At 38.2% G+C, this 72,089-nt stretch overlaps 2 protein-coding genes across 24 annotated transcripts; both read right to left on the bottom strand.

Moving 5' to 3' along the window:
• Positions 1-17,714: 17,714 nt before the first annotated feature.
• LOC145823909 (uncharacterized) lies at positions 17,715-31,638 on the bottom strand. The gene is made up of 3 exons (XM_082923465.1): positions 31,431-31,638; positions 18,348-18,712; positions 17,715-18,101 (listed from the first exon to the last, which is right to left on the bottom strand). Exons 1-3 carry the CDS (start codon positions 31,636-31,638, stop codon positions 17,715-17,717), a joined length of 960 nt encoding a protein of 319 aa, XP_082779591.1.
• A 14,394-nt stretch (positions 31,639-46,032) lies between these two features.
• On the bottom strand, positions 46,033-70,346 carry TRFL6 (TRF-like 6). 23 transcript variants are annotated; one of them, XM_082925350.1, is made up of 10 exons: positions 69,935-70,343; positions 69,236-69,397; positions 66,802-67,135; positions 65,300-65,474; positions 57,976-58,097; positions 56,378-57,229; positions 53,160-53,297; positions 47,145-47,432; positions 46,977-47,033; positions 46,033-46,351 (listed from the first exon to the last, which is right to left on the bottom strand). In XM_082925350.1, exons 4-10 carry the CDS (start codon positions 65,427-65,429, stop codon positions 46,184-46,186), a joined length of 1,755 nt encoding a protein of 584 aa, XP_082781476.1. In that variant the 5' UTR covers positions 65,430-65,474; positions 66,802-67,135; positions 69,236-69,397; positions 69,935-70,343; the 3' UTR covers positions 46,033-46,183. The 23 variants fall into 23 exon arrangements, with proteins under 23 accessions (XP_082781476.1, XP_082781485.1, XP_082781481.1 ...); XM_082925359.1 differs by having other exon boundaries at positions 56,411-57,229; XM_082925355.1 differs by having other exon boundaries at positions 58,006-58,097.
• Between the last annotated feature and the right edge of the window lie 1,743 nt (positions 70,347-72,089).

The following is a 72,089-nucleotide window of genomic DNA, read 5'->3' as shown; positions in this document are numbered from 1 at the left end:
GGAAGTTTTGGTCAAATAACACATATTTATGATGTTTAAAGTAAAAAGCCCTAATTTTTAATTTGATTTTGATCCCTGCATCGGGTGCTAAGAACATTGTGAAGACTGTGGTGGAGGTTTTGGATGGCATGGATGTGGATGAAGGTGCAACAGTTGGTTAAGTAGCTGGTGATGTACATAAGGGTGTTACAGATTTGCAAGTCCATGACATTGTGGACGTAATGTAGAACGTGATGGACTAAGTAGTTGCTATGGATGACATTGATAGTGTGGGTACGAGTAAGGCAGTCTCGACAAGTCCTGGGCCTAAGATCACATACCTAATCAGACGGGCAAAAAGTAAACCAAGACATGAATTCAAACTGTCTGATTATAAGTACCCTGGGTTGGTGGACATGTCAAGCAAAGTTGTAAACTAGCAGAAGTACTGTGTCACATCTGGAAGTGGTGTACACTATTAAAGATGTTGATGTAGAACATAGAACGTGGAATGGATTTGGCATGAACAAAAGGCATGTTGTAGCATGTTGTATGGAATATGATGAATGAAGACGAGATGAAGCTGTTGGATGATGTTTACAGCTTTGAGGGCGACGGGGTAAATTATTTTTTGTCCGTCGTAATAAATTTGTGAACGTTATCTGGTAGTAAGCTTCACATGCTAGATTTAGTCGTTCCTGAAATTGTGTAATGTGTTGCAGGGCCGTAATATAGAATTGGAATGAGAATGGGATTCAAGTGTACTTTACGGATATATAGAATTTGGTGCGACAAAGCTCAATTCATGGGAATGTATGTGCCTCTTAGTCCATATATGTGCGAGTTTATAATGTTAATGTGAACTTGAATTGTTTTTGTTTTTTACTTACGAAACTATGATATTTGTGTAGGTGATCGACTCATATGTTGCAATGCCAATGGATTTGCAGAAGCGGTCCGCTAAAAGGGTCGAATATGCTAACAAATCATATGTGTATAGCAGCGTGTGTTTGGTATGTACTATTGAATGTGGACTCTTATGGGTGTAAACAAAAACATAACAATGTGCAGTGTCTATGCAAATTTTATTGGGGGTACACTAACGTTAAGAGATGGTTGTGCAGGACATGATGCAGAGCACTAACGCTTTGTCACGTATGAAATATTTGAATGTACACATGAAGGCTGCTCAAGGGCACAGATACATACATTACCCCATCTACCATGCCAACCATTGGACAGTAATGGTGCATGATTCAGAAGAGGGACAAAGAAGCTCTACAACTCAATGAGGCAATGTCACAGGGTACGTGATGAGCACTACAATGAGGCTTTGAAAGTGGTAAGCGCATTAACGGTGCATGGTAACTTGCATAATGCTAGAACCTTAACACACATATATATTCATCTATGTCAAACTTTGAAGTTACATGATTAAATTGGCGTTTGTACCGAATATTGATTACAAACCAATTGTTAGAAATGGTGTTAGGGAAATGGTTTGACCTTGCCAAAATAAATTGGCTGTGCAAATTGTTCATGACCTAGATAGAAATTGCTTATGTATATTGATAATAACAAACGGACATTGAATTTGCTACGGGCATAGGTTACATGTCATTGTTTCGAGTTTGAATGTTACGTAGTGAGTGAGGAGGGACAATTTGTTTGCATGGCATTATTTATGTTTTTTTTAAAGAAACTATTTCTATTAGTGTTTGTTATGTTGGTTGGCTGACTTATTGGGACATGAAGTTGGTATAGTACGCTCGTAGAGTTTTCAACATAAATAGCACTTGCGGTGTCAAGTGTGTATTGTTTAGTGTTCTTTCATTGTATGAGTAGTTACCATGTAATTGTAGATGCCTCATTTTTTACCGACCTTAAGACTCAGACGTCATTGATTAAGCGCTCGATGATTGTGCTTGTTTGAGCTTGTTTCGAGTTTCTAGAGTTTTCGGCTGAGTGCCTTGCCTCCGGGCCTCTGAACTCTTTGTGTTTTGGCTCAGTTTGTGGACCAAGCCTTGTTGACCTTGCTTGGAGGGGGAGAGAGGTCCGTAGACCACTTTTTGTGGCCGTAGACCACTTTTCCCTCTTGGAGACTAGTTTCCGGTTTTCGGAGCCTTCGGTCGCGCACCTTGTCTCAGGACCGCTTAACATTCTCCTCTTGGCTTTGTTTTTTGAACCATGCCTTGTTGCCTTGGTCTAGAGAGACACAGAGGTCTTATAGACCACTTTTGTGGTCGTAGACCGCTTTTCCCTCCCGTAGACCACTTTTGGCGCCCGTAGACTAGTTTTTGAGGCTTCCGGCTGCGCACTTTGACCCGTGGACTCTTGTCTTGCATCTTTTTTGGTTTGTTTCTGGCACAAACCTTGTTTTCCTTGCTTGGAGGGTGGAATAGGGGTTGTAGACCAATTTCTCTCCTTGAAAACCACTTTTCTTCCCCGCCAGCCAGTTTTCTGGTCGGCCAACTGATCTTGGTGGTCTTTGGACCACCAAAAGTGGTCGGCAGCCATGCCACCACCTTACTTTCTTGGTGCAGACCACCTCTCCCCCCCTGTCGACCACTTTTTATTCTTGCAAACCACTTGTGCTGGTTGGCCGACCAGTGCAAGTAGCTGGCCGACCACTTCAACTGGTCGGCAGGTTTTCTGCAGTTTCCTGTAGATATTTTCTTGCCAGCTGTGACAGTTGGTGAGCACAGAAACGATCCTCCATACACGTGTATAGAGGGATTGCATCTAGCTTCAAGCTTGTTCAACAAGCTTGAGGCTTGGTTTTCTATATAAGGGAGGCCCTCTCTCTCTTCTCCAGGTTCAGAAAAAGTTGGCTGAGAAATATACATACATCTGTCTCTATATTTCTTCCTTGCTCTATATTTGTGCTTAAAAGTGCATTTTCTTCACACTTTTGCACACAAACACATAGTGAAACACCATACTCTTGGAGCTAAGGCACCTAGAAGCTGGTTTTGGTGTTTTTGGATTGGTTTGAGCTCAGGAAAGCTGCTGGAGTTGCAGCTTTGAAGTTGTTCTACAAGGGTGAGTTTCTAACCCCTTAAAGCTTTGTTTTGGTTTAAGTCTTTGGCCCTATTTGCATGTTGATTTAGGCCTAACTTTAAACTACAAAAAGTTCTGATTTTAAGTGCTTAACATGTTTGTTTGAGGCTCCTTTGGTGTTGGGGGTGGTCTACCACCTTTTGTGCCTTGTTTAGCCTTGTTTTGAGCTATCTTTTTAAGCTATTGGGACCACCTCTTTTGGGCATTCTCACCACTAAAACTCAAAGGAATTTCAGTGGTGGAAAGTGTGTTTTGAGGTCCCAAATAGGAGGGGGTCATCCCCTCTCCTTGTATCTTGGTTGCTTGCCTTGTTGGCCTCACGTTTGAGCATGTTTATCTAGCATATGTTGGCTCCATCTCAGCATATTTTTGGCCTTATTTCAGTATGGCATACCTCTTTTTTGACTTAGTTTAGGCCACCCTTGCATGCTTTATACACTTGTAGTGTAATCCTTGCAAACTAGCCTTGTATGCCTTATGTTTTAGCATGTCTTGCTAGCCCATTTTGGCTCCATCTCAGCATGTTTTTGGTGTTGTTTTAGCATGCCTTAGCTCTGTTTTAGGTTGGTTTGATAGCATCTTGCATGCTCCTTACACTTGTAGTGCATTTCCATTCACTAGCCTAACATGCATCATGCTTTGGACCATCATTCCAGCATGCTTTTGGCTCTACTCAAAGAAGCTTTTGTTCATGTTTTACCATGCTTGAGCTCTTTTTTATGTTGTTTTGGTCATGCATGCCTTGCTTTGTATAGCCGTACTGCATTCTAGCTCACTAGCCTTGAGTTTCCAAGTCAATAGCATGCATTGCTTGGGCTATTTGCATGATTTGAAATCATTTAGTATGTGATCTCAGAGCATGTTTCATTGCCATGTCTTCACATCTTTCACTCTTTCAATGCTTTGGAGGGTTGGTGCTTTATGCCTTAAAAATTAGCCATTGTGTATGCCATCTTGCCTAGGCTTTTAGGTTGCCATTTTAGTGTGTTTTTTGTCTTGTTTTGCCATAATACAACTCTGATTTTTGTTGGTGAAGTCATCTCATGCTTGGTTTTGGTAGGTGTAGTGTACTCCTCCTTATTAGCCTTGCATACTTCATGCTTCATGCCCTTCATGCTAGCATGTGTTAGCTCTAGTCCATACATGTTTTAGCATCATTTTGACATGCTTTAGGACTGTTTTGGGTTGCCTTGGCCATATGGTTCATGTATTGCATAGTTGTAGTGCAATTGGCCTTGCTAGCTTTGAGTTTTGAGCACCATAGCATGCTTCATTTGTGACATGTGCATGATTTGGCATTATCTGCCATGTTATTTCAGAGCATATAGCATTGCCATGTTCCCATTTTTTTTTCACTCTTTGAATGCTTTCAAGGGTTGTGCATTCTTGCCTTGTTCGGGGACCAATGCGTATGCATGCTTGTCTAGACTTGTGAACTCCCATCTCAGCATGTTTTGATCCTTGTTTTGATCTATTTGAGCTCTGTCCATTATTGGTTCAATCATTTGTGCCATGTGTTGCATGCCCCTTGTGTAGTCTCCTTTGGTGGCCTTGTGCCTTAGGCCTCCTAACATGCTATGCTTATGTTGTTTGGATGATTCGGCATCATTTCATACATGATTTCAGTGCTTATAGAGTGGCCACACTCTTATATTTGTCACTCCTTGAGCATTTTTGAGAGTTGTGCTCTTATGCTTAATTGGTGAGTTAATGCATGAGCATGCATTTTCTAGCCTTTCATGCCATCTTTTAAGAGTGTTTGGCCTTTGTCTTGGCATGCATGAAGTCTATTTGGGGTTGGTTTAGTTCATTGTGCATTGCATTGTATAGCCTTAGTGTTGTGTGCCTCAATGCTTAAGGACTTTGTTTTGACATGCTCATGTTGCATCGCATTATGTTTGCATGCTTGAGTTGCATTGCATGTGTTTGGATTGGGTGTTAATCCAAACATGAGAAATGAGGAACGTTTCATACTTGAAGTAATGAAACGTGCCTCATTTCTCGGTCGCTGACCCTCTTGATCATGCATGGTAGAGGTTAAGGCTCTTATGTGTTATTTGTGCATTTATCGACATTGAATTGTGCAATCTTGGCTTCTCAGCCATCGTGCATTGCGATGCTTGGTTGGTGGCCTGAGAGTCGAGAATCGCACTCCCTTGAGCTTAAGAAATGATAGGGAGAGTGATTGTGCACACATATCTTGCAAATACACTGCTGTGCCCCTTCTTGTTCTCTCTTGCAGCAAACCAGAGCTGTGCAGAATTTTCTGGTCGGTAGACCAGAAAAAGTAGCTGGCCGACCACTTTTTCTGGTCTGCAGCAAATGTAAGTGGTCGGCAGGTGGTCTACACCACCAATAAGTGGTTGGCAATGCTCCTGGAGGTTCCCATGGTGGAGTAGAAGCTATCTGGAGCTTTGTGCAGTGTCCTAAGAACAATTGCAAACAGAGGCAAGTTGGGGCATAGTGATGGATTTCCGAGCGAGGCGATCGAACATGCATGCACTTCTCGCCCTGAGGACCTCTTCTTTTACTGCTTTACTTAGCTTCTTTACTTAGCTAGCTAATGCTTTGGTTTTGTACTTAATTAGCTAATGCGCTTAACTATTCAATTTGTGTTGTAATAGCTAATTAGTTAACTAGGATTAGTTAATTAGTCTCATTTTGTAATAATTAGTTTAATTAGCTTAGATTAGCTAGTTAGCTTATTATTCGGACCCTCCGTCGAGAGGGCGAATTTTGTAATAAGTGTGCGTGTGTGTGATGCATGTCTTCCAACCCCCATTTCTTTCTCCCTTTTACTTATCAGCTTTCGATGGTTAGTTTTAGGACATGTTTCAATTAGCATCCTTATGCTTGCATGCGTGCATCCGTTCATCTGTCTTGCATGCACCGGGCTCGGCGCATCATACAAACTGCATTGTATTTCAATTCCTATTTGAATACATGTTATCAAGTTGCATTCACATGACATCTTAGAATAGTTGAGCCTATCTTAGTTGCATTTTGCATGTGTTGCATTAGGCATTCTTGACATAGCTAGGATCATGCATTGATTACTAACTAGCTTCTTTTTTGGCTCGGAGTACACTGTGAGTGTTTATGCTTTAGCATCCTTGCATGCGTGTAAGTGTTGCCATGTTTAGCATGCTTGCCATGAGGCTATTTTCTTAACTGATATAACTGCATGAATGCCTGTGGATGAAGGTTGGATTGCTTGAATTGGAACAATTCATCAAAATGTGAGTTTTAAGCCCACTTGAAGTGGCAAATCACCATGTTTTCTAAGCCCACTTGAGGGTGGCAAAATCCGCGTCTTAGCTTACTTGCGAGTAGCAACTTCAAACCATTTTCAAACAAACAAACATGAGATGTTTTGTTCTAATTTAGGCGATCTAGTCTATACTTGTATGCTGTGTGCATCACGTAATAATGATAGATTAACAACCGGAATAAGAACGCATGTGTTTTCAAAAACAACATATCATGTCAGTAAAGGCCGATCCTTTGATCGGGCGAGCAGGGGTGCTCATTGCATGACCTTCCCCTCTCATACCCAAGTTCCCGAGCCAAGGCAACTTTGGTGATGATGGACACATGGCCTTAGGCACGAGTCTGGGTTTCCTAAATTTCTCCAAAATAAAATGTTTAGGTGGCGACTCTGAAATCTGGCAAAGCAGTCCATGTTTGGCGTTTTTTGATTAAAATCGATTTTCCAAAACGATTTGCTGGATTTGGACTCTTTGGTGATTTATCAGTCTTACATTGCACTTTGTGAGATTAGATTCAGAACCGTGACAGGAGTCCGAACTGTAGTAGCTATGAACACAATTCGCGCCCTCGCACGCGGAACGGAGTTCCGGGCGGTCTACAGTAATGTATGTACATTGTTTTTGCAGAAAGAGTGGGTAGTCGATCAGCACAACATGTTTGTGAAGTCGAGGGTTGCTTTGAACATTGTGGGCAGGCCAGATTTTGATGGCACACTTGTGGCAGTTATGGAAAGCCCATAATAGGCTCTCGAATCGTAAATGGTGTTGATATTAAATCTATTGGAACTGATTTTGTCAAAGTGTAATAAGAGGTAATTGTTTAGTCTCGTTTTATTTTTGCAACTCGAAGTACACTGTGTATGTATGCTTCGTTGTCCGACAATATGTCCATGGAATTGATATTGACGCCACAATGGATGGCCTTACACCATCTGTATTCCACGCGTCGATGGTGAAAATGTTCTTGAATGACCCAGGAAGAAGGCTGTGGGCAAGGACACCGTGACCATTATGAATTACTTGGACGTAACCATACGCAGTTTGATGTTTCCCAGCAATTGGTATTTTTGTTTTTGGCATTGTTTGGAAACTGATTTGGATTATGTGTCAAATGGGACGTTAGTTTTGGTAATTTGGTTTAGTTAGTGGTGTGTTAATTCTGTGAGGTGGAGTATGGATACTTGAATATTTGCGCAGATTTAAAATTTATAATAAAATATTAGTTCGGGGTTATGGACGTATGCAAATTTGTATACTGTGTTTTGCCACCATCTACTAATTATGGTTTGATTTTGTGTTGAATGTCCAAGGTTAGTATTATGTGTGTAGTTGATTGGTTTGAATGCACATGATGTGTGCACCGTACTGTTTGTGTTAAACTTCATTTGGAAGGAACAGTAGGCATGGTTAACCTTCGCGATCGCATTAGATGTCGCTGTTTTAGTATTATTAACGTAATTGTAAAGTAACCTGTTTTTCCTGAATGTAAATAGAATTTTGGGAAAGTACCCAGGTACCTTTTGTGCCTTGACTGTTTCCAATGCGGATTGACAACAGGAAAACATATATAGCTCTGGGTGCACAACCCAATTTATATGTCGTTGACAAAGAAATATAAATATTATGATTGCCATTGCTGCTGCGGTTGATTTTTTTGCAAATTACATGGCCTAACTGTCTATTTCTAAAAATACTAATTGCAATTCACTTAGGCCTCTATAAAGTTAATGTTGCACAGTTTTCTTAAAACACACGTTTGTTCATACACAGGATTTTGTGGATCATGGTATGCAGGTGGTATGTTGACATAAATTAGATGTGCAACAGGCTAAGACAATCAGTGAGCTTAACCCAGCAATGTGGTTATGTTACATTGCTATAACAAGCTATGATACAAAATGTAAAGCTTGTGCGAAAATCATGTACTACCAAATCGGAATCGAAAAACGCATACGCAACATGCAAACATAGAAACACTACTCTACCACAATGGTTCTCAATAAGGAACGTTACAAATGAGCAATGCAACTGTGGGTTTTAAATTTGAATATAATATAAATGTTTAATGCGCAAAATTAACGTGCAGTAATGCAACGTTAATAAGTTCATAACATAATGTAAGACCTAATACAAGACCTGCATAATTAACAAGTGTTCGACAAAAAATGAAATGTGACATGGCGAAATCGGTTTTTTGCATGTCTTCCTGTTATGGTTACCCATCTTGCCACAACAACTACACTGAATGCATTGCACCACCTCCCCCCTTGATGGAATCCTCTTCTGCTTCGGCCGTCCGAGCGGGTGCTTAACAGTAGGAGGTGCAATTACATAATCGATAGGCATGAATGTTGGTTTCTCAACTGTTGGGATAGGGATAATGAAGTCCAAGTACGATTCCATAAACTCCTTTACATGGTAATACGGCTCAATTGAATCATATATGTTCCTCCCACTATTACGAAATGCAACCACTACGTGTGAACACGAAAACCCATTCACCTGCCATTGACAACATGAACATGTACGCCTACTAACATTAACCTACTGATGGGTGCAAATGCACCTCGTACACATGCTCACCAGATTAACTTACTATCCACACTCTGCTAGTTTTGTAAGCAGCCTCCAATTCCTTTTCTATCTTCGGACTGATCTCGCTAGTCTACCCACTAGATTTCATCCTATGCGTTGACCTCTGCTCCATGAGTTTACCCCTAATTGCATCAACCAACTACCTAATAGGAAGATGACGCACTTCTTGAATCCAATTGTTGAACGACTTAGCAACATTCGAACACATCTCACCATACCGATAACCCCTGCGACACACACATTGCAACCCATGTTGGCATCATGCTGGAAAACAACAAACAAAGACTATGTGAAACAAATACCGAAGCTAAATTTGTAAGTCATATAATTTTAAAAAAATAGACCCAGAACCTATAAATACCGAAAATACCCATTAGCTTAATGTTTTGGGTGCAAATCTTTCAAAAACTCCCCAACAACATACGAGCTACACATTTTCAGCACTTCAATTTTCTAATTATATGTTGTGACCGTAGGTGTGTATACACATTCACGTAATTTGTTCATGAATCCAATTTTTTGCTCGGTGTTGACATATTTCACCTGGTGTCTTAGATTCATTTGGAGATGTAATAAACAAAAGGCATGGTGTGCTGTCGGGAAAACGTGTGGCATGGCTTGTAACAATCCAACATGTCGATCTAATACAAACGTCAACGTTTGAGCATGATCAACAACCTCAGACAACTGGCGCCAAAACCACTCCCAGTTCGTCGTGTTCTCAGTGTCAACAATTGCAAACGCAATGGGAAACAACCCTGATGGAATTCACATAAAACATAAAAGAAAGAATATCAAACACACACAAACCCACTTGTCTCCCAGACCAAAACACAAACCATTACACACATTATGCATCTTTGAGGGGAAAAAAATTTGTAGAGATAAAATGTTCCCATATGAACACAACACCCATTACCTTGGTTCCCATCCTTAGCAGTAGCTGCAAGAAAATTACCCTTGAACCATCCCTTTAGAAATGTACCATCCAAAAACAACAATGGCTGACAATGCTTAAACCCATTTATGCATGCACGGAATGATATGAAATATGTAACAAACTTTCCGGTTTCCTATTGGAATTCAAGATTTGTATAGCTATTTGGGTTGATTTCTATCACCGCATCACTATGCCACCTAAGTTGGTCGAACAACACGGTATGATCTCCATATACTTCACCCCTCGCTTTCTCAAGACCAAGCCAAGCGACCTAGTAGCTGACATCCAAACCGTAGTCGTTTTTCAAATAAAAAACAACATCAATTGGGCGTGTCAAAGGTTGAGCGTGAACCCGATCTGCAACAACGTCAGCCACTAAATCGAACCCAGTACGTGGATTCCTGGACATCTGTACAACAACACCACACGTATGCAAACTATTAAACCTCTTCAAATAAAAAATGCCATTTGATGCTGACACCCTCGCATGTACTAACCTATTGGGATCCACATTCAACGGCGTATTTTGAAAGTGTCGTCGGAAATTCGTTCGCGCCGCCCATGAAAAACTCTCCCACATTCGTAACACCACATGCCTAACATGATGACAAATATGACTTCGACCTATGTGGGCAGTATAACGGTAATAGATCCGTCCGGTCGTCCATATTGAACATCTTGTCACCAACGGAGCACGGTCACCCTTGCCATCACTCGAACAACCACTTCCACTACTACCACTACTAGTCATACCATCACGCTTCTGAATAAGAACATCAATATGATAGAGTCTGAAAGATTTGGCAAGCGACAACATGTTTTAAACATCCTCATCGCATCCAACCTTGAACTTATTATAACCGGCTATAGCAAACAATAAAAACACCTACTCGGGAACCAACCCATCAAACTTCTTGCATATTTCATCAACCAATTGCGCGAATGTCAACGCTTGATGTAGTCGAACAACAACATTCGTTTGCCTGTACGTACATAACAACAAAATAGTAGCCTCTATACCTGCAAAAACAACAAAAAAACCTTAATATCCCCCCTACCCACATTACCAAAGTGAAATCGTCCCCTCCCAAAAAAAAAAACTTAATAACCCCTTCACCTCCATTACCGAAATGAAAACATTCCCTACACCAAAAAAAAAAAAAAAAAAAAAAAAACACACACACACACACACAGCATATACAACGAAAACAATACATAGCATCACTCCCCCCCCTCTCGGCACACAAAAAAAAAAAAAAAAAAAAAACTCCAAAAGAAAATTCAGAAAATACCTTGACAGGAAACCGCTCAACGTAACACCAACACCGAAATATCAACGCTACCCAACAACCTCCCAGTAACGCAAAAATGATTCCACAAGTTACACAAAACCACCAACAACAAATGGAAATGTTAAAGAATTCTACATAATTCTGCACAATTCACAATACCAAATGGAAATGTTAAAAAGTTACCTTTCACATTGATACCCAAGCATCAGGTAAAAGAATCCCCCCAAATTTGCCCACAAGGGTAAAAATGTAAACCTTATCCATACCAAATCAGAGGAAAATATTCCTTACTAACAAAAAAGGACCAAATGGTGCATAAAAAAGCACACAGGACTAAATGGAACAACATTCCATCATTTAGGATTTATCAGTAATTTTTCCTATATTTTTTTTAGTGTTTATTTTTGTTAAACTAGTTTCTAAGAATATTTTTTTTAGTAAAGAATATTCTAAAATTATTAAGTTTCGTAAATTGCATTGATTTAGTTTTCTTTTTTATTTTATTTTATAAATAATGATGTACACTTATAGCTCAATAATTTTTGGTGATCAATAGAACATCTTTATTTTTTTACCCTAAACATAGTTTTCTTTTAGAATGAGGTATTGTTGAGCATTTATTCTCGAAATTCTATAAATCAATGGGTCTACAAAGAGATTTTGCTTCCTACATTTATCCTTGAATCAATGAATTTTAATATTGTTACCCTACTTCACCTATTGCACATTTCTGTTACATCAAAATCAAGATTGTCAATCATGTATTGTATGTATGGGCTAAGATATCAATTTCATTCCGGTGAAATTAGTGGACTATTATTAGTCTAGTACAAAAACCAAAACCTATTACATTCTTATTTTGGATGCCTTCAAATGTTCTGTTCACAAATAGAGAAGAGATCATCTACTACAGTTCACATTGAAAAACTTGGTTGATTTCTGTAAACTGGATTTGTTAGATTTTGATAGACAAAGAAAGCAGATTGAAGCTAGTTATTGTAAGTGACATTGGAAGTTGTAGCTGGTCATACGCTATTTATACATAATGAGAGAGAGAAATAGAAATAGAACCAGATTTATCTAAGCTTTGTTGCCGGAATTGATGGTGGAAGCTAAAGCCGTTGCATAAATTTACGCTTCATTTTTTTAAATGAAAAGTATTTTCAAAAAAATATTTTTTGTATTTTTTTATTATATTTGGTATAATAGAAAACAAAAATCAACGAAAAATATTTTTCTTGGTCAATAGAAAATAAGCCTATTTTTTCATAAAATGTTTTCTATTTTTAAAAAGCAGAAAATGTTCTGGACTAAAATTTTACCAACACAACCACATTACCACCACCAACACATCACCATCACCATAGCCACCGCCACCATCACCCTCATCGTCACCCCACCACCATGCCACCACCTCCACCTCCACCTCCACCTTCCTTCCATCACCACCACCAAACATTTCTGGAAAAAAAAAAAAAATCATAGAAAGTGTTTTCCATTAAAAAATATTTTTCGTTCAAACAAACGAAGCGTTAGATAAAAACGTGGACAACCAAAAAAGGCTCGAGATAATTTATTACAACTTTGTGGAATATAAAAGGTTTTGTTTTTGTTTGTTTTTTTTGTTATTTTTGTGAACAAACTGTACTTTTTGTGAGCAATGCTACATCGTCCAAATTTTAGATTGCCCGAATTTTGGCTTATCGGTCGTCCAGCTGGTCATTCAGCAACAAGGTGACAACTGGGGTTGACAATGATGACAACCTTGATAGACGACTGTTGCACCTGTCATTCGGGTGGTCGTCTGACTAGCAGTCTGGGCAGTGGACCGACATGCACAAATTCTAATGATTCGGGCAAACTCAAATTCATGTTACCAATCATTTTTGAATAGATAATCGAAGGAAAGATTATATTTTACCTAAGGGGAAAATTCATGTAGTTCTCCAAATTAAGTTTAATTGGTTAAAATAGTGGATCCCACCACTTTTATGACTCCTTTAAGAAGACAAATGGATAAGTGTGCAACTATATGGTGTGGAGAAATACTCCAAGACCACCAAATATCTTCTCTTATCAAAGGGTAAGGGAATTACGAGTAGTCACTGCATTAGTAACTTGTCTTTTGGTTGGTATTGTTTAGGGAATGGCTTATCTCCAGTTGAAATTTCAACTGGACCAGACGGTTAAGATCTCTTATAGGTAAGAGTTATTAAACAAAGGTTTCTCACCGGCAATAGGTTATGAAAAGATTCAATTGGACCTTAGAATAATGGGCCATGGAATTTCATAAGCTCTTATAGGTAAGAGATCTCTGTTTAATGACTCTTACTAGTAAAGATCTCAACGGTCTGGTTCAGTTGAACTTTCAATAGAGACAAGCCAAATCCATGTTTTAAGAACACAAAATCTCAATTGTTGCGGCTGACATCCACCAATTTTTTAGGAACAATGCTATACATAATTTCAATTTTTATTTTATTTTTCTTTCATAAGCATAAAGCAATAGGGCTCACATCAATAAATACACATAAAACCCATTTACTTGTGTCAAGGGGTGTGGAAAAAAATATTAAAAAACATATTTATATGTTTAGAATTTCTTTTTTGATAAGTGTTTGGTATTGAATAATATTTATATAGACTTTGTCATAAACGTCAATATTTTTAAGAGTAAAATTCATTTTAACCTCTTACCATTTAAGCTTGGAACATTTTAACCCTTATCATTTAAATATATGCAGATGACCCCATATAGTTTGGAACTGAAATGCAATCGTTACATTTTCTATTATATTTGACAGATGATGTGCCACGCACACATGTTAAGAGAGTTGGCAAGGAAAAAAATACAATCTGAAGTCAAATTTGAATGGAAAAGGACAATAATGTCCATTTACTTCATTTTTCCCCATATATGTGATAGCCCTAACCCTAGGAGTGAGCAGTGGATATTCTGATCCACTCGAACCAACCGAACCAAACCGAACAATCCGCCGCATTTTGGATGGATGCGTGATGACAAGCGGATGGTTGCGAATTGATTTTTTTCAATTCACATAGTTTTGGACGAATGGCGGATTTGAGATTTTTTTGGCTGCAACCGAACCACCAAACCGTGAGCACCTCTAGTAATTTTCAAGACTTTGTATTTTCAAATTTGTTTAGATATTTTGTTTGTGTTTTCAATTGAAAAAGAGTTTAGATATTTTGTTGTGTTTTTAATTTGTTTTCAATTTGGAAATCTTTTTATTAAATGGCAAAGGTTGATATTTGGTATTTTTGTATAGAAAATATAACGCTTAATTTTGTCATTTTTAAAAAAAATTAAATTAAATAGTTTTTGAATAAAAAAAAATAATGAAATAGTTTTGATAATGCATGGTTTTTTTATAGGTATTTATTATTGGTTTTTGACAATTTACTTGATAATCTTTTAGTTATGTTGAGTTAGATTGTTATCCAAAAAACATGTTGACAAATTATTGTATTATATTCAAAATTTATAAAAGTTTAAACCGCCAAATCAATTCGCATCCATCCGTCAATCTTCTAATCTGCTCAATCCGCATCCGTCAATTCGGCAGACGGATACGGATTGATTTTTTCCAATTCACCCATTCGGCAGACGGATGGTGAATTAGAGCTTTTCTGGCCACAACTGAACCGCGAACACCCCTACTTAATCCTACGTCACAACTCCCCATACCATCCACCATCAACTGTCTCCCCCCCACCACCTCATCACCTATTACCACCTTCAACCATCTCATCGCCACTTAGCCATTCATCAGAAGAAGAAAAAAAAATTATGTGTATGAACACACACGTGCTCTCTCTCTCTCTCTCTCTCTCTCTCATATACATCTATACTATTATATATGTGTGCACTAATGTGGTTCCTTATCCTTCTATCACGTTGCAAATTTTCCTATCCTAAAATAAAAAAAATATTATTCAAATGCGTGAGTAAGATCTGAATCCAAGACCTTCAGTTTTATTAAGAACACTCTTACCATTTAGACAACATACATATTATGATATTAATTTCTTTATTATTTATTTTTATGCTTACTTATCTTAATTGTACATGCATTGTGTGTGCCACCCACTAGTATATATATATATACACACCAACTATATTTTGTGTGCTTTTTTCAAATTAGAAGTTAGAACCTAGAAATGTCTTGCAATTGATGCCACTGGGATAAACTAGATTAGCTATTGTTGATGTTTTTACTGATGAGAAGTTTGATCCAAAATTATCCAAACTTGATAGCAAAATGGTTTTGTTTGGATCACAATTTAGGATACAAATCCTTCCCCTGCACCCTCTCTATTTTTCTTTTCCCACTGAATTTCTAAATCACCGGTTGATATCTATATCAAAATGAGGAATTCTCAGTGGGGTTTCTCCTTCGGGTTACTGCCGTCTTTCGGGAAAGAAGAAATCTCAATTTGGGTTTGCAAATTATGGCCTATAAAACTCAAACATTCCTAGCGGGAAAGAATCTTTGTTTGGGTTTTCATTGGGTCTCTCTTTTCAATGAAATGGAGTTTTTGGGGAATTATATTTGAGTGCCTGAATCTGAGGGCAACCCATATATTCTTGAATTGCCTTATTAAGAGTTGTTGTGATGTTCTAAGGTTCTTTGTTGCAAGATAGAAAAATGGGTTTTGTGCCATTTTATTTCTTTTTATAGAAGAGATAATGGAGAAGACATGGGGGTATTAGTATCATTTTACATTTTGCTGTTTAGTCCCAAACTCTATGGGGGGCTATCTACCTAAATTTAAATGACAAGGGAGTAAAGTACTTTAAGTTAAACCATAAGGGGTATAAAATAATGTTTGGGAGCTCTAAAAAAACTTTAATGGTGTGGGCCCCACAATAATAGTGATGTTTGTGTCTTCTTTCTTTTTATTTTTTATTTTTTCATTGCCAAGTGTATAAAGCTCTATTTTTAGGGAAATGTATCACTACTGAAAGATATAATATCAAAAATGCTTGGAACCCCCAAAGTTGGGGGCCCTAATGACCCCTAAAATAATGTAGACCAATCATGTATTTTTGTTTTTTTTTTTTCCTTTTTTTTTTCTTTCCTTCTTGGACCAATCACAGGTAAGTGAGGGTTATAGAGTAATATTTTTTGGGGGGTCTATAACATTGTTGATATAATATTTGTAAAAATAAATTTAACATGGTACTAACTCTATACTTACTAATACGAAAATAGTAACAATAATCCGTATTGAATATCATAACTTTTAAAATTTTCAACCTGCAATGGCACTAAGTTACATCACATAGTCTCAACCAATTATCGATACACACTCACACAATGAGTTAGAACAAGTAAGAGAGAAAACAACACGAAATTACAGGAAATTCCCAACCTTTATTATTGCACCAACAATACAAAGGAATGCCTATGGAAACTCTTTCAATTACTTGATCCCCATTTTGAGTTCCATGGCCATGCCTTATATAGGCTTACAATCAGTTACAACAATACAACTAGCAATAGAAGGAAAACATGCCAAGTGGCATGGCAGTTGACACCCCCAACTGCCTAGGGACTTAGGAACAAATCTGGAGCTAACTGCTAATAACTGCTCCTGTCTTCCAGCCTTGGTTCCTGAATTCTAGGCTTGGCTTGTCTTTGCCCCAACACAAGTTACTGTTGCCAACAGACATGCATAGTTACTAATAACCGCCATGTTGTCTGCCTCATCAAGCCAGCCACGAATTTGGTTGTCTTGGCCACCACACCAAGTCTTGCCCATTGATTCTTTAACCCCCAAGTATGCTGCAGCCCACATTCAGGTCATATTAATGCCTTGTATCTGTGCAAATGTTACCCATACTTTGGCCAAGGGTTGTGTGCTGTTGGCCCAGTACTTTGTTATTTTTTCACCTTGCTGTCTTGGCATGCTACTATCATGCCGTGGCCTTGGTTGGACATGGGCGCAAGGTCTTGCCAATGCCCACCATGCAGCCTTCAAGTAAAAGGTGCTAACAAACCACCCCCACCAGGAGAAGCCAACGTCATCGTTGATAAGGTCTTTAAGTACTCTTCGACTTGTTTTTCAAACTGCCATAATGTTACATCTTTTTCCCAACTTGCATTAGATTCTAGGGAACCCTTCCACTTCACTAAGTAATGGTCCTTTGATTCTTTTTTGCTTTGACCTTTGGTCTTGTGATCAAGAATCCATTCTACCTCCCTGTAAAACTGCTTTCTGATCAATGGAGGTGCCCTCCCCTCCGAACTTGCTTCCTTGTCAAGTTAGTTTGATCCTCATGAAAAGGTTTCAAAAAACTAACATGGAAAGTTGGGTGGATTTCAACCGATCAGGCAATACTAGCATGTATGCAACATTCCCCACACGTTTTAAGATTTCAAAGGGGCCATCGTATTTCAGAATTAAGCCACGGTGCACTGTCTTACTGTTGATCTCCTTCCAAATTTGAGAAGTAAGCTTCAGTAGCACTTTGTCTCCCACTTTGAATTCTAAGGGTCACCTCCCTTTGTTAGCATACTTCTTCATTCTTTTGCTTGCTCTAGTCAAACTATCTTATGCTTCCTCTAGCAACTCTTGTTTAACCCTTGCAAAGCGGTATGCTGCTGGACATCTGCCACCAGAGCCTGTTTTAGCCACTTTGTAAGGAGTTAGGGGCTGTTGCCCCGTGGCCAATTCGAACGAACTCATCCCGATTGTCGATGATCTATGCAAATTGTAACAAAATTGTGCACTATCCAACAATTCGACCCAATTCTTTTGACTTGCAGTCACATAATGTCGGAGATACTCCTCAAGGAACCCATTCATCCTCTCGGTCTGGCCATCCGTCTTTGCTGTGGAGAACTTTAATTCTGAACCCAACAAATTAAAGAGCACAGTCCAAAACCTTCCCGTAAACTGGGTATCCCTATCACTAATTATGTCCTCAGGTAAGCCAAACTATTTTATAACATACTTATAAAATAAATCAGCAGCAATGTCAGAAAGACAAGCATGAGGAGCAGGAATAAATACAACATACTAAGAAAAACGATCAACAACTACCATGATGGAATGCATCCCATTAATTTTAGGAAACCCAGAGATGAAGTCCATGGATACTGAAACCCAAGGCTTCTCAGGGACCAGCAATGGTTGCAATAACCTAGCCGCCTTCTTTCTTTTGGTCTTGTCCAATTAGCACACCATGCAAGTTTTGACATAGGCCTCCATATTCTCTTCCATTCTTGGCCAAACATATGAACGAGACAAGAGTGCCATCATGCATTGTTGTCCCAGATGACCAGCCCACTGCGGATCATGCGTTTCTCTAAGAAGTTCCATTCTCAGTCCCCCAATACTAGGGACATATAGCATATCTCCTTTTCCATGAAGAAGACCATCTTCAAGCCAACACCGACGAACAATACCATCATTCACTTGCTGCACCAACTGTTGATATTTTGAGTCAATTACAGCGCTATCCCTGATCCTTTCCAGCAATTGTGATTCAATGTTGGAAATAGTAGCCACATATTCAACTGCCCCTTTCCGACTTAAGGCATTAGTGACTAGATTGTGGCGCACAACCGTTGATATTCTGAGTCAATTACAGCGCTATCCCTGATCCTTTCCAGCAATTGTGATTCAATGTTGGAAATAGCAGCCACATATTCAACTACCCCTTTCCGATTTAAGGCATCAGCGACTAGATTGTGTCACACAAGCTTGTGTCGCCACTTAAAATCATATTCTTCAAGGAATTTCTGCCAATGGACCTGCCTTGGAGACAATGTTCTCTAAGTTTTGAAGAATATATTGGCCACATTATCAGTAAGAACCAAAAATCTAGTCCCCAACAGATAAACCCTCCAGGTGAGAAGGCAATGTACCACCGCCGTCATCGCCTTCTCAAGGGTTGAATAATTCTTCTCAGCAATATTCAATTTTCTGCTTTCAAAGGCCACATGGTGTCTCTCTTGCACCAATACTGTCAGGACCCCAAACTCACCCCTATGGGTTTAGCATCATGACTGGCCAGCAATCATAGATTATCTACGGCCTCCATCGGAACAAATCAAATTGCTATAAATTATGGGGCTAAGCAGAAGCAAATTAAATATAGAAGAGGTCCATCGAGTTGTGCATAAATGAAGAGTTTACATTAGAACTGTACATCCATCCAAAGGTAAGTGCATATATTTATATACATAAATATTCAAAAGCAGAAGTTCAACCACAATCCAAACTTGTCAACATATACAAATTAAAAACCCCTATTACCAAAATTTAACCAAGATTCAAAACAAAAAGGGGGTTTAGACTTCGCTTGGCTCTTTGCGAGACCAAGTTGGCTCCTTCACAGGAGCTCCAAAAAGGCTTACCACGGGGTGACTTCGCGGCGATATCTATCCTTGATGTTCAACCTTCTCACCTATATATATATACATAAATAGTGAGCTAGTGCCCAATGAGCAATAACAAAATAAAGAGGTTATATGAATGAAGTTCCACACCAATACAAATATCAATTAGATTAGCCATCATGTCAATCCTTCGCGATGAACAAAACCATTGATCGATAGCATATTCTATACAATTCTGATTTCAATCCAATTCTCAATGATCCGTGTTATCCCAATAACAATTCTCATTCAATGACAAATTGCGCGGTACATTTAATAGAGTAACAATGTATCAATAGCAATGGGACCTCAAGGGTCAATTAATATATCATATTCAATTATCCAATGGGCCACGGTATTGTTTCCCCCAGGTGAGGGCCAATGGGCCATGGTATTATAAGGCCTAGGCAAGGGCCTATTGAACAATGGGACATGGTATTAATTTCCTCCAAGCAAGGGCCTATTTAACAATGGGCCATGGTATTAATTTCCCCCAGGCAAGGGCCTATTTAACAATAGGCCATGGTATTAATTTCCCCCAGGCAAGGGCTTCACTAAAGGATGCCACGAGTTTACTTTCAAAAATGAACTTCATTCATTAGTAACAAATAGTACTTCAGTAAACTAATCAATCAATCATATATCGATGTGATATCCCTGTTCCGTAATATGTTAATTGGTCCTTAATATAAGCATGATTATGTGTTTAATATGATTTTGTGTGCCATTATGTGAAAATATGTGGTTTTGAATTTCTATCTGTTCACCGTAGGAATATCTGTTTGATTATCTGCTTTGGAAATTTAATTGAAGACCCTATCGGCCATAGAAACCGAAATTGATTGTGCCATTGTGTTTGGCATAATTTTTAGAGCCCACGGTGAAATTTAATTAAAAATTGATACGGATCAAATTAATCAGATTGAATTTGATGAATTAGTGCCCAAATATTTTATATAGAAATAATTGTGACTAGTGGGACTTAAAGAGGGGCACTACACACACTCAATTCCTCTTTCTTGTTTATTTGAGCCAAATTGCTCTAAGGAAGGAGAGTGAGGGTCGGCTAGAGAGAGAGGGAGAGAGAGAGAGTTGAAGTTTGATCTCAAAGCTTGGAAACCTTGAAGATTACTCAAGAATTTACTATAGATTGTGGGAATTAAAGCTCCTAGGTGAGTATTTCATGGATTCTAGTTTGCAATTTTATGTAAACAAGCTAGTTGGGTAATCAAGAGTAAGAATTGAAGTGAAATTGAGTTGATCATGTTGAATTGAAGGTTAATGTATGCTTGCATGTATGTAATTGTTTGGGATTTGCATGTTTGAGGTTGAAATACATGATCCATGTAAGTTTCTAGTTGAAGCTCATGTTTACAATCACCATTTGCACCATGTGAGTTGAAATGAGGGTAATATATCACACGCATGTACAATTTATAAGAGTAGAAGCTTTGAATGCATGAATTTGATGAGTTGGTGATGAGTTTGGGTTAATTTGTGACATGCAAGTGTTTGATCCATGAAATTGAGCTTCATAACGATATAATTTGGTGTTTGTATCATGTTAGCACAAGTATATTTGAAGTTTGAGCTATTATATGCTTGAAATGTTGATTGGAAGGTTGAATTGAGCTCAAAGAACAATTCTGGGTTTTCCAGAATTTTGATGTCCGCTCGAGCGAGGAAACTTCTGCTCGAGCTTGAAATTCGTGCTCCCAGTATTTTTTTGCAGACTTGGATGTCCGCTCGAGCGGGAAGTTCACGCTCGAGCGGGGAGCTATGTAGATAGACCTTCAGCTCGAGCGCCAGACTTAACGCTTAAGCTTAATTTTGATGCATCCAGTACTTTTGCAGACCTTATGGGTCCGCTCGAGCGGGGAAGTCCACGCTCGAGTGGGGACCCTATTTTTTGAAATTTTGAAAAGACATTCTGTATTTCATTTTCTGTTCTCTTTCATTTCCAAGTACTCTTAGGCATGCATTGAGCATTGTAATTGCGTTAAAAAGATAAGAATGAAGCCTAAAGAAGAATATGTGAATTTAGAACGGATCGAATTGTTTATGACCCTTTTGTGTTTATGGAATGTGTAGGGTCGAGCTCTAGGGCAAACCAACCAACCGATCACTGTAAGTAATATCGATATTTTGAAGTCGTCATTTGTCCAATTGCTTATTTCCTTATGAGCCTTATAAGTTTGCTAGTTCGAATTACGGGCAAGTGTTTGATATGAATGAATGGGCCAGAGGCCAGTTTGACATCAATGAATGGGCTAGAGGCCAGTTTGGCATCAATGAATGGGCCAGAGGCCAGTTTGATATGAATGAATGGGCCAGAGGCCAGTTTGACATGAATGAAAGTTGAATGGTCCAAAGGCGAGTTTGACATGAAAATCTGAATGGGCCAAAGTCCGGTTTGACGAATGAAAGATAAATGGGCCAAAGGCCAGTATGTTTGGAACCACAGTCATTTGACTTAAATTGTGTATATATATATGTTAAATAGAAATATGAATTAGGCCCAAGGCCGTTGGAAGCATGTTATTCTATGTACCGTTTGTATAACTCTTTTATTTGATATTATTCACTAGGCTATCGCTTATGCTCATTCATGTGTTTGTAGGTGAGCCAAGAGAAGTCCAAACCCAGCCCCCGTGAAGCCTATGTGGAACAACAAAGGTTTTGGGAGGGTCAGCCCTTGTGTCTCACGCATGAGACCGTCTTCGCCCTTTTGTTATGTATTCATATTTTGTCATGTTGGCAAAGACTTTGCATATGTTGTACATAGTCGTGACGGGTTGACTTAGACTTATATGATCCTGTATGTATAGAACCTTATGTAGTACATATTTCGCTGTGAGTTATTAATATGCATATGGATGGTTTGTTATGATGTGCCGTGTAAGCACAACTCTATGGATAAAGTTTTAAATTGCTTCCGTTTGGCCCCCGTTAACTCTGTTAAAATACATTTGGTTTGGTTTGAGACCGTAGGTAATCTCATGATTACTGGCCGGTTATGTCCTTAACCCACGGGGGCGGGTTCGGGTCATGACAGAGTGGTATCAAATCACAAGTTAATAACTCACACACTTGTCCAAAAGAGCAATAAGCCTCTAGAAGAGATATAGGATGCATTCATATGATAAGTATGACTTTGATAGTATCGAGAATGCATCTAAATGTTTCAATGTGAATAACCATGTGTTATAAGTTTGTGATTTGCTTGCTTTGCAAATTATTTGAATATGTGTGCTCTTTAATATATGCATACCTGTGAATCTTTTGTACAAAGTATAATGTAAATTTAATCAGATGGTGAGAACAAGAGGTGATGAGATAGAAGAGTCCTCTACTGCCAGAATAGACAGAATGGAAAGACTGATACAGGAAATGGCAGAAACTTTGAGACAGCAACAGGAGTGGCAACAACAGTGGCAGCAACCACACTCGCCACCTCCACCTCCGGCACCACCCATGCCAGATAATCTGAATGATGATCGAATAATAGCACTCACCAAAGAGTTCAAGAAAATGAAACCACCACAGTTCCACGGGGGATTAGATCCGTTGAAAGCCAAAGCATGGGTCCTCAGCATTGAGAAACTGCTTGAAGTGTTCCCCTATTCCAAGACACAGAAAGTGCTTCTAGCCACTTTTATGCTAGAAGACGAGGCAAGAAGATGGTAGATGCTAATGCGAGAAAATCACAGGGATGTTGATTGGGTGAAATTTTTGGAAATTTTCTATGACAAGTACTTCCTGCAGTGTGTTCGGGACAGGAAAGTAGCAGAGTTCATGGAACTAAGGCAAGACAGTATGACCGTAGCTGAGTATGAGGCCAAATTCACCGAATTGGCCAGGTTTGCACCACATGTAATTGATACTGACTATAAGAAGGTGAGACACTTTGAAGGTGGGCTCCGAAGTGACATTTTAGAAAGAGTGAATGTCCTGAAGCTGGAGACTTACATTGGGGTGCTAGACAGGGCCATCATATCAGAGGCTAACAGAGCTAGACAGGCTAAGCCACCAACAGAGTGGAAAGGCAATAAAAGACAAGGCTTCTTTTCAAAGAAGAAATTTCTAAAAAAGCAAAACACGGGCTCCTCAAGTACTTCGAATTCTTCTCGAGACGTATCTCCCATGTGCAATATTTGTAGCAAAAGGCACCGTGAGGTTTGTTACCGTGTGTTAGGGGTCTGTTTCAAGTGTGGTAATCAAGGGCATATGGCCCGAGATTGTAATCAGAATGGTGGAAAGATAGCTGCTAGTTCCACTGCATCGATCCAAAGCTGGGAAATACTTTGAGATCTGCCACCACCGGGGATACCGGAAGATAGGGGAGAGTCTTTGCGCTTATTCCAGGTGATACACAGAATGCCAACGCAGTTGTCTCAGGTACTATTTCTATATGTAATCATGATGCTTTTGTGTTAATTGACTCCGGATCCACACACTCCTTTGTGACATGTGCATTTGCATTTAGACTAAATAGACCTCTAGAATTACTGTCATATTTGCTATGTGTGTCTGCTCCATCTGGGAAATCTGTATTGTGTGAATCTATATACTGGTTTTGTGATATGTGGGTTGAGGATGCTATCCTATATGTGGATTTGTTGCCCTTGAATTTTAGACATTTTGATGTAATTTTGGGCATGGATTGGTTGACCAAATATTGTGCCACCATTGATTGTGTGACAAAACGGGTTATGTTTAAACCACCAGAACAGAAAGAGATTGTGTTTGTGGGCAATAGGGTAGTGCCTCCACCTTATTTGATATCTGCAATGAAAGCATGTAAACTGATCAGGAACGGGTGCTAGGGTTATTTGTGTTATGTGTTGTCTGAACAATCTGTGAATGTCGAACTGAATGATATCCCGATTGTTAGAGAATTTCTAGATGTGTTCCCAAATGAATTACCAGGGGAATTAATAGATAGGGAAATAGAGTTTACTATTGAAACTGTGCCAGTCACCCAGCCCATTTCTAAAACTCCCTACAGAATGGCTACCGCCGAAATGAAAGAATTGAAAGAACAATTGCAAGACCTGCTTGACAAGGGGTTTATTCGACCTAGCACTTCGCCTTGGGGTGCACTAGTATTGTTTGTGAAAAAGAAGGATGGAACTTTGCATTTGTGCATCGATTATCGGGAATTGAACAAGGTAACAATAAAGAACAAATATCCCCTACCCCGTATTGATGACTTATTTGACCAGTTGCAGGGATCACAGGTGTTTTCTAAGATTGATTTGAGATCCAGGTATCATCAGCTGAAAGTTAAGGCAGAGGATATTGAGAAAACCACATTTAGAACGAGGTATGGACATTTTGAGTTCCTTGTTATGCCATTTGGAGTGCCTAATGCTCCGGCAACATTTATGGACTTAATGAACCAAATTTTCAAAACCTACCTTGACGAATTTGTTGTGGTTTTTATTGATGACATTTTGATATATTCCAAAGATAGACTTGAACATGAACATCATTTGAGAACTGTCCTACAAATACTTCAGGAAAGGAAATTATTTGCTAAACTAAAGAAATGTGAGTTTTGGTTGGATGAAGTTGTTTTCTTAGGACATGTGATCAACAAGGAAGGAATTTCAGTGGACCCACAGAAAATAGAGGCAATTGTGAATTGGCCTACACCGACAAATGTGACAGAAGTCCGCAGCTTCATGGGCTTGGCCGGGTACTATAGGAGGTTTGTGAACGACTTTTCAAAATTAGCTGTGCCTTTTACCCAATTGACACGAAAAGGGCAACCATTTGAATGGAACGACAAAAGAGAAGCTGCCTTTCATGAACTGAAAACAAGATTGACCACTGCACCAATTTTGACACTACCATCAGGTATGGAGAATTTTGTGATTTTCAGTGATGCGTCTTATAAAGGTTTGGGTTGTGTGTTAATGCAGAACGGAAAGGTTATTGCTTATGCCTCCCGACAGTTGAGACTGCACGAGAAAAACTACCCAATGCATGACTTAGAATTGGCCGCAGTTGTTTTTGCTTTGAAAATCTGGCGGCATTATCTGTATGGAGCAAAGTGTGAAGTCTACACGGTTCACAAAAGTCTGAAATACTTTTTCACGCAGAAGGAGTTGAATATGCGACAGAGGAGATGGCTGGAACTGATAAAGGATTATGATTTAGAGATTCAGTATCACCCCGGGAAAGCTAACACAGTTGCTGATGCCTTGAGTAGAAAATCACGGGGAGTATGGCTTGTTTGCTTACTAAGCAGAAAGAGATCTTGCAAGATTTTGAGAAGTCTGAAATTGAAGTGGTAATGTGTGAACAGGGCGGATTGATAACCGCTATTACAGCCGGGCCGGCAATCATTGATGAAATCAAGCAGAAACAGAAAGAGGATAAATTCTGCAAGAAAGTGATTGGTGAATTTGAGACAAGTCCGAAAGCAGAGTTTGGCATTGAGAATGAAGTGCTGAGATTTCGGAACAGAATGTGTGTCCCAGATATTCCGGAACTAAAGTAGAGGGTTTTAGATGAAGCCCACAGATCCGTATTTGTTATGCATCCGGGTAACAATAAAATGTATTGGGATTTGAAACAGACCTATTGATGGCCTAAGATGAAGAAGGAGATTGCAAAATATGTGTCCAAATGTCTTCAGTGTCAGCAAGTTAAAGCTGAACATCAGAAATCAGGCGGTCTACTTCAACCTCTCCCTATTCCTGAATGGAAGTGGGAGCATGTGACTACGGATTTTGTTGTTGGCCTACCTCGGACTCCTCGAGGTATGGATTCTATTTGGGTTATAGTAGATAGACTGACTAAATCTGTACATTTTCTGCCTGTTAAAACTACATTTAATGCTTATAGATTGGCTACTATTTATGTTGATGAGATCGTCCGTTTACACGGAGTTCCGGTATCTATTGTGTCGGATAGAGATCCGAAATTTGTGTCTAGATTGTGGAAGAGTTTGCAGGAAGCTATGGGGACAGAACTAAGATTCAGTACTGCATTTCACCCACAGACCAATGGGCAATCACAACGAACAATACAAACTTTGGAAGATATGCTCCGGATGTGTGCTTTGGACTTTCAGGGGAGTTGGGAAGACTATTTGCCACTTGCAGAGTTTGCATACAATAACAGCTTCCACTCCAGCATCGGTATGGCACCATACGAGGCTTTGTATGGTAGAAAGTGTAGATCACATATTTGTTGGACAGAAGTCGGGGATAGAGCTTTACTTGGGCTTGAAATTGTGTAAGACACTTCTGAGAAAATCAAGATTATTCGGCAAAGGCTCAAAATAGCTCAAGACCAACAAAAGAATTATGCAGATGTTCGGAGAAGACCTCTTGAGTATGAGGTTGGTGACCATGTGTTCATCCGTGTATCTCCGATGAAAGGCCAAGTCAGGTTTGGAAAGAAGGGCAAGTTGTCGCCCCGTTACATTGGGTCGTTTCAGATTTTGGAAAGGCTTGGCCCAGTTGCCTATAGAGTTGCTTTGCCACCGGGATTCGAACAAATCCATAACGTGTTTCATATGTCGATGTTGAGAGGTTACCTCCGAGACCCGTTTTATGTGATTGATTATCACCGGGTAGCTATTGATGAGAATATGGAATACGCCGAATGGCCGGAACGAATTGTTGATCGGCAAGTGAAACAATTGAGAAGCAAGTCCATCCCAATGGTGAAAGTGGAATGGAAGGAACATTATGGGACGGATGTTACATGGGAAAAAGAGGAGAAAATGCGACTACGCTATCCATATTTGTTTCCGACGAAGGTAAAATAAGTTTGAAGGACCAAACTTCCTAAAAGGGGGAAGACTGTGATATCCTTGTTCCATAATATGTTAATTGGTCCTTAATATGAGCATGATTATGTGTTTAATATGATTTTGTGTGCCATTATGTGAAAATATGTGGTTTTGAATTTCTATCTGTTCACCGTAGGAATATCTGTTTGATTATCTGCTTTGGAAATTTAATTGAAGGCCCTATCGGCCATAAAAACCGAAATTGATTGCGCCATTGTGATTGGCATAATTTTTAGACCCCACGGTGAAATTTAATTGAAAATTGATTCGGATCAAATTAATCAGATTGAATTTGATGAATTAGTGCCCAAATATTTTATATGGAAATAATTGTGACTAGTGGGACTTAAAGAGGGGCACTACACACACTCAATTCCTCTTTCTTGTTTATTTGAGCCAAATTGCTCTAAGGAAGGAGAGTGAGGGTCGGCTAGAGAGAGAGGGAGAGAGAGAGAGTTGAAGTTTGATCTCAAAGCTTGGAAACCTTGAAGATTACTTAAGAATTTACTATAGATTGTGGGAATTAAAGCTCCTAGGTGAGTATTTCATGGATTCTAGTTTGCAATTTTATGTAAACAAGCTAGTTGGGTAATCAAGAGTAAGAATTGAAGTGAAATTGAGTTGATCATGTTGAATTGAAGGTTAATGTATGCTTGCATGTATGTAATTGTTTGGGATTTGCATGTTTGAGGTTGAAATACATGATCCATGTAAGTTTCTAGTTGAAGCTCATGTTTACAATCACCATTTGCACCATGTGAGTTGAAATGAGGGTAATATATCACACGCATGTACAATTTATAAGAGTAGAAGCTTTGAATGCATGAATTTGATGAGTTGGTGATGAGTTTGGGTTAATTTGGGACATGCAAGTGTTTGATCCATGAAATTGAGCTTCATAATGATATAATTTGGTGTTTGTATCATGTTAGCACAAGTGTATTTGAAGTTTGAGCTATTACATGCTTGAAATGTTGATTGGAAGGTCGAATTGAGCTCAAAGAACAATTCTGGGTTTTCCAGAATTTTGATGTCTGCTCGAGCGGGGAAACTTCCGCTCGAGCGTGAAATTCGTGCTCCCAGTATTTTTTTTGCAGACTTGGATGTCCGCTTGAGCAGGAAGTTCACGCTCGAGCGTGGAGCTATGTAGACAGACCTTCAGCTCGAGCGCCAGACTTAACGCTCGAGCGTAATTTTGATGCATCCAGTACTTTTGCAGACCTTATGGGTCCGCTCGAGCGGGGAAGTCCACGCTCGAGCGAGGACCCTAGTTTCTAAAATTTTGAAAAGCATTCTGTGTTTCATTTTCTGTTCTCTTTCACTTCCAAGTACTCTTAGGCATGCATTGAGCATTGTAATTGAGTTGAAAAGATAAGAATGAAGCCTAAAGAGAAATATGTGAATTTAAAACGGATCGAATTGTTTGTGACCCTTTTGTGTTCATGGAATGTATAGGGTCGAGCTCCAGGGCAAACCAACCAACCGATCACTGTGAGTAATATCGATATTTTGAAGTCGTCATTTGTCCAATTGCTTATTTCCTTATAAGCCTTATAAGTTTGCTAGTTCGTATTACGAACAAGTGTTTGATATGAATAAATGGGCCAGAGGCCAGTTTGACATCAATGAATGGGCCAGAGGCCAGTTTGACATCAATGAATGGGCTAGAGGCCAGTTTGGCATCAATGAATGGGCCAGAGGCCAGTTTGATAAGAATGAATGGGCCAGAGGCCAGTTTGACAAGAATGAAAGTTGAATGGGCCAAAGGCGAGTTTGACATGAAAATTTGAATAGGCCAAAGGCCAGTATGTTTGGAACCATAGTCACTTGACTTAAATTATGTATATATATATGTTAAATAGAAATATGAATTGGGCCCAAGGTCGTTTGAAGCATGTTGTTCTATGTACCATTTGTATAACTCTTTTATTTGATATTATTCACTGGGCTATCGCTCACGCTCATTCATGTGTTTGTAGGTGAGCCAAGAGAAATCCAAACCCAGCCCCCGTGAAGCCTATGTGGAACAACAAAGGTTTTGGGAGAGTCAGCCCTTGTATCTCACGCATGAGACCGTCTTCGCCCTTTTGTTATGTATTCATATTTTGTCATGTTGACGAAGACTTTGCATATGTTGTACATAGTCGTGATGGGTTGACTTAGACTTATATGATCCTGTATGTACAAAACCTTATGTAGTACATATTTCGCTGTGAGTTATTAATATGCATATGGATGGTTTGTTATGATGTGCCATGTACGCACAGCTCTATGGACAAAGTTTTAAATTGCTTCCGTTTGGGCCCCATTAACTCTGTTAAAATACGTTTGGTTTGGTTTGAGGCCGTAGGTAATCTCATGATTACTGGCCGGTTATGTCCTTAACCCACGGGGGCGGGTTCGGGTCATGACAATCGATTTCGATAACAATAACATTTTTGAAAATAAATATTACTTGAACATATCTTTATAAAGTTATTACTCACAGTGGTTTATGTTGTCACTAAGCCTCGAACGTCCACCTAAACAAAACACATAACAGAAATACAATTGAGGCACCAACTCATTTTAATTCAATTCTCTTTATGTGCTACTAGCTTATTCCATTATTATATAAGTCCAAATGGTACCTAAGAACACTAGGAGTGGCATGAGGATGCAAATATACACTTAAAAGAGTTGGTAAAATTTTGTTGAAAACAGGGTCTCCGCTCGTGCACAACTTTCTACGCTCGAGCGGGGGCTCAAAAACAAAGGTGGTCACTTGAGCGCAACTTCTGTCGCTCGAGCGGCCTGCAAAAGTACTGGTTGCATGAAATTCCCGCTCAACGGTCGCCCGAGCGGAAGACTGAGAAAACAAAGGATCCTCGCTTAAGCGCCACTTTGGTCGCTCAAGCGGCCTGTAAAATTTTATAAAACTGCTGGGAGCTCGATTTTCACGCTCGAGCGAGGCTTTTCTCGCTCAAGCGGACGATACGAAATCTGGAATTTCCAGAACTGTGTTTGAGCTTCAAGGTTGATATTCAAAGCCTTAAAACTTGTGTTTTTCGTATAAAAACTTGGAAAATCATTACATAACATGAATATACTTCCAATTTAAAACCATTTGCTAGAAATCATGCTTCAATCGTGCAAGTTCAAGCTTAAATTTCCAAGTTGAAACCATGCATGTTATGGATTGAGCCTCATTCATGTTAAAACACCACAAAGTAATATGAAATGCATGAATTCATGGATGATCTTCAAGCTCATGCCTCCTAAGCTTCATGCATGTATGAATTTCAAGAAATCTTAGCTCAAAAATGAAAGATCAAGCATGCATGTGCATAATTCAACTCAAATTCATCATATCCATGGTAATTCATGCTTAACTTATTCAAATTCAAACAAATGATCCCATAACTCTATGAACTTAGTTTCTACATGACTTGATTCCAAGAATTTGGCTTGAGTTTCATACTTAAAGTGTGAATTCAAGTGTTGGATTAGCTCAATTCACCAAAACTTTAGCAATTCACTTCAATCTCCCCTTTCTCTCTCTAAATGTTGAACTCTCCTCCCTTCTCTCTCTCAATTCTCAGCCAAGTGTGTATATATATGAGCTCATAAGCTTATTTAAAGCTATTTATATGGTGTGATTAAGCCAGCCTAATCACATGTGATTAAGGTCAACTAATTAAGCTTAATTCTAATTAATTCAATCAGTTTATTCTAATTATTTTGATCCAAATCAATTTTCAACTAAAATTACCATAAAATTCTAAATATTCTAATTCGCCTATTGGGCTAGTCAATTTTAGTTTCTGAAGTCATCTAAGCTCTTAATTTATGTATCTAAGTTGTCAATTCGAACAAATATTCCATGTAATGACAGATAATCACAAAATTAAGCATGTAATCGCATAAATAACACACAATCATGCAATTAGACTTAGTAAACTATCATTATACACTAGTTCAGAGGTTGGGGTTGTCACAAGTACCCCTCCAAGTGCTTTGTCTGAGGCATCTATGTGTACTTCAAAGGCAACTCAAAATTAGGCAGTCGCAAGACCGGTTCACTTGCCACCGCACCTTCCAATTTGTCAAAGGCCTCTTGACAATTAACAGACCAATGCCATTTGTGATCTTTCTTCAGCAAATCAGTGAGGGGAGCAGCCTTCTTTGAATATCTCTCGATAAACTTGCTGTAATAATTTTCCAAACCCAAGAAGGATCGCAACTCCGCAACATTGGCGGGTGAAGACCATTCCATAATAGCCTGCACCTTCTTTCCATCCATCTTGACATGGCCTTGGCAAATAATATGCCCCAAGAAACTTAATTTCTTTTTGAGCAAACTTGCACTTCTCCTTCTTTAGATAGAGTTCATTTTCCCACAGTCAGGAGAATACCTTTGTGAGATGGGTCAAATGGTCTTGTAATGTTTCACTATAAATTACAATATCATCCAAGTAAACAACTACAAACCGATCAACATAATCATTGAAAACATCATTTATTAAATTACAAAATGTCGCAGGAGCATTAGTAAGGCCAAAAGGCATAACTAAAAATTCAAAAGAACCATATCTAGTTACACAAGTGGTCTTTGCCTCATCTCTTTCTGTAACCCGAACTTGCCAATATCCCTGTCACGACCCGAACCTGCCCCTATGGGTTAAGGACGTAACCGGCCAGTAATCCTAAGATTACCTACGGCCTCAAACCAAAATAGACATAACTCGACAGAGTAAAAGGGCCAAACGGAAGCAATAATCAAAAATTTTGTCCATATAGCCGTGCTTATATGCACTACAAAACAAACCATACTCATATACGTTAATAACCCACAACAAGTACAGTATCACAAAATCCTTTACAGACAGGATCATCCAAACTGAGTCAACCCATATCAAAACTATATACAAATGTACACAAAGTCCTTGCCAACAAGACAAACTATAAATACATAACAAAATGGCAAGGATAGGTCTCGCACGTGAGACACAAGGCTGACTCTCCAAAACTCATGTTGTTCCTGGCAGACTTCACTGGGGCTGGGTTTGGACTTCCCTCGGCTCACCTACAAACACATGAATGAGCGTGAGCGATAGCCCAGTGAATAATATCGAATGCATAAGTTACATAAGCAATATGAAGAACAACATGCTCCGAACGGCCTTGGGCCCAATGCATATTTCTGCTTAACATATATACACTTATGCAAAAATTCAGATCAAATGACTGTAGTTCCAAACCTACTGGCCTTTGGCCCAATCAGATTTCCATTCATGTCAAAACGGCCTTCGGTCCATTCATTTCTATCAAACCGACCTTTGGTCCATTCATTTCTATCAAAACGACCTTCGGTCTATTCATTTCTATCAAAACGACCTTCGGTCCATTCATTTCTATCAAAACGACCTTCGGTCCATTCATTTCTATCAAAACGACCTTCGGTCCATTCATTTCTATAATGTCAAACTTTTGTCCACAATCCCAATTAGCAACTCATAAAGCTTATAAGGGAAATAACAATTGGACATTGACAAGCTTTCAAATATCGATATTACTCACAGTGATCGGCTTGTGGATTCTCCCTGGAGCTTGACCCTACACATTCCATGAACACAAAAGGGTCATTAACAATTCAACCCGTTCTTTAATTCACATATTCCTCTTTAGGCTTTATTCTTATCTCATTAACTCATTTACAATGCTTAACACATGCCTAAGAGTGCTTACAAGTGAAAGAGAACGGAAAACAAAACACAGAACGAGCATATAAAATTTCAGAGAATAAGGTCCCCGCTCGAGCGTCAACTTCCCCGCTCGAGCGGACCCTTAAGGCCTGCAAAAGTACTGGTTGCATGAAAAATACGCTCGGGCGTAGAATAGAGCGCTCGAGCGGAAGACCTGTCTACAAAACTCCCCGCTCGAGCGTGAGATATCCCGCTCGAGCGGACATCCAACTCTGTAAAAAGTGCTGAGAGCACGATTTCTCCGCTCGAGCGGCCCTTCCCCCGCTCGAGCGAAAGTCAAAATTCTGGAAATTCCAGGTTGTGTTCTTGAGCTCCAAACCGATTTTCCAGCTACATTACTTGCATACAATGGCTCAAATCTGAAATATAATCATACTACCATGGCACCAATGCAAGATTATAACATTATGAAGCTCAATCTCTTGATTTATCTACATGCATGTCCCACAATATGTCAAACCCAACACCAACATAGCAAACTCATGCATTCAAGCTTATATGTTCTCAAATTGTACATGCATGTGATGAATTAGCCACATTCTCAACTTAGATAACACAAATGGTGATCAAAACATGAGTTTCCTTTAACATTTCACATGGATTATACACATTTGTGTTCAAACATGCAATTTCAAAAATCTCACTCTTGATCACCAAATTAGCTTGAACACACACAATTACAAACTATAATCCAAGAATTACTCACCTAAAAGCTTTAATCTTCTAAGCTCTAGTCAATTCTTGAGCTAAATCTTCAAATTCCAAATATTGGGCCAACAATTACACAATTCTCTCCTCCCCCGTCTCTACAGCCGGCTCTCTCTATGTTTTTGAGTCCCAAGTTCAGTCAAATGAGGTGAATAAGAGAGAGTAGGGAGTATAGAGACTTACAACAAAACCCACTAAGGCCAAATAATATTAATAAAGTAATTTGGCTCTAATTTATCAATTAAATCGACTTAATCTGACCCAAATCAATTTTTCAAATAAATTTCACCGTAGGCTCTAAAAATTACGCTAATCACAATGGCGTAATTAATTTCGGGTTCTGTGGCCGATAAGGCCTTCAATTTAATTTCCAAAGCAGATTATTCAAACAGATATTCCTACGGTGAACAGATAAAACTTCAAAATCACATATTTTCAGATAATGGCACATAAAATCATGCTAAACACATAATCATACTCAAATTGAGGACTAATTAGCATACTACGGAACAGGGGTATCACAGTCTCCCCCCCTTTAGGAAGTTTGGTCCTCCAAACTTAATTTACCTTCGTCGGGAAACAAATGTGGATAGCGTAGACGCATTTCCTCCTCTTTTTTCCATGTAGCATCTGTCCCATAGTGTTCTTTCCATTCCACTTTCACCATTGGAATGGATTTGTTTCTCAATTCTTTCACTTGTCGGTCAACAATTCTTTCCGGTCATTCAGCATATTCCATATTTTCATCAATAGCAACCCGGTGATAATCAATCACATGTAACGGGTCTCGGAGGTAACCCCTCAACATTGACACATGAAACACATTATGGATTTGCTCGAATCCCGGTGGCAAAGCAACTCTATAAGCAACTGGACCGAGTCTCTCCAAAATCTGGAACGACCCAATGTAACGGGCGACAACTTGCCCTTTTTCCTGAATCTGACTTGGCCTTTCATCGGAGAAACACGAATGAACACATGGTCACCAACCTCATACTCAAGAGGTCTTCTCCGAACGTCTGCATAATTCTTCTGTCGGTCTTGAGCTATTTTGAGCCTTTGCCGAATGGTGTTGATCTTTTTAGAAGTGTCTTGTACAATTTCTGGCCCAAGCAAAGCTCTATCCCTGACCTCTGTCCAACAAATAGGTGATGTACACCTCCTACCATACAAAGCCTCGTATGGTGCCATACCAATGCTGGAGTGGAAGCTGTTATTATAAGCAAATTCTGCAAGTGGCAAATAATCTTCCCAACTCCCCTGAAAATCCAAAGCACACATGTGAAGCATATCTTCCAAAGTTTGAATCATTCGTTCTGATTGCCCGTCTGTCTATGGGTGAAATGCAGTACTGAACCTTAGTTCTGTTCCCATAGCTTCCTGCAAACTCTGCCACAATCTAGACACAAATTTCGGATCTCTATCCGATACAATAGATACTGGAACTCCGTGTAAACGGACAATCTCATCAACGTAAATGGTAGCCAATCTATAACCAGTAAATGTAGTTTTGACAGGCAGAAAATGTGCAGACTTAGTCAGTCTATCAACTACAACCCAAACAGAATCCATACCTCGAGAAGTCCGAGGTAGGCCAACAACGAAATCCATAGTCACATGTTCCCACTTCCATTCAGGAATAGGGAGAGGTTGAAGTAGGCCGCCTAGTTTCTGATGTTCAGCCTTAACTTGCTGACACTGAAGGCACTTGGATACATATTCTGCAATTTCTCTCTTCATTTTAGGCCACCAATAGGTTTGTTTCAAATCTCGATACATTTTATTGTTGCCCAGATACATAGCAAACACGGATCTGTGGGCTTCATCTAAGATCCTCTTCTTTGGTTCCGGAATATCTGGGACACACATTCTGTTCCGAAATCTCAACACTTGATTTTCAATGCTAAACTCTGCTTTTGGACTTGCCTCAAATTCCTCAATATCTTTCTTGAAAAACTCATCCTCTTTCTGTTTCTGTTTGATTTCATCAATGATCGCCGGCTCGACTGTAATAGTGGCTATCAATCCCCCATGTTCACACACTACCACTTCAATTTCAGACTTCTCAAAGTCTTGTAAAATCTCCCTTTGTTTAGTAAGCAAACAAGCCATACCCCCTGTTGATTTTCTGCTCAAGGCATCAGCCACTGTATTAGCTTTCCCGGGATGATACTGAATCTCTAGATCGTAATCTTTTATCAGTTCTAGCCATCTTCTCTGACGCATATTCAGCTCTTTCTGCGTGAAGAAGTATTTCAGGCTCTTATGATCTGTATAGACTTCACACTTTGCCCCATATAAATAGTGCCGCCAGATTTTCAAAGCAAAAACAACTGCGGCCAATTCTAGGTCATGTGTTGGATAATTCTTCTCATGTGGCCTCAACTGTCGGGAGGCGTAAGCAATAACCTTTCCGTTCTGCATTAACATACAACCCAAACCCTTATAAGATGCATCACTAAAGATTACGAAATTTACCGTACCTGAAGGTAATGTCAAAATTGGTGCAATGTCAAAATTGGTGCAATAGTCAATCTTGTCTTCAATTCATGAAAGGCTTATTCCCTTTCTTCGTTCCACTCAAAAGGTTGCCCCTTGCGTGTCAGTTGGGTAAGAGGCACTGCTAATTTCGAAAAGTCCTTCACAAACCTCCTGTAGTACCCAGCCAAGCCCATGAAACTGCGAACTTCTGTCACATTAGTCGGTGTAGGCCAATTCACAATTGCCTCTATTTTCTACGGGTCCACTGAAATTCTTTCCTTGTTGATCACATGCCCTAAGAAAACAACCTCATCCAACCAAAACTCACATTTCTTTAGTTTAGCGAACAATTTCCTTTCCCGAAGTATTTGTAAAACAGTCCTCAAGTGATGCTCATGTTCAAGTCTATCTTTAGAGTATATCAAAATATCATCGATGAAAACTACAACAAACTCATCAAGGTAGGTTTTAAAAATTCTATTCATTAAGTCCATAAATGCTGCGGGAGCATTAGTCACTCCAAACGGCATAACAAGAAACTCAAAATGACCATACCTCGTTCTGAATGCGGTTTTCTCAACATCATCTGCCTTAACTTTCAGCTGATGATACTCGGATCTCAAATCAATCTTAAAAAACACCTGTGATCCCTGCAACTGGTCAAATAAGTCATCAATACGGGGTAAGGGATATTTGTTCTTTATCATTACCTTGTTCAATTCCCGGTAATCAATGCACAGGCGCAAAATACCATCCTTCTTCTTTACAAATAACACTGGTGCACCCCAAGGCGAAGTGCTAGGCCGGATAAACCCTTTATCAAGAAGGTCTTGCAACTGTTCCTTTAATTCTTTCATTTCGGTAGTAGCCATTCTATAGGGAGTTTTAGAAATAGGCTGGGTGCCTGGCACAGTTTCAATGGTAAACTCGATCTCCTTATCTACCAATTCCCCTGGTAATTCATTCGGAAACACATTTGGAAATTCTCTAACAATAGGAATATTATTCAATTCAACATTCTCAGATTGTTCAAACAACACATAGCACAAATAACCTTGGCACCCTTTCCTGATCAGTTTACATGCTTTCATTGCAGATATCAAATAAGGTGGAGGCACTACCCCATTACCCACAAACACAATTTCTTTCTGTTCTGGTAGGTTAAATACAACCCTTTTTGTCACACAGTCTATGGTGGCACAATACTTGGTCAATCAATCCATGCCCAAAATTACATCGAAATGTCTAAAGTTCAAGGGCAACAAATCTACATATAAGGTAGCATCCTCGATATGCATGTCACAAAACCAATATATATAATCACATAACACAGATTCCCCCGATGGAGCAGACACACATAACAAATATGGTAATAACTCTAGGGGTCTATTCAGTCTAGATGCAAATGTATATGTCACAAATGAGTGCGTTGATCCAGAATCAATTAATACAAAGGCATCCTGATTACATATTGAAATAGTACCTGAGACAACGGCATTGGCATTCCGTGTATCGCCCGGAACAAGTGCAAAAACTCTCCCCCGTCTCACTGTATCCCCAGTAGTAGCAGATTTCAAAGTGTTCCCCGGCTTTGGGATCGATGCAGTAGAACTAGCTGCTAGTTTCCCACTGTTCTGATTACATTCTCGGGCTATGTGCCCTTGCTTCCCACATTTGAAACAGGCTCCTAATGCACGGTAACAGACTCCACAGTGCCTTTTGCCACAAATATTGCACATGGGAGCTGTGTCTCGGGAAGAACTCGAAGTATTTGAGGAGCCCGTGTTTTGCTTTTTCAGAAATTTCTTCTTCGAAAAAAAGCCTTGTCTTTTGTTGCCTTTCCATTTTGTTACTGGCCTAGCTTGTCTGGCTATGTTAGCCTCTGATATGATGGCTCTGTCAAGCACCCCAATGTAGGTCTCCAACTTCAGGACATTCACCCTCTCTAGGATGTCACTGCGGAGCCCACCTTCAAAATGTCTTGCCTTCTTATAGTTCGTGTCAATCACATGTGGTGCAAACCTGGCCAATTCAATGAATTTGGCCTCATACTCAGCTATAGTCATGCTATCTTGCTTGAGTTCCATGAACTCTGTCACTTTCCTATCCCGGACACACTGTGGGAAGTACTTGTCATAGAATATTTCTAGAAACTTTACCCAGTCAACATCCTTATGATTTTCTCGCATCAACATCCATCATCTTCTTGCTTCGTCTTCTAGCATAAAAGTGGCTAGAAGCACTTTCTGAGTCTCTGAACAGGGGAACACTTCAAATAATTTCTCAATGCCGAGGACCCACGTTTCGATTTTCAACGGATCTAATCCCCCGTGAAACTGTGGTGGTTTTATTTTCTTGAATTCCTTAGTGAGAGCTATAATCCGGTCATCATTCTGATGATCTGGCACAGGTGGTGCTGGAGGTGGAGGTGGCGGGTGTGGTTGCTGCTACTGTTGTTGCCACTCCTGTTGTTGTCTCAAAGCTTCTGCCATTTCCTGTATCAATCTTTCCATCCTGTCCATTCTGGCAGTTGAGGATTCTTCTATTTCATCTCCTCTGGTTCTCACCATCATATTAAACTTGCATTATATTTTATACAAAAAGTACACAAATATGCATGTAACAAGGAGCATACATATTCAGGTAATTTGCAATGCAAGTAATTCACAACTTATAACTTATAATTGTTCATATCAAAACATTTAAGCATATAATCAATGCTTCCAAATTCATATTTATCACATGAATGCATCCTAGATCTTATCTAGACGCTTATTGCTCTTTTTGGACAAGTGTGTGAGTTATTAACTCGTGCTCTGATACCACTCTGTCACGACCCAAACCCACCCCTATGGGTTAAGGATGTAACCGGCCAGTAATCCTGAGATTACCTACGGCCTCAAACCAAAATAGACATAACTCGACAGAGTAAAGGGACCAAACGGAAGCAATAATCAAAAACTTTGTCCATAGAGCCGTGCTTATATGCACTACAAAACAGACCATACTCATATACGTTAATAACCCACAACAAGTACAGTATCACAAAATCCTTTACAGACAGGATCATCCAAACTGAGTCAACCCATATCAAAACTATATACAAATGTACACAAAGTCCTTGCCAACAAGACAAACTATAAATACATAACAAAATGGCAAGGATGGGTCTCGTACGTGAGACACAAGGCTGACTCTCCAAAACTCATGTTGTTCCTGGCAGACTTCACTGGGGCTGGGTTTGGACTTCCCTCGGCTCACCTACAAATACATGAATGAGCGTGAGCGATAGCCCAGTGAATAATATCGAATGCATAAGTTACATAAGCAATATGAAGAACAACATGCTCCGAACGGCCTTGGGCCCAATGCATATTTCTGCTTAACATATATACACTTATACAAAAATTCAGATCAAATGATTGCAGTTCCAAACATACTGGCCTTTGGCCCAATCAGATTTCCATTCATGTCAAAATGGCTTTCGGTCCATTCATTTCTATCAAACCGACCTTCGGTCCATTCATTTCTATCAAAATGACCTTCGGTCTATTCATTTCTATCAAAACGACCTTCGGTCCATTCATTTCTATCAAAACGACCTTCGGTCCATTCATTTCTATAATGTCAAACTTTTGTCCACAATCCCAATTAGCAACTCATAAAGCTTATAAGGGAAATAACAATTGGACATTGACAAGCTTTCAAATATCGATATTACTCACAGTGATCGGCTTGTGGAGTCTCCCTGGAGCTTGACCCTACACATTCCATGAACACAAAAGGGTCATTAACAATTCAACCCGTTCTTTAATTCACATATTCCTCTTTAGGCTTTATTCTTATCTCATTAACTCATTTACAATGCTTAACACATGCCTAAGAGTGCTTACAAGTGAAAGAGAACAGAAAACAAAACACAGAACGAGTATATAAAATTTCAGAGAACAGGGTCCCCGCTCGAGCGTCAACTTCCCCGCTCGAGCGGACCCTTAAGGCCTACAAAAGTACGGGTTGCATGAAAAATACGCTCGGGCGTGGAATAGAGTGCTCAAGCGGAAGGCCTGTCTACAAAACTCCCCGCTCGAGCGTGAGATATCCCGCTCGAGCGGACATCCAACTCTGCAAAAAGTGCTGAGAGCACGATTTCTCCGCTCGAGCGGCCCTTCCCCCGCTCGAGCGGAAGTCAAAATTCTGGAAATTCTAGGTTGTGTTCTTGAGCTCCAAACCGATTTTCCAGCTACATTACTTGCATGCAATGGCTCAAATCTCAAATATAATCATACTAACATGGCACCAATGCAAGATTATAACATTATGAAGCTCAATCTCTTGATTTATCTACATGCATGTCCCACAATATGTCAAACCCAACACCAACATAGCAAACTCATGCATTCAAGCTCATATGTTCTCAAATTGTACATGCATGTGATGAATTAGCCACATTCTCAACTTAGATAACACAAATGGTGATCAAAACATGAGTTTCCTTTAACATTTCACATGGATTATACACTTTTGTGTTCAAACATGCAATTTCAAAGTAAGTCTTTACAGGCATGCACATATTAAGCTTCAATTCAACAAATCCAACACAATTTCATTTCAATCTCACTCTTGATCACCAAATTAGCTTGAACACACACAATTACAAACTATAATCCAAGAATTACTCACCTAAAAGCTTTAATCTTCTAAGCTCTAGTCAATTCTTGAGCTAAATCTTCAAATTCCAAAGATTGGGCCAACAATTACACAATTCTCTCCTCCCCCGTCTCTACAGCCGGCTCTCTCTATGTTTTTGAGTCCCAAGTTCAGTCAAATGAGGTGAATAAGAGAGAGTAGGGAGTATAGAGACTTACAACAAAACCCACTAAGGCCAAATAATATTAATAAAGTAATTGGGCTCTAATTTATCAATTAAATCGACTTAATCTGACCCAAATCAATTTTTCAAATAAATTTCACCGCAGGCTCTAAAAATTACGCTAATCACAATAGCGTAATTAATTTCGAGTTCTGTGGCCGATAAGGCCTTCAATTTAATTTCCAAAGCAGATTATTCAAACAGATATTCCTACGGTGAACAGATAAAACTTCAAAATCACATATTTTCATATAATGGCACATAAAATCATGCTAAACACATAATCATACTCAAATTAAGGACCAATTAGCATACTACGGAACTGGGGTATCATAACCCCGAGCGAAGGTCCAGCTTTGTGAAGAAAGTGGCCTTGCTAAGACGGTCGAATAAATCAGCCACCAAAGGGACAGGGTACTTATTTATGATAGTCACCTTATTTAGGGCCCAATAATCTATGCATATCTGCAATGATCCATCTTGCTTCTTTTGGAACAATACAGGGGCACCGTATGGGGCTTTGGAGGGTTAGACTAAACCAGCTTCCAATAACTCCGACAATTGCTTCCATAGTTTAGCAATTTCCAATGGTGACATTCGGTGGGTTGCCTTGGCAGAAGCCTTCGCACCAGGCACCAATTCGATTTTGTGATCAGTGGCACGCTGAGGAGAGAGAGATTTAGGAAACTCTGGAGGCATTGCATCAATAAACTCCGCCAAGACATTAGCCACTACATCCGATACTTACATAGTAAGGCTAGGCTTCATTTTAATCAATGTTGCAAGGAATGTTTCCTCGCCCTTCCTTAGCCCGTTAAGCACTTGCACGGCCGACAGCATCTCATCCTTCTTCTTTGCCCCATTTTTCTTGTATGGTCGAGTAGAGCCCGACACAAAACAAGATTAATTCTCATCTGAGATCAATAACCCACCCAAATATGACATCAATGCCACTTTTGCAGCCACAAAGAAATCATTCCCAAGAATAACATCAAAGTTATTTAATGGAACTGCCATCAAGTTTAGTTGTCCAGTCCATTCACCCATTGTTACCTTCACATCCCAAGCCACGGTCTTGATTCTGCTTGGATTTTGGACAATCTTCAACTTTAAGGATTGCACTACCCTTTTAGACACAAAGTTATGCGTGGCACCAGTGTCCACCATTGCAAACACTTCAATACCATCCATCACCACCTTTATGTACATCAAACCGGATAAGGGTCTCCTCTCAGCATGAATTACATTCAACAATTATAAAGGGTTGACTTGAGTAGGGCCATCTGAGTAGATCCTGCCTTATTATCTTCAACGACCATAGTGTTAAGCTTCTTATGCTTGGGACAATCCTTCGCTCTATGAGGTGCATCACAGATGAAACACCCTTTGTTAGATTTCCCACCATTGTTTTGAGAAGATTCCCCTTTCTGCTTGTACTAGGAACCATCTTTACCCTTCTTGAAACTAGACTTCTTCTCTCCTGTCTTCTCTTTCCCTTTCTTCTTGGATTTGCTGGTTTCACATGTGGGTTCCTTTGCTTAACTTGTAGTTAAGCAACCCATTTGCTGCAGCCATGGCAGAGGGAAAATCTTTGACACCGAGCCTCTAAAGTTCCAACTGGACCCAATTTTGCAACCCAGACATAGAGTTGAAAAGTTTATCTTCCTCAGACATGTTCTTGATGTCAAGCATCAATGAACTGAATTCTTTCACATAGTCCCTCACTGATCCAGAATGCTTCAACCGTTTCAAGGCATCTCTAGCAACCCAAGATGTGTTGCAAGGAAGGAATTGTTCTTTCATTTTGCTTCTTAAGAGTCTCCCATGTTAAGATCTCTGGTCGAGCATCATCCCCGACACGTGTACCACCAAAGTTTAGCATCACCCGTAAGGTACATGCTTGTGATGGTAACTTTCTCCCCTTCTTGCACAGAGCAACCTTAAAACACTGCTCCATGTCCCACCGAAAATTCTCATGTTCCTTGGCACTCCGATTTCCACCAAAAGCTTTAGGGTCAGGAACTTTGATTTTCGAAGGAGTCTCACCATAATTTGTATGCCCACAGACAACCTTCTGTACAAGGGTGATTTCGTCAATAACTTCCTGCAATTTGTCCTTCCAAGCATACGAAATGGCAAGCATATTCGTCATCACATCCTTGAACCGATCTACTATCGAGGTCTCAAGGGCAAGAAACCCAAAAGCCGCAGCAGATCGGTTCAAGAATGTGATGACTGATATGCTTGCCATTATAAATGCTTGGAAGCACAAATTGCAAGAAGTTACTGACCCTTGTAAAGAAGGATGTCTGTGGGCAAACGAATTATGGTGAGACTTCTTCGAAAATCAAAGCTCCTGACCCTAAATCTTTCGGTGGAAATCGGAGTGCCAAGGAACTTGAGAATTTTCTGTGGGATATGGAGCAGTATTTAAGGCTGCTCGTGTGCAAGAAGGGGAAAAAGTTACCATTACAAGCATGTACCTTACTGGTGATGCTAAACTTTGGTGGCGTACACGTGTCGAGGATGATGCTCGACCAGAGATCTTAACATGAGAGACTCTTAAGAAGCAAAATGAAAGAACAATTCATTCCTTGCAACACATCTTGGTTTGCTAGAGATGCCTTGAAACGGTTGAAGCATTCAGGATCAGTGAGGGACTATGTGAAAGAATTCAGTTCTTTGATGCTTGACATCAAGAACATGTCTGAGGAAGATAAACTTTTCAACTCTATGTCTGGGTTGCAAAATTGGGTCCAGTTGGAACTTCAGAGGCTCGGTGTCAAAGATTTGCCCTCTGCCATGGCTGCGGTAAATGGGTTGCTTAACTACAAGTTAAGCAAAAGAACTCACGTGTGAAACCAGCAAATCCAAGAAGAAGGGGAAAGAGAAGACAGGAGAGAAGAAGTCTAGTTTCAAGAAAGGTAAAGATGGTTCCAAGTACAAGCAGAAAAGGGAATCTTCTCAAAACAATGGTGGGAAATCTAACAAAGGGTGTTTCATCTGTGATGGACCCCATAGAGCGAAGGATTGTCCCAAGCATAAGAAGCTTAATGCCATGGTCGCTGAAGATGATAAGGTAGGATCTACTCAGATGGCCTTACTCGAGTCAACCCTTTATAATTGTTGAATGTAATTCGTGCTCAGAGGACCCCCTTATCCGGTTTGATGTACATAAAGGTGGTGATGGATGGTATTGAAGTGTTTGCAATGGTGTACATTGGTGCCACCCATAACTTTGTGTCTGAAAGGGTAGTGCAAACCCTAAAGTTGAAGATTGTCCAAAATGCAAGCAGAATCAAGACCGTGAATAAATAAATAAATAAAATAAAAAATAAATAAACTCTATCCTAAATGACAGTTACAATTATGAGACAAAAATGAATGATTTAAGCCTTAGTTGGGTTAAAAAAACACAAAAGACAAAATAGGCTAAATAAGTTAATAAGACAAAATATCACATCCAAACTATAATCATTTCACTTTTTCACAAAATTCAAAAAAATCAAAAAAGTCAAACTAAACGAACTTTTTAATCCAAACTAAAAAAGTCCCACCTCAAAAAAACCAACCAAGGGTTCATTTGGGATGTGGGTTAATTTTTTGAGTTATTTTAGCTTGCACTAAAAAAGCCTCGTTTGGAATAGGATTTTGACTTTTTTGACTTTTGTGAGAAAAAAATGAGATAATTATGATTTTAATGTGACATTTTGTTTTATTAGGCTAAAAAGCCTATTTTGTCTTTTTGTTGCTATTAGCCAAAAAATCTCATTTTAACTTATGCCAAACAGAAGGCTAAAAAAGCCAATGTCAAACGGCGACTAAGTCAGTTATCTAGCTGTTACAATTATGAGACAAAAATAATTGAATAATGCTAGAAATCCAAAAATTCTATTAAAAATTCTATCAAATATCTCACATAGATGTGGGACCCACACAATGTAGGTCTCGCATCCATGTGAAATATTTGATAAAATTTTTGAAATCTCGTTTTGGAAAATAATGTTAGTCGGTTATCAAAAAGTTGAAAATGGATATTCATAATTTTAACTTTCAATAGTCAGACTATCAACTTTTTTGCAGCATTTGGTAACATTTTATAATTCACTATATTTTGTTTATTAAAACTAAATAAATAGATAAATGATCACACACTTGTATATTTATTTTTGCTAAAAATATATATATATATATATATATGAACATTTATTTATAAATCTCCCTTCATCTATTTATGTTTCATTTAATTCAAATTATTTTTTATGTTCTAATAATTACATGATTACCAAATACCCCTAAAAATAATAGGATTAAGCACACATCAATATTCGTATTAACCGTTTAAATATTTTATGATGTGAACATTCACATTATTAATGTGAATATTCACACTGTCAAATTTATTTAATGTGAATATTCACATCATCAAGTTGTTAAAAGTTCAAAAAAAATTTATAAGAATAAAATTATCTATAAAATGCCTTAAATATGATAAATAAGATTTGATAGATAAAATGTTCAAAACGATAAAACTTACTGAAATACAGAAATATTTTATGAACTAATTAAGATACAAGTACTTAAAAAAAAAATTCTAATAAATTCCATGTACACAAACTGAAAATATCACCATTTCGAGAACCTAGTAATCAAATTAAAAATTTTGGCTTGCAATAGGTAACCATTGCAGCAACCATCTCCACCCACACACGTAAATTGTTTCACTTCCAATCCTCTCCTCTCCTGCCACTACATACTTTTAGCAAATTGAACACATCCAGGTCCAGCTCTAATTTAATTATAAAAGGACTGCAAAGGTGAGCAGGGCCGAAAACCAAATACCGGTTTGTTCAGAGAGAAATGTACAAACTTGTTTCTGGAGAGAAATGCTCATTTTGTTTTAGGTGACAATCTTTTACCATAAACAAGAGGATTAGTAAACCAACAATTAGGAAATAAATAACAGTACACAGATCTAGAGTCCTTATTTCTACTTGAGAAACTTCGATGTAGCATTTACAATACTACAAATATCCTAATCTTGTTTCATGTACATTTCTATCACTACACACAGCAAACTTGCTTGAGCTCAGATTCGGTGGAACTTGTGCTTGCATTTCAGCAAGTTCTCTCACTCGTAACAGAATTGGAGCAGGAATTGGAACCGAAGCATGTTTACGTGAACCCTGCATCTGCATTTTCCCATAATCGTAAGAAACTATAAAGAAAGATACAACCAAATGAACACAATTAAATCACCATCATTGATTAACAGAAACAGGATGAGAAACAACACAGTTTAGTTTGAAATGTTTTACTACATTGATTGCTACTTTTTCCGTTTCAAATCAAACTTATAAGTCAAATTTTCTGATAGTTTCACAAAGTGCTGCAGAGCAACATCACCCAATTGTAAATTCTATCATGATGCCCAAGGTAAAGAACACCTAATAGCTTAACTGTTACCTAAATGATGCCAAAGTTTTTCAAGAAAAGCATGCATTTCAAGTGGATAGTTGTCCTCTAGACAACCAAGGCTAATGCATACCTGGAATTTTATTTTTAGCATCTCAGCAACATAAAAATTAAAGAAAAAAGCACACAATGTTAGAAGTTTGGGAATGATTTTTGTTAGAAAAGCATATGATATACCGCCAAGGGAGGAGCCATAACTAATTTACTTTTCCTAAAGGATGGGAACGCATGCACAAAACTCAAATTCACTACCAATATGCCAGATGTGTGCTTCAAATTAAAATAAAAAAATAAAACTTGAAACAAGACCCACACAATCTCAAACATAATGATAAAGCTCACCCCTTTTTCAGCAGGAGACTGAGCGAAGCTAGCTCTCAGCAGATTCCTCCACTTGTCCTGCAAAAATAATAACCTCTTGTCAGCCTAATAACTAAGTCCACAATTTCCAATCACGACATCTTCTGTTGGGCCAATACAATCACCCAGCTATTATATACATTTTCATACCTTGAGATCAACTGAAGTTCGGTATGAATAGGACGCAAATGAAAGCCTTTTTATCTCAGACCACCTACCAGCTCCATACCTTGCCACACCCTCAACTAGTTTAACGACTTCAGAGAGAGTCCAGGGTCGATGATGCTTTCTTCTCATTCCACCTTTTGCTGTGGGCACGGTTACTAAATCATCTGAATAATCCCCAGATGAATCCAAATGTTTCAGTTCAATGTCTTTGTCCAACTCAGAAGCTTTTATTTCTTGATAATGCTTATCTTTCTCTGGTTCAGCAACAAGCTGCCAGAAATAGACATTAGCACAACAAATACATATCCATCAGCTTTTAACAGATAAAAGATACAGCTAAACATTACATTCCCATGAAACATCAGAAGCTGATAAAGCCATACAACAACAATACACAAGACTTCAACCATACTGGAAAAATAAAAATAAAAATAAAAAACACCAGCATAGAAGAGCCAAAGCTACTACACTAGAATTATAAGATATCCAGTTTCACTGTTATAATCAATCTAATGTTGATGGTAGTTTAATTTTCGTTTTGGAACCCTAAATTTCACCTCAGTACCTGCATCTATGTCATTTTAACCAAAGATATACCTATTGAACACTTTTGGAAGTGGCATTAACAAATGTGAAAAAATGAGGAAAAAGAATGGATGATGTCTTGGTATGAATGGGTACTTCAACAAACATGCCGTACCCGTACCCTATGTTACACGGACTCAGGTACAAGTATTGGGTGTGGGTGCATATATAGGGGTCGGACACTTAAAATACTAAAAATTGAGGACACTTGGATATGGATCCAAATTTGGATACGGATACGGGAATACGTTAAATAATTATTTTTTAAATATATTTATTTTATGAAAATGAGTTTAAAAAAGTTAAGAAATAATAAATTCTGTTAAAAAAAATAAAAAATATATATTAAGTATAAAATCAATTATATTATATAAAATAAATTATATTAAAAAGAAGAGAGATAGAGAGATGACATCGAGCGTGAGAGAAGAGAGACGAAAAGACAGAAGAAGATAGATCAAGATTCGAGAGCAAGACAAGAAGAAGAGATCGAGACAGAGCAAAAGATCACACCTAAGATGAAGATCGAAGCCCTAATCTCCATTTTCGTAGCCCTAATCGCAGGTATGCCATCTTTCTTCTTCATATGCTGTATCCACTTTCTCCATGCCGTATCCTGGCCGGATTCTATACCCATACCCATACCCGTACCCGTACCCGTGTTGTGTCATGTCGGCACGGGTACTTCGCCAAATATGACAAGGCCGTGTAACGTAACCCATACCATGTACTTACCGGATACCAATACTTCGCATGATACTTCTGCATACGTACCGGATACCCAACACATACCAAATTGATTGCTTCTTAATTTTTTCCGTACCTCTAACCTAACGTATCTAGTGTATACCCAACCCATATCGTACCTCAATCGAAACAATAATTTCTTTTAATACAGAGATAAAATTAGTTTTCATTAGACTTTATATATTTATTTTAATGCTTAACATGATTTTAAAATTAAACTATGATTTGCAAATTATTTAATATAACAACATTTAATTTTGATTTATACCTTTACTTTTTGGCATTAAATGTGAATTGTAAGTTGGATCTCAACAAAGTCATTTAACTAATTTTTGTGTTACTCCAAATTAAAAATAAATATTTTTTTACAAACGCATCCAGCCGTACCCATATCCTACTTTTATTAGATTTTATCATATCTATCATATCAATACCCGTACACGTGCTTCATAGTTTTCCATCGTTTGTTAAGATTAAGTTTTAATAGGACAATGAAGTTCATGTTGAGAACTATCATAAGACAATGAAGTCCTTTCTTTTTAAATGAAGTCATATTTTTAATAAATACTTCAAATGAAGTTCAAAATTTCCATAGAGATGAATTTTGTACGTATTTTTCTGTACTTATCGATCAAATATGATAATGATGCCCATTATATCTAATCTTTTAGCCGAACTCATTTGATTTAGGAATGAAACTTGGGAAAAGTCAATTACTACCCAATAATTGTAATCTTTAATGTTAAACGCTTTTCTTTGAACTGCATAATTTATTAGTAAATTCTAACATGCATTCAGAATTTGAATGGTTTAGAAAAAAAAATAACAAATCCTTTTTCATAGACGAGTTTTATGAATGGCCTGCGAATTGTTCACAAATCATTTTAAATATTTGCAACCTTACGATTTATTAAGTAGTGTACACTGTACATTGTTTGGCTCTGGGAAGGTATAGCACGAAGAAATGGACAAGGGTAATACTTCATTACCAGAAAGTATGAGATAAGAAGAAGCCGCAGGAGCAGCAGCTACATGAACTTATTGTTTATTACTAGAGTGAAAAATGTGAAATGGACAAGGGTAATACTTCATTACCAGAAAGTATGAGATAAGAAGAAGCCGCAGGAGCAGCAGCTACATGAACTTATTGTTTATTACTAGAGCCAAACAATGTAGGAAGGCAATTTCATATATGAAAAGGGGAGCAAATAATAGTTGTAAGGAAGTATAGAACTCTTTTGGAATTGCGACTTTAAAAATAGAACTTCATTCTCTTAACAAAATTTCAGAGAACTTAATGGTCATTGAGATAGAAAAGTAGGGTTATTTGTACTTCTACACAATTTCTCTTTTTTTTTTTTCCTTTTCTTTTCTCTTTTCTCTTTTCTCTTTTTTTTATAGCTATTAGATCCAATAAAATTTAATTATTTACAATTTCTCTTTTATCAGTTAAATTGTGTCATTTTAAATTTAAAGGAAAAAATTATCTCAAAAAGGATTTTCGCTTAAAACAGTGAAGCCGATGTACCAATAAAATTGTTTTGAAGGACCTATCTTTTACCTTTTTTTTGCTTTTTTTCAAATTAATCATGTAACACATTTCTATGATCATTGTAACCCTTCTTTTTATATAATGTTTTTTCCTTCTAAAACTCCACTCTCTTTAGATTTTTGTTCACTATATTTGATTTTTTTCCCCTCTTAACGAAACCTTTAGGCTAAGTTCATGTAACACATTTCTATGATCATGGGAATGTGATTCAAAGTTCCCATGATTATAGCATTTGGAACGAATTGGAATAGGAAAATGATTCCTCATTACCTATTTCAACAAGAATCACATTGTCAAACTACATAGAAATTTGATTCCCCCACTTTCCCATAGAAATCTCACATTTCTGGATGTGTGGGTGTGCGCATGTCGGTTTAGGTTGTTTGGGAGAAATAATCTCAACCAAACTACCCTCAACGGGTTGACAATTTTTTAACCAAGCGCCAACCTGGACGACCACAAAACCGGCGTGTTAATTTGAATTTTTTTGGCAATTTCAAATCAACAGGTTGAGCAGGTTGGTGGGCGGTAAATTCTAACATATTATAGAAATACATTCTAAAGACAAACATTTATGCTACAAAATCAAAATAAAGAAAATGTTTGATGATGCATTTGTGTTCAAAAAGTGGCAATGAGAGGCATGGGCTACGAGGAGGGTTGAGAGTCAAAAACTGAGAAGATCTATTTAGAGTTGAGGTATTTAGTTTATACGCAAGTATTGGTGGGTTGGGTCAGTTATTTTGGCAAGTTGAAGATTTTAAACCGCACACAACTCAACCTACATAAAAACCCAACCTACCAAAACTCTCAAACCATGGGTGGTGTTGGCAGCTCAAGTAGGCGGTTTGGGCTGTTAGGCATGTTTTTTCACACCCCTACCTAGAGGAATATTAAGCATTTAAGAGTAAAAATTAATAATTGAGTCCATAATATTTAAAATTTTATCATTTTTTCATAGAGAATTCCTAACGAAACCAAACACTTGAATAGTTGTTAAATTGGGATTCGAATTGCGAATCGAAATGGCCTTGTACCAAATCACGAATCGAATCAGATAATGAATCGTAAAGATTTAGTCACTTTTTCTAAATTACTTAGAAAAATATATCTGTACACATATATATTAATATATCTTGTAAATATAAAATATTTAGATTTAAATCAATGAAAATGTCATTTTAAATGATAATCACGTGGTCTAATAGGTAGGAAGTTATCACAGGTTCCATTTTTTTAGATATTTCTTATTAACCATCTTTAATAAATCAAGTAAACAAAAACAAACTCTAAATTTTTAATAAGCATAAATATCTTTCCAAGTTACTTTAACCTTAACACCTTTAGAAGATATATTATGATTTTTTTTCTTTTAAAAGAAAAATTGAGAAGAAAGGGTTAAGAACATGTTGGGACTAACTGAATTTCATTGGATACTATGAAAATTTTCTGATCACCAAAATAACAACAAATCATGTATACATATTGATTATTTTCATACCAAATACTATTAAAAGTTGTATTATGTTATTTTCACTAAAAAGATGGAGGAAAAAAAAATAAAAATATACCGGACACGATAGTATCAAGAATTGCATGAATCGTAAAAAGTGAATCGAATTGTGAATTGATTTGAGTAGTGCAACTCACCATAGAATCACTTCCAAAATAGATTCACCTATAGATTCGTATTGATTTTGTATAAATTGCAAATTGAATAGCAAATCATAAGATTCTAATAATAGAATTAGGTATGAAAGGCAATCGGTTGAGAATTTCCAGAAAGATGATGGGCACTGCAATGGTAGAGGATTGCCATGGGCGACGGAAGAGAAAACCAAGGCAACCTTAGAGACAGAGAGGATGGCAGTCAAAGAACTTGAACAATTGAGTTTAGTGTTATGTGGCTGCCTGCATGGGTACCCTTTTATAGGCTCCCGAAGTATTGGAACCCAAGCCACCTATAAACAAGTAGTGAGTTCTCCTTAACTTGACAAAGTGGTGATATCAGACCTACTACTGCATCCTATGCTTCAAACCTTAGAATGGCTGCATCATAGGAGCTGCAGAGGTAGATATGATATCTTAAGAAATGTTCAACAAACATGACTGCAAGGTCAATGTCCCCACTCTCCAAGACTAGTCAAGGAGGAGCTATCTTCACTAGGAAGATAACCAAGCAACATTGATGGAACCATGATCCTAATCCCAAATCCACAATCCTCTAATGATCCTAAGTAACGGATGTCTAGGCCTTACTCCCCGTCCTAGGCTGCCAAGTGATGGCTATGGTATTGAGCAGTAACCCAACTTAGGGAATGACTACATAGGAAGACAGGCAAGCGAATAGCCAAATTGTGCTACAGCCAAGTAGGAGTGACTGCGCAGATGTGGTCACCCTTATGTGATCCCAATGAGAATGAGGTATGAAGGATCACGAAGAGTGAAGGCTCTAGGGAAGCCGTGGTGCTCCGACACAGTGGTTTTGCAAAGTGGGCTATGGCCGAGCAGGTGAGTTGGGCTCCGCCGCATACGCTATGAGCCATGCATCAGACTTTTTGTACTTTGACTCATTCACTTTAGAGCTCTTGCTTGCTAGAGCGGCAACCATGCTTTGGGGGTGTATATACCCCTATTTAGGCTAGGCACACAATCCCAATTAGTCCTGTGAGGACATCATGGTGCCTCGGGGGGTCTTCCACGTGGAGATATAGGGATAATGACATGGCACTCATAGGGCTCGCCAAGTGTCGAGCGCCATATAGGTATCCACAAACAGAATTGACACATGAACTCTATTACTAGTAATGAGACTCCCATTCCCCTTCAAGATCATAGACCTAAGGAAATATATAAAATAAAATAAAATAAAAAATTGAGAACAGCTTTGGATAGCTAAATTCACTGCTTTCAAATGAAAGAGTACCATATTTCAAAATGTGTTCCAAAACGTAAATCATTAGGGTATGAGATAAACTCCACCAGACTAAACACAACATACACTCCATTCAAACAATATAGAAGTCTCATTAATTAATGGCAACATTTACGCCCCAAATCAAATTCCAAATAAAATGAAAATGTAGTATCTGACAAATAACAATTCAACTTACAGGCTTTTGAATCCATCCAGAGGCTGACCTGGCCTTGAAGACTTTGTTCCCTACTTCATTATCTGGTTGAGCACCAGAGACACCGAGGGCCTTCTTAACCAGGTTGGCTGCCATGCCCATGCTACTGGGTTGAAGTTTCTACAATCGCAATCCAAAGCACATTAACCGGTTGCTATACATGCACATGCTCTGGTAAAGAATAAAAGTTTGGTTCCACAATCATAGCCTGTGTACAGATGTGGTCATTCTTAACTAAATCTTCACCATAAATTCAACATATAAATTGACATCAATCCACTGGTATTCACAAATCTTGTTCTTAGGGGATCAATTGCAATTATTGAGCAGAATGTGTCCCACCCCAAAATCTGCCATTTTCAAAATTTTCATTTATTAAGGATTAAATGACCTGAACCCATCCTGCACCTCCTGCTCAATAATAATATGTTCAATAACTTCCCTATTATATACCACTATATTCACATTAACCATGTTAAAAATCATCCTACAGATTTTGTAATGGAGCATTTGTGATTTCATAGGTATATGATTGAAAACCTGTCCCTGAAAAAATGGAACACATAATATGAGCAGTGCAAATGCGGAAATACATAATTGTGCAAGTCACTAGGGATAATGAATATTCAATCCAGGAAAAGTATTAATGACTAGAACTCATGGGATGAATGGGACCAAAGAGTTTAGATTCACTGTCATCTGCAAGTAACAGCTGAAAACAATAAAAGACACTGAATTTATTGGCAACATCTACCATTAAAAATGCTAACTATTCTGGTATAATCTAGATGCAACAATTACCAAATAATAAGCAATTCGCTCCAAGTTTGGTATGCGTGACAGCTATCGACATCAGCATGAAGAAAACCATACTAAAAAATGCACGAAGAAATAGAACTTAGAACCACAAAACAATAGAGGTTCTTAGAACTTCACCTAAAGCAAGCAAGTAAGAGAGAGAGCTCGTGATTATTAGCCACATGGTATAAATAACAGCCATGAATGGTGAAGAAAATAAATACTGTAAAGGAATAGACTCATACTCCAACTTTCACATTCAAAATGGAGAATATTACCAACAAACAGCAATGAGAATAAGGCACAATGATGTCAACAAGAGAACCATAATCCAAAAGGGACAGTACTACTAAAGCAAATGAACTACAGGCCGACAGAACCACAGATCTACAGCATGAAAGAAATAAAGCATGTTACTAGCTTCTTGTGTCCCTAGTCATTGATTATGATAATGCAAGTACAAGAATAAATGTTTATAGATATTTACAAGTCAGCGGTAATAGCAAGCACTATAATACTCGTAATTAGGACACAAGAATTGGAGAAAAATCATACTAGCTAGCTGTAGGAGATCACATTACACCTGTACATTTGCATAGCAGTACTAAGTGCTTCATTCCTTTGATCAGGGGAAATTTTCCGAGCTATTTACATCAAGTACAGACCTTATCAAAGAAAATCTAAGAAGCACAGACGGACAAAGATGCAGGATGCGGTGATTTAAAAAAAACAGTGACATGGCAATAAAATATTTTTTCATATATTTTTTATTTGCTATATAGATTAATATTACATCCACAAACAATCAAAATTAACAAAAACCTTTATTATTAGAATCATACGATTCGCGATTCGAATCAATTCAGTAGGTAATCAATTCAAACAGGTTGTGTGAATCGCAAATAGCTATGAACAGTAGGTGAATCAGTAAATCGGTGAACCGAATCCGTGAATCATGAATCAATTCGATTAACTAAAATCGATGTTTGGCTTTCTTTTTTGATTTTTTATTATTGGAAAAGGGTTCACACAACCTTCTTAAGGTCTCTAGGATTACTATACGCCATCTTTTGACTTTCTCCCTCCCTATTTACTCTCAAATACTCAAACCGTAGTGGAAAAAAAATACAATCTACAATATTCTAGGCTTACATATTCAATTTTATCTAAGTACTTGCATTCACAAAATAAATTTTTTGAAAGCATCAAGTGAGATTTTTGAAAAAGTTTGAAAATTTTAGTTTTTTAACCTTATAAAATGTTAAAAACATTGTTGTTGAGTTATTGTTGTAAATTGAAAATTTGTCTTTGTTTGCTTTCTTTATTACGGACGGTTGATAAGAAAAGAAAAGGTGAAGTGGTAAACATGAAAACCATCGTTAACTTCTTACCCAGACCACATGGTCATCATTTAAAATAATATTTTTATTGATTTAAGTCTAAATATTTCATATTTATTAGATATATTTAATATCTAAATTTGTAAATATATTTTCTATGTAATTAAAAAAAAGGTGACCGAATCTTTATGATTCACGATTCGATTCGATTCGATTACAATTCAGTACAAACCCATTTCGATTCACAATTCGAATCCCGATTTGACAACTATGACAAAAACCAACACTAATTCGACATTAAAAATTTATAGATAAAAAAAATAAAAAAATAAAAAATAAATGACGACGCCGCCGACGCCGACGCCCAAAAATGAATAAACATTCAACATCCAGCATCCATCAAAAGCACTAAAGAAAATGAGAAAAAAGTATTTGGCATGTCTCTAGAGTGTCCCTAAAGTGTTCCCTTAAAAAAAAATTAAATATAGGGACACGCCACGTGGCTTGTCCCATACGTGTATCCACTGTGTCCGCATGTCAACGTGCCAGACACGGCTACGGCTTCATAGAAGAAAATGTTATTAAGCACAGCTCCACAAATCATGATACATGCACGCGCACATGAGAGAGAGAGAGAGAGAGAGAGAGAGAGAGAGAGAGAGAGAGAGTAGGAGGGCCCTAGGTAGCAGCTTTCTTCCTTGTGGTTATACAGACGGTGATAATCGGTCAAAATGATTATCAGACATACACTCCCCACCATCAAATCACCTCTAATCGCCATTGCATAAAATTCAAATAAAGAAAAGAAAAACAAAGAGAAAACCCCCTTCTCATGTGCACATGCATGAAGTAACAAATCTCAAAATCCAAGGAAAAAATTGCAAAAATATGTTATGCTAACAGATACATTACTAGTTCCACAGGCACACGTGCATCTGTCATGATACCAAAACAAGATCAATTAACCAAATACGCCACGTAAAAAATTATTTAGCCAATAGATATGCATTAAATCTAACAGACAAAATAAATTCACAAATCCAGATTAACCAAGCCACATACATATTGTTCAGCAAGGTATGGTTGCATGATTACCATAAGAGCCATAAAGTTTTCCCTTGGACGGCTTCTCCGTACCCGGCAAACATATGGAACCTGAACACCCGAACCTCCCAGAGAATCTTGCCTGGTGACAACGGGTCTCCCATCTGACTGCGCATCCCGAACAGGCCTGACACGAGATATTGAAGATGAAAGGCTTTGTCCAGAACTTTTAACTGAAGAGATTAACTTCCCACTATAGTCTCTAGATTCTACTTCTGACAGTTCTTCAATATATCGCTTTGTCGGCTTCCGAACTCTTTTTGCTGCTCTCTGTTCAGTGTTCAAATCTTCAACACTACAATCATATTCTAAACTAGGATCTGTCAATATCTTGCCACAAACACTTTGAGGATTTTCTATTTGGTTATTGCATCCAATTGGTGAACCTCCACAGTTTTCATTCACTCCAACTGCCAGAATCTTAGCAGGGGTATGATCCACACTCTTAAAGCTTTCTTCTTTACCTTTCTTCACCACTTTGTTATCTTTAATCACAAAAGTTGTAGTTGAAACATCACAAGAGTTGGCCAATCCCATGGCAATCCTCCTCCTCAGCCACTGTTTGTCCTTGACAGAAGTTTCCCGTCCAAATGTTGCTTTAAAGGTTTCATGAAGTTCCCTAACTGATAGGTTGTCCAAGCATATTTCACCCTTTAACTTTGAAAAATCAGGCTTTGAACTAGTACAGATAGCAGAAATTGATGATCCACTTTTGATTGGTCCATCTAAAGGGCTTGAGCATTCTCCACCACTTCCAAGCTGATCAATATGACTCTCATTTGAATTTGTTTCCAACGAAGGAATAGTTTCCTGCAAGGGCGTTGAAATTTGAAGCTTTTTGTCAAGTGAAGTCAATATACCGTGCCTATTAGATATAGGATATGTGTGCTCATGAAAGTGGACAAAGGATCAAAACTTAGTTGCACGAAACTATATTTATTCAAATATATAACAAAAATTAAGTATAAATATACAAAAATGCTAGAGATCCCTAATGAACTACACACTAAATTACCAACTATTCTTTTGTTTCTTTGAGATCTGTATGTTTGACGGTTCTATCACAGTTGGGCTGAGTTTATTCCTCTACGGGAGCAGGTTTCTCTTTTACTTAGCAGCGTTAAATTGAGTTTCTGAGTAAGAAACGTCACCCTAGGAGTTTCCTGCTACTAAGAATCAAATCATCCTCAAGCCAAGCAAACAACCTCAGATTGTTTAACCCTTTCCAAAATATTCTTTATATACAATATAAAAGAATAAAGGCCAAAAGGATCAGAGATATACTAGTACCCTGATATCATCACAAATGTGTTAACATGCAAGAAAAAAATAACCCAGGAAATACCAGCAATATCAGTAATAATAGAAAAAGTATTACTAAATTAACAAAGAAAAATAAAAGAAACGAAAAGAAAACTTTATTTAAAAGAAAAAGAAACCTAGCAACCAAGAGACTAGGATTCCTAAATTAGGAACGACAGCAAAGAATTAATATGTTAAAATTCAAATTTTATCAATCTAATAAACTCGTAGAAGAAAAAGCAAAATGGCAGTACATGCTGTAGGAAAGAAAGGCCAAAAACCACCTCATGTTCATCGTCTAATTTCCCCATACCAACTCCTGTGTCAAGCTGAGCATTTGACCTTTCTGCATTAACTTCAGGGTTCTCAGATTGACCTGGAAAACATTTGTCATTCAACTAAATTACCAACAGAGAGAACCAAAGAGAAAGAAGCCCAAATACATCAATACACATGTAGATACACAAACAGATCTAGTGAGCAAGTGTTGCGAGTATTGAGATCAAAGCAGGGCATTCCACCTCCAAAGAGTCAGAAAAATAAATGATTTCTTTTTCTTCTTTTTTTGGATCAGCAATAGAATCTTTATTGATTATAACAACTGATGATGATACAAAGAGGTTACATCAATAAAGAAAAAAAGCTAGTGCATAAGCATCACAGCTCGATATAGCAATCCCAACTAGGTTGGCACCACCATACGAGCCCAATCATTTGCTAGCACACTGCCAAGGTTGGAGAGTCACCAACCAAACAGCACAACCAAAACCAGAAAAATCTACAAACAACAACTACCAACAAACAAAAGGAGAGCATAAGTACACTCAACACAACCAGTAAACAAAGCACCAGCAGCTCTCAGACCCTTTCAACACACCAGCAACCAGCCTGCACTTTCAGCAAAGCCAGACTTACCTCAAACAGTATCTGACCTGCTTAAGATTAGACACACACCAAATCATGCACTAAGTAATGAAAACCTCCCCAGCTGCTCCTCACACCCAAATTGCCACTCTTGTTTTGAAAACTTCAAGCATTTCATCAATCACCAATTGACTTCCTTTAAACATCCATTTCTCACCTTCCACACAGACCACATCAGAATCAGAGATACAACCTTCCAAATTTTCCTCTCCTTTTTCTTCATCCTCCCACCATCCCACCATAATGGCATTGCCCACCTTAGATCCCACCACTTCATCACACCAGACCAGATCAACCAAACCTTTGGGCAGTGAAGAAGAACACGGTTAATAGACTCTGGCTCATCTCTACAAAACAGACACAAGGTGCTGGGCTTTTGCATTTAAAACCCCTATCCTCTGAAGGAACACGGATGTCTTAATTCTGCCAAGCCAAGCTAACCAACAGAAGAATTTCACCTTCGGCCACATTCCCCACACAAACTCAGAAATGCTAAGATTAGGGCCCCTTGCTTCTACTTTCCATTTCCAGATTGAAGGCACAAAAAAGAATCCAGATGAAGTAGCAGACCACTGGCTGTGTGCAGAAAAATAAATGATATGTTTGCAGACCAGGTACTGAAGAATAAATGATTTCTGATGTGACAAGTCAAGTCTAACCCGATTTGTATCCTCTATTTCAGTACCTGTTTGACAATTGTCTTATGTTTGCTGGTCTGGGTCTTGATTGGAGTTGAATTGGTATGAGTTTGATAACTGTCTTATTATTATAGTTGGTGTATCGCAAATCGTTCTAATTAAATTTGTGAGACTAGATTACATTACTTTTTGATTTGACTTTGTGAGGCCCACTCTGTAATTTTTGAGTTTTATTTTATTTTTTTGTTTTATTTTCTTTTAGGTATTAAACCAGTATATAAATTTAATTTTTAGTTCTTATTTAATTATGTAAATAGTGGGGAACACCGTGAGTCCATTTAAATTATTTTATACTCTAGTTTCAATTAAAGATCTATTTTACATTTTTTTTTTTTTTGAATAAATAAAGATCTATTTTAGATTATTAAACTTCACTCAATTTGGACCCAATTAATTGAGTCATGTCTAGCTTGTACATTATTATTATTATTATTATTATTATTATAAGAAAGTAACCAATATTTGTGCTGTATTGTGTTAATTATAATAAGAACTTGAGTGACGTATTTATGGTGTGTACCATTAAGTGAAAGTTATATTTTGTGATGAGAAAAATTATACCATTTTTTATGATATGGTACAAAATCTTATAATATCGCTACATGTACTATTAACTATATATATTATAGACTTATTTATTGATTGATGTATATATAATATAAAAATAAAAATAAAAGAGGCAAATCCATGTGGCGGCTGCCCCCCTTCCTTTCCCCCTCTCTAATAAACTGTTTGTAACAAAAAAATTTAGCTCGGATTAGAGGTACTTTAGAGTGAGAGTTAGCAAATTTACCAACAAAGAACATTATAGATCACATCGAGAGCTACATAACTACGGCCTTCGATTTTCATTTCAATGAGTTTGGGATTTTCAGATTTTCTCATTTTCATTGCATGAGGTAGGAATTTTCTTGCTTATAGTTAAATATGATTTGGATTGTAAATTTGTGATATTGAGGGTGTTTGGTAGGGATAATGGAAGCAAATTATAGCTTATTTTATTATGGGAGTTTGTGCCAGACTGTCTGATGCAACTTTTGCTTACAGCTTAATAGGCAAAAATAGCTTAAATATGCTGGAAAGAGCTAATTTTTCAGAAACTAGGTGAGGGGTGCTTTTAGCTTATATTGATTATTAGCTACGAAGCATGGGTACTTCGAAAAACATACCGTACCCGTACGAATTACTTAATGGCGTATGATACCTCACATGATACTTCTGCATACGTACTAGGTACACGATACACGTACCCAAAATTTTTCTTCTTAATTTTTGGTGTACCCAAACGTACATAGTATATACTCAAGCCGTAGCGTACCTCTGTTGAAACAATATTTTGTTCTATTATAAAGATAAAACTCTTTTCACTAGATTTCTTTTTCATTTTTTGTTTTATGCTTACCATGGTTTTAAAATTAAACTATGATTTGTAAGTTATTTAATATATTGACATTTAATTTTGATTTATACTTTTACTTTTGACATTAAATGTTAATTGTAGGTCCGACCTTAACAAATTAAACCATTTAATTAGTTTTTGCATTATTCTACATTAAAAATAAATATTTTTTTACAAACGTACCAAGGGGTACCTGTACCCTATTATTTTTTAATTTTACCGTATCGACGTACCCATATCGTACCAGTACCAGTACTCGTACCTGTACCCGTGCTTCATAGATTATCAGCTTTTAGCTTAAAATAATCTCTACCAAACACCCCCATTATCTCTATGAAAGAACTGAAACTTTTGCATGTCTTGTATGAAAAGTTTAGGGTTTGTTCAAATGCTAGAAATTCCTTGACATATTCATAAAAATCAAACAGTATCTTGATTATGTGCATCAAAATGAGGAAAGCCCAAAATTTTAGAAAGCCCTAACTTGTGAAATCTTTTTTAATTGAATTTTGAATATACACATACCATGTATTGAAATTGGAAAGTATTATTTCTCTTGTATCATTTCAAAAAGGAAAATTCATGAAAAGTATGAGACTTTGAGATTTTTACTATGCATGTGAAAATTTATGGTTTTATTCTCATCTTGGAATGATTTGGAAAATGGTAGAGATTTGTATAATTGTGACAATCGGTGGAGGACTACATCGTTGTAAAAATTTACAACTTGATGAAATTGGAATTTATTTTTGGAATACAAGGAATTGAATTGTTACTGAAACTATATGTTGATAATTGGTTTTGGATGATGAATCATGTTAGTATATTTTGGTGAAATAAGCTAGCGAGAGTGTCCACGATGAAAGGCCGAAAACCTGTGCAAGTAGGTACTGCTTTCCTTCCAGCTAATATCTAGTATGTGGGGGTGTTATTGGTGGTCCTTGTCTTTTAGGACCACTGGCAGATACTAACTTAGTGATTCATTACTGGTGTAGTTGGCATGGATGTTGGAAATTTCCCTTTTGTGTCTCTAGTTTTGGAAAATTGAAGATTTAATTGGAACTTTGTCAAATGATGAAATTTTGAATCTATATTTATGTATCACACAGCATCATGATCACATATCATAAACAAGGCATATTTCTTAAGAAAAGAATTTTCTTACTGGACTTTGGTTCATCCCTTCATTGCAAAAAAAATTTCAAGTGGATGGCATGGTACCGTCTCAATGATGGTTACGTGCACGGAAGAGCATGAAGGCTCAACTTGGTTATTTGTGTGGCCTTGGCTATGACCGAGTGCCTCTTTTGAGCAAGGGCTACGCCCTCTTTTCTCGTATAAGCCATAGGGCATTTATGTTGTAAAATTTCATTTTGATTTGATAAGATCTCATGTTGTATATTCATGCCATGTAGCAGATGAATATAGGGTCTACATAAATATTATAACTTCATGTATTGAATGCCATGTGAATATCGAAGCACGGGCTATAATTCAATTCCTTGTAAAGATATCACCTCAACAAAACAATTCTCATTCAGACTTTCTTTCTTCCTATTTCGATTTCTCTATTTGAATTATGTTTCCATCTCTTTATTTGGGTTCGGATCTTGTAAATCCGGGACGTGACATCTGAACTTCTAGGACAACAGTAAATTCAATTGAGTGGATTTCAAAAGGACCAAAAACAAAACAAAAAAATGCATGCAAGGTGCCAAAAAATGAGCCAACAAATCATACAAAGCTCAGAATGTCATTATATGTATCATTGATATTGATCTTGATGTATTGTATTACAAATCAGAGTGGCATTATATAGGAGAGGGTTTAGGTAGTAGGTGAGGAGTAGGTGAGGGTAAATTGGTGGTAGGTGGAGTGTAGTAGGTGAGTGTGAATGGTAAATTCTAACAGCCCCCCGCAAACTCAAGGAGGATAGGAACTAACCAACTTGAGTTTGAAGAGAGGAACAAAACAAGAAAATACATAAAAATAAACAAGAAAATACATAAAAATAAAAATAAAAAGATAGGGGACACTGTATGGTCGTGTCAGACCGTTGGTGAAGACTCTGAAAGGTGGTGCCATAACGTGGTAGAGGACACTGGATGGGTGTGCCATAACGGTGTAGAGGACACTGGATGGAGGTGTCATAACGTGGTAGAGGACACTGTAGGCTAACCGGAATCAATGTCGGGACAGTTTATGGGGTCATGTCGGACCGTTGAAGATGCTAACCGGAATCAAATGTCGGGACAGTTTATAGGGTCATGTCGGACCGTTGGAAAAGTGGCACCCTCAAAAGGTGTGTCCAATTTGTCAAAAGGCGTGCCATCAAAAGGCGTGCCCACTTTATCAAAAGATGTGCCATGAAAAGGCGTGCCAGTTTGTCGGGCGGCAAGAGGCGCGCGATGCGCGTGGCTGGCCCTAGCTATTTAAAACAAGGTTGAGGCGAAGGCTGTGCATACGAGTCTGAAACCTCTGAACGCTCGGAGAGCTTGTCTCTGCAAATCTTCAAACACCCGGAAACCAACCCTTCTCTGAAACACTTAGCAACTCAAAAACATGGTCTCTTCTTCCCGTCCAGTTACCCAGAACCTGCTCACGCTCTTTCCAGAACTGAACGAGCCCACAAGAGAAATAACTGGTGCGATGGCCAGTGAACCGCAACCAAACACCTCTGGTTTTGCTCCATTGAACTTTCCGATGCGGTCGGTGGAGCAAAAAATGGCGATGCAAACTGATATTGAGGCTAATCAGTATACTCTGAAGTCATGCGTGGAAACCATGACGGCGGTCACAAATTTGTCGAACCGGCTGCAGAGTAGGACAAATGAGGTGCAGCATTTAAATTCCCAGCTGGCTCTGCTCCAACGCATGTATAAGGATGCGCGAGCAGAGATAAGCGTGCTAAGGGCAGAAAACAAAGAGCTGAAGCGGAAGGCCACCGTGATGTTCCGATTTGGAGGGCCGCCATATGCTGCAGTGGAAGAGTTTGGGGGAGTGAACGTGCCCAGTGGAGTGGGAAACACGGAGGCAACACCGTCAAGGACTGGCCAAGACAGAGGCAAGAAGAAGAGACCTGTAGCAGAGTAGAGAAGAAAAATCTCACTGTGGGTGTGGGTATGTTGTTGTTGTTTTTTTTTTTTTTTTTTTTTTTTTTGTGTGTGTGTTGTTGTAAAATGGTGATCGGGGTGAGCCCCAACATGAATAAAAGGAGTTTGGTGTGCAGTTCTTCTTCTTCTGCTGCTCTTGTTTTTTTTTTTTTTTTTTTTTTTTTTTTTTTTTTTTTTTTTTTGGTGAAAATAATAATAATAATAATAAAAATAAATAAAGAAATAAAATATTTCTTTTGCAGGGCACTAATCCATATAGGAGGGGAGAGGGGACAGACCCATGTGAGGGATGGGCCACGTCTTAAGGAAAGTGAGGGATGAGCGGTGGAGATACATAAAATAAGCTAAAAATTTAAATTGAGTAGTGGGGAGCCGAGTGTGAGAAAGCTGGTTTGGTGAGGAAAGGAAAAGGAAGTGGAGTGTCAGATCCACTCACACTTGTTTTTGTGTTTTTTTTTTTTTTTTTTTTTTTTGTGTTTTTTTTTTTTTTTTTTTTTGCTTGTAAACAAACATGGCTCTCATAGAGAGAGATTTCTTCTGGTTCAATCTTGTACTCTACATATTGCAAGCCCATTTCACAGAATGTCCAATTTCAGCAAGTTTGCAAAGGAGTTGAACTCATGCAGTGTTCTTGTCGGTGCCCATGGTGCTGGGCTTACAAATGCCCTATTCTTGCCCCCCGGGGGCTGTCTTGCTGCAAGTGGTGCCGCTGGGGCTAGATTGTCGTGGTAGTGAAGCCCGACAACAGCTCCTGGAAAGCAATGCACAGTTCCATTTACAGCTGGATTAATAGTTTCGTAATGAGACAGGTGGGCCAGAATCTGGGAATATCTTCTAACGAACCAAGGCCTGAAATCGGTGATGATAAAGCTTAAGCGAGATCGGAAGTGGTGAGATGTGATGAACAGAGGGATGATGATTTCATTGAATTCATGGAATAAGTTTCCTATGAAGCCACCGGATGAGAAGATGATGGCCGGGACGTAATGGGTATGGTGACAAGCTGGAAGTGTGTTCTTTGGTCTCTAGAGAGAGAGAGATGGCTGTCATGGTGTGAGAGAGCCGAGAGGTAAGAGAGAGGAAGATGAAGTTACAGTCTGGGTATGTGTAGAGGTCCGGCGGGCGGCCAAGGCGAGGTTGCCGCCCGCCGGTGAAGCAGAATGAATAGGTTCTTAACCTTGCTCTGATACCATGTAAAAAATATATGTATTATTGATATTGATCTTGATGTATTGTATTACAAATCAGAGTGACATTATATAGGAGAGGGTTTGGGTAGTAGGTGAGGAGTAGGTGAGGGTAAATTGGTGGTAGGTGGAGTGTAGTAGGTGAGTGTGAATGGTAAATTCTAACAGACATCGTCATCGTTTTCATTTCCATCGCATGAATCATATGAATAAAAATAAAGTAGCAACATATGAAAAGCATAAATACGTAAACAGACCTTCTGAACCATTGAACTGAGTTTTGATAGGAGGACATCCATCATTGGAAGTGTATCCAACATTCTGCCCAGCACCTGCAACAGGAAGCCTTTCACTTTTGTCGTCTTCAAGCAAGTCCTCAACCTCCATAACTTCATCATCCGTTGCAGGCACTAACCTTCCATCCCTGTCAACCTAAACAGTAATAAGATATCACAATTCCATCATTCCCACTTAAAAACAACTACCCTCCAGGTGCAAATGAAATTAAATAAATAGTACGTTGAAAATTAACTAGCCACAAAACAAAATCTTCAGCATAAAATAAACTCTTTAAGTTACAAGCACGGGTCATCTATGCTTCATCTCTGAATATCATCCAAATTGCCTTAATTTGCCCTTTTGGCACCCACAAATCAACCAACGCCATTCTCTCTTCCACTAGGCTGATTTACCTAAGTACTTTGTGTATGAAGACCATTTCAACTCCCAACTGTAAAACAATATTAAAACTACCCAGACAATATAGCCATAATTTCAATGTTATAAGCACAATTAAACAAAGGCTACAATAAGTAGATGCATAAAGAAGCATGTAAAGTGGATTTCAAAGGGAGAAATATTTGTTTACAAAAACTACTTCAAAGAAGTCAAAATTTTGCCACTAACAGCAAAGAAGCGGGGGCAGTAAAAACATCCATCTAAAAAAGGCATACTGATTACATGGAAGTCCATGATCCACCCCATGTGATCTAGTCTTTACATGTTTCCACAACTTCTCAAAGCTGTTTGACAAGAGTTCTGCTCTAACTATATGTTTTTTTACCCAAAATGAAGTAGGGCCTCGCTAAAGCAATCAGACTCCAACAACTCCTAGATAATGAGGAAATGACTTGGAAAACACGCCCAGGTAGAGTTTACAGGATGATGATGCAGAACAAATCTGCCAGTCACTCAAAGTGAAAAAAACTTAACCAATTTTACAGGCCAACACCAACCAGTTAAACCATTTGAAAAGGGCACAATGAAGGTAGTGGGAAATTCTAGCATCCAACTTATGAAAATCCCTCATATAACCAGCAATATTAAACTCATTGAAATTCTTATTGATACACAAGCAAATAAAAGACCCCATCTAATCATGATAGCATATTGCTAAAGGAAAACATAATAAAAAAGGGGCAAAATTCATTTTACCCTTTGTGTTTTGGGCCCAGAGCACTTTGCCCCGTCGATCAAAAATAGCCAAGGAGGCCTCATGTGGTTTTAGACTAAAATGCAACTCCAACACCATTAATGACAAGTAAAAAATGGCTTTAACACCTCCATGGTATCTTCTCTCTCTCCCCTATCACGGATATAACTTTAAATTTAATCACACATTAATTAATTAAACTATATATTAACCTAAATATCACTAACTTTATAACTTATTTTTAAATTTTCAACAAAATTTCTAATTTAATCACATTTCCAATGGTGCATATATACAGAGACACACACACACATATATGCATTATACCTGATAGATGATGAAGGTTCAACAAAGGAACTTCTTATGTCTTCATGGGGGTATACATAGATCCATCTGGTAGACAGAGATCTATGTCTACATTTCTTAGACCTTTCCACAATCAAAACCAAATAGCAGTCAACACCCAACAACAACCAGACCTTGGAAAGCCATCATCATCAATGCCTTCCACTTCCCCACCAAAACCTCAAACCCGCAACCAAACCAACATACCCATCTCGGAATTCATCCCTTCAAATTGCCAAAACTCCAAGTGGGTGTTGCAAAATCGGCATGGCCACGCGTTCAAACCTCAGTTTTGTAAAGTGGGGTCCTTCAAGTTCTACCACAGAAAAGAGTATATAAGAAGAAGGAAACCAAAAAAGAAAAAAGAAAAGAGGGTGGGAAAGGAGGCGAGGGTGGAGGCAGTGGTGGGGGTGGTGAGATGTGGTGGGTGTATTAGGATTAGGGTATTGAAATGGGAAGCAGATGAAGAAAGAGCAAATCTGTCCTTTTACTACAGAAGTTGACTCTTTTTTTTTTCGTAAGTGTGTGCTGCACAAATTCTATCAATTTTAACAAAATTAATAAAGGTACTAAGGCCAAGTGCAAAATGGTCAAAACCACATAAGGCCCTCTTTGAGAAGGGAGAAGAGGGGAGGTAAAGTTTTTTGTGGCCAAACCACAAAAGGATAAAGTGAATTTTACTCCAAAAAAATTACTTACCAAGAAAAATATAAAAACTCATCCCAAACATCTAAAACCAACCAAGGATTATTAGGCCCCTACCCGCCTAGCCAACCAAAATTCCACTTATCAAATTTTGAATCTAACGAGGATGCTAAGAGACCCCAAAATTCTAATGGTTCTTCAATATATCCATCACGTTTGTTCAAAACTGCACAATCAGCTACCACTCTAGTTTAAGATACTTAAATAGGGTGTAAATTTGAAGTTGGGGAGACCCAACGCTAGGAAGAATGGATTCCAAAAATAAAACAAATTTTTATTCAATGCAATTAGAAGATATCCAAGCCTCTCTCTCTAGGGGTGGGAAAATCATGATCGGAATAGCAGATCAAAAGCTATGGAACTTGGGTTTGTTCTGTACCATTGTGGAAGAAGATCCAAGTAATAGATGTACGTCCTCGAGAATGGAAAAAAATTGATTTGGGATCACCAACTAATACTAATCTAATTGAATAGAAAAGGTAAAGCTAACGCTAACGCTTCACTAGCCACTAGGAGTCATCAGAGTGAACATGTGTCATGGAAAGGAGCTTTAGATTTTAATCCTCACAGTCAAGTTAATCCTTAAAATTCTAATTTAAAATTTTGGAGACTTGCTTGCAATTTGCTAATTCAATGCTACTCAGTACTTAACTTCCAATTTTATCCAATACCCCTAACATCCATAAATCCTTCTTTGTCACCTATTCACCTTTGTTAATAATTATCCAAATGTTTTCATTGAACAAAAATTGCTTGATATGCCAAGTGGCTCGAGTCCACAACAAAAGTTTAGCAATGCAGTTAATATTGAGAATCATTACAATCAATGTTAATTCATTGAAAGGGTGTTCAACTTTAAGAAACATGTGCATTAAAAGTATTCACCTTTAGAAGTACAACAATGTGAATACTGTTTCCATGTCAGTGTTTGATTGCTATGAAGCACTGAGACCTCCCTAGAGGCCACATATAGGTGTCAAACACGTGTCAACAACCGACACATATTGGACATGTGAGGCATCAAAATAAAATTTTGGAAAATGTAATGGCATTAAAAATGCAAATTTTAAAAATTGAACAAAATATCAAACTCTATCAGACTGCCAACTATTTGGTTAGAAGAGCAAGGTAAAGACTCTTAAGAATAATTGATGAATAACTACAACACCAATGAGCTATTTCAGATTTATTAAGCATGGTACAGCGCAAAAATAAAAATGCTATCATTTCCGCAATTCACAATTGACAACCATTTTAGTAGGTTCGGTCATTAAATAAACGATAACATGACTAATAATTAAATTCACTACGTCCATGTGTTGTGTATAAGAACTCCCTTCACAAAGCTACCATTTTTATACTGTTGCACTCTTCTATGCCATGGAAGCAAATGCAATTCAAATTCATTCCCAACAAATATTGTGTCGAGCCCCACGTGCCCTATTAATTATTTTCAAGATAGAACAATATTATCAATTTGGGAGCCCCATGATCATTGAAAATGGAGGCATAATTTGGTTCCTATGTTTTTTTAAGAAAACCAGTCTACATGCACAATATCTGGTATTCAACCTTTTGCACTACAGATTCAACTTGTTGTCCGAAAGAGTGCACATACAAGTACATGTATACATGTATGTGTGTGTGTGTATATCTAAAGCTATATACCCGAACGAGCGGTGTGTGTGTGTATATATCTAAAGTTATATACCCGAACGAGCTTGTATACAACAGGATCAGCAATCTCCCTTGGTGAGGATAGCGGTGAGCTAGTTTTAACAACTGGCACATCATCAAACTTAGCTTCATCATTTCCTTCCACTCCAACCACTGTTTCCATGGAAAACCCACCACAGGCAACTCAAGTACAAAACTGAGAATAGAAAAACAAACCAAAAGAAAAAAAGAGTTAACTTTTATTTATTTTTTCATGTAACAATTTATGCATGCATAAGAGCATCTACAGTGGGCTGCCAAAGGAGCTGCCGTCGCCAAATTTTGGCGGGAGTTGGCAAAAACAGGTCTCCAGTGGCATGCTATATCGGCTGCCAAATTATAGAAATGCCAAAGCTTGTGCCAAATTTAGCACAAGCTTTGGCAATGCCAAATCTGCCAGATCATCATCCCTAACTGCTTTCCTTCCTTCCCTCCCTCCATTCCTCATCCTTTCCCAGCAAAAACTCCACCCAAACAGAAAATAATATTTTTTAACAAAATTCACCAACAAAACAAACAGACTAAAAACAACAATAACAATAATCACAAACAATAACCACAACAACAACAATAATCAAGCAATTTCAAGCAATATCAAACAAATTTCAACCAATCTCGACTAATCTCGAGCAATTTGAAGCAAATTTTAAGCGATTCTCCATCATCAGAGAGACAATTTCAGAAAAATAAATACCTGGATTTCAAGATGCGTGATGGATTTCAGACGATTTCAGCAATCTCAAGCTTTCGTCTTGTTCATCTTCTTCATCTGCTTGCTTCGCCTTAGGGTTTGTGTGTGGTTTAGGGGTTTCGGCTTCATCTGCTTCGTCTTAGGGTTTGTTTGTGCTAAGGCTTCATCTTCTCCATCAGAAAGACGATTTGAAGGAGTCGATTTCAAGGGTTTCGGTTTTCTCAGATGGATCGAAGATAGAGATATCCAACGGGTTTAGGGTTTAGAAAGAGAAAAAACAGAGGGAACAGAGAGGCAGGGACGAAAGCTTGAGATTGCTGACATCGGGTGGAGATAGAGAGCAAAGAAGATAACACATAGAGGAGAAGGATCTGAGATGAAGGAGAAAAAATTTAGGATCGTTTGGGAATCCACTAATTTTTAAAAAATATATATATATGAGAGAAAAAAATTAATTAGTTTTGCGTTGTTAAAAATAATTTTTTAAATCTTTAATTTATATTTTTAATATATTTTAATTAATTTTTAAATAAAAAAAATTGTGATAAATCTAATTTAGTGAGTGTGCATTAGATCTATTGGATGTTTTTTATTAGTGAGGTGTTCACCTTTTATGAAATAGTTTGATGAGAAATCTTTTTGTTGGTTTGAAAAGATATTTTGTCTCTAATTTTATCTCTTAACATTTTTTTTTATCAATTGAATTTTCATTGACTATATGTTCAAAAAAAATTTTATCTATTCAAAAGAAATCCCTATATGTTCAAAAAAATTTCTATTTGTTAAATTTTTTCCTATCTATAAATTTTTTTTCCCATTTTTTATATGTTCACCTCTAGTTTTTCCGATGCCAGTCGCTTTGCCAAAGCCAAATAATCCAAACTTGGAAAATGGATTTGGGGAAAGCGTTTGGTAACGCTGGGTCGATTACAGTACGTGCAAAAGCGAGCTTCAATGCCAGCCTCGATTTTTTTTTTTTGTAAAGGGCGTCTGCAGCCCCCCGCGTTCCTCTTGCTCGTGAGCCAGATGAGATGATGATGCGTGGACCTGCACCTCTTGAGAGAAGGGCGATTGTGCATGCACATCGTCGTCCTGCGGAAGCCCCTTTTGAACCCCCCAATAAAAAAGAGCTACACCTCGAACAATTCCATTAATGGGAAAGTCATTGTTGATTGTTCCATTTCCAATTTCTATATAATGAACATTGTAAACTATCTGCTTCAAAAAGAGAGTTGTAAGAATGAAACTTTAACCTTCTTTATTTCTGGATATCTAATATCTGGACAACGAACTGCTACCAGGTATGTATGGGTCAGCAGGATCAACAGGATCTACTGAATTCACAGCTTCATAAAGTTTGAATCCAGCTACCTCGGATGGGAGTATCGGGAGGGAAACAAGCCTGAACAATTGAATGAACGGTGAAGGACGCGAATCTTTTCTGTTTCATATCTTGGATCACGGTGTTCAACTGTTCCATTTCTATTTTTTCTCTCATGTGGAAATCCCGGCAATTCTTATAGGACGTAGCAATCTTTTTTTTTCACTAAAAAAATAAAAAGGGCTTTATCGGGATTGGTTTCACATTTTCCATTCAAAATGGAATGATTCCTCTTCAATGAATGACTGAAGGGCATACATCCGGGGGCATAATTGGATGCCAGCCAAGCGAGGTTGACCGTATAAATCGACTTTTTTAATCTGCTTAGAGCCCTCTTCCGCTCATCCGCCTCTTTTCACGCATCTCCATGTTTTTCTGAATACACTTATGTATTTCTCTCTCCAAATAATTAAGCATCCCTTTATAATAGCGAAGACGTTTAACGGTTTTTTTGAGCTCTTCCTTTAATTGCTCATTTGATAATGAGAAAAAATGATGAGGCTGCGGCGCAGGTTCAGCAAGAGGGCCCGGCGCAAGCTCAGTAGGAGGGGCCGACTCAGGCTCAGGCTTAGCAGGAGGGGGCCGTTGAGATCTAGCCTCGGCTCAGGAGCTGAAGGTTGGTTTAGATCGAGCTCCGGGTGCCCCGAACTTGAAGGTCCGGCATTACTTCCGCCGCCTCCAACGAAAAGAGAGAGTCTGTCCATGGAAGACATAATTCAATCAATCCAGTCCATAGAGAAAACAAATAAATGAGCGATCCAAGTAATGTTGGACCAA

The sequence above is a fragment of the Camellia sinensis genome, chromosome 4, assembly GCF_055761805.1.
Source record: "Camellia sinensis isolate YWXY chromosome 4, ASM5576180v1, whole genome shotgun sequence".
NCBI classification, from domain to species: Eukaryota; Viridiplantae; Streptophyta; class Magnoliopsida; order Ericales; family Theaceae; genus Camellia; species Camellia sinensis.
The sequence above is the reverse complement of the archived record's forward strand: the minus strand, read 5'-3'. Positions and strand labels throughout refer to the sequence as shown.

Excerpts from the sequence above, each read along its gene's own strand:
- LOC145823909 (XM_082923465.1), bottom strand. The coding sequence starts at position 31,638 with ATGGATGGAAAGAAGGTGCAGGCTATTATGGAATGGTCTTCACCCGCC. Across the intron at positions 18,713-31,430 it reads GGCCTTTGACAAATTGGAAG|TCACTAATGCCTTAAGTCGG; the intron begins GTGCGGTGGCAA and ends GCCACAATCTAG. Across the intron at positions 18,102-18,347 it reads CCTATGTCAAAACTTGCATG|TTTGGCTTACCTGAGGACAT; the intron begins GTGTGCTAATTG and ends GTTATAAAATAG.
- TRFL6 (XM_082925340.1), bottom strand. The coding sequence starts at position 69,364 with ATGGAAACAGTGGTTGGAGTGGAAGGAAATGATGAAGCTAAGTTTGAT. Across the intron at positions 47,034-47,144 it reads GAACTTCAGTTGATCTCAAG|GACAAGTGGAGGAATCTGCT; the intron begins GTATGAAAATGT and ends TTATTTTTGCAG. Across the intron at positions 46,352-46,976 it reads AGTCTCCTGCTGAAAAAGGG|ATGCAGGGTTCACGTAAACA; the intron begins GTGAGCTTTATC and ends GGGAAAATGCAG.